The following is a 72,089-nucleotide window of genomic DNA, read 5'->3' on the forward strand; positions in this document are numbered from 1 at the left end:
CTCAGCCTTATTTATAATCATAGGTCATATTGTAATTATAGTTCATATTTCTTAATTCAAATGTCGTCTTCTTGTTTTATAATTTTTTTGCATCTAAAATTCATGGACCCATATCATTCTTCTTCACAGTTATTACTTTTTCTTTGCAAGATAAAGCCACAAAAAAGAGGACTTATCTAAGTTCTTGAAATTTTATGCCATGATGGAGAAACTGCTATTAGTCCAAATCCAATGCAGGTTCGCGTTTTGAACTATGATAGTTCTTCTTCAAGGGACAACCATGCTGTGTGCGTCTTTGAAAAAAAATATATATATGGAGATACAATCTAACCACAAACACACATTATATTATAATCTGGTGTCTTACTCACTTGGTCAACTTTTGTTGAAAAATACCGACATTCAACAGGAAGTGATGTCACATTTACGAGAGCAACCCAAGATCTCTCATAATAAACAATCAATCATCTTACGCCACATCTGCTTACCCTCCTCTGATATCACACATTCTGTTTTAGAATACATTTACAGTAATGAATATCGATCAATTTCATTGTTAAGTCCTAAAGGACTAACAGAATCAAGGTAAAATAATCCATCATTGTTCTCTGTAATTTTACAAAAGTTTGGAGTCACTCCCCTGTGGGTTCAACTGAACCTTTTCAGTAACCTGCCACTTTAGATCTTTGAAGTTGTGCGCCTGTTGTATACAGTGCTGGACCATAGGTGCTTGCTCCTTCTATGTCGCTATACACCAGTTCTCTGAGGCGTTTACTTATAGGTCGTTTTGCTCTGCCTACATAGATTTTAGGGCAGGGACAACAGATCATATAAATCACATTAGAGGTTGTACAATCAGAGCATTCTCTTGCAAAGAACTGTCTACCAGAAACATCTTCAGTCCACACTGGACCCACAATTGCTTGATCACCCAAGGCACATTCAACAGAGCCAGCAGGTGTCAGCCTAGTACATGTTGAGACTGTTGGGCCATATGGCTGCAACTGTCCATGGTATTCCCTTGGCACGATTACACGTGTGCAGAGCTCAATGGACCCTGAGGTCACAATGGCATCAAGCCATTCAGAGCCTCCAGGATTGCATCTGAGTTACCCTGTCTCTCCAGGATTCATTGTCTTGGTGGCAGGCACTTTCCAATCTGGAACAGGGGATCTCCTAAGTCTCTCCACTCAAATTGTCCTAACCACGGATGCATCTACTCTGGAGTGGGGAACTCATGTAGATGGGCTCGGTACCCAGGGTCTTTGGTCCACTCAGGAACATTCTTAGCAAATCAACTTCCTGGGAGGTACACACTATGGGCTTTCAGAGATCAGCTGTCGAACAATGTTGTTCTGATCCAGACCAACAACCAGGTTGCCATGTGGTATTTCAATAGGCAAGGAGGCACGGGATCATACCTCTTGTGTCAGGAAGCGGTCCAGATATGGTCGTGGGCCCTGTCCCACAGGATGGTGCTCAGGTCCATGTACCTGGCTGGCACGGAGAATGTGGTAGCAGACAGACTGGGCCAAGCCTTTAGACCCCCACGAGTGGTCCCTGGAGCAGGGGGTACCAAATTGGATTTTCTGCCTCTGGGGGAATCCAGACATAGATCTGTTTGCGTACCCCTGCAACAGGAAAGTGCCTTGGTTCTGCTCCCTGCACAGGGCAGATGGCAAACCACACTCGGATGCCCTAATCTATCTTTGGGGCAAGGGTCTTCTGTATGCATATCCTCCAATTCCCTTATGGGCGAAGACTCTCTTGAAGCTTTGTGAGGACAAAGGAACTATGATTCTCGTAGCCCCTTCATTGGCAGAGAGAGGTCTGGTTTCCACTCCTTCGGAAGTTGTCCATCAGGAGACCAATTATTCTGGGGACTTCCCCACATCTCATCATGCAAGACCAAGGCAGGCTGCAGCAAATCAACCTCCAGACCCTCCAGACCCTGTCACTCACAGCCTGGATGTTGAGAGGTTAATTTTGCAGCCGCTTGATGTTTCAGAGAAAGTGTTTTGAGTCCTGGTGGCTTCTAGAAAGCCTTCCACTAGAAAATCCTATGGACTGAAGTGGAGGAGGTTTTCTGTGTGGAGTGAGTAAAAGGTCATAAATCCATTCTTCTGCACTCCATTAGAATTCATCTTAGTTCAAATGGCGCATACCATCAAGGTGTAGATGGTATGCCCCTCTCTGTACAGTCTATAGTTGTACAGCCTGCTTCAACTGAAGCCTCCCCTAAGGCTCCCGCTGTGTCTTGGGACCTCAACATGGTGTTAGCTCAGCTGATGAAAGCTCCTTTTGAACTGCTTCATGCCTGTGACCTGAAATACCTGACCTGGAAGGTCTTTTTTTTTTTTTTATGCCGGTCAATTCAGTGCACAGGGTCAGCAAGATCCAGGCCTTAGTGACATATCCACCTTATACTAAATTTTTTCACAACAGGGTGGTCTTGTGTATACATCCTAAGTTCCTATCTAAGGTGTTGATGGATTTCCATCTTAACCAACCTTGCCAATATTCTTTCCCAATCCCCATTCGCACCAAGGCGAACGAGCAATGCACAGTTTGGACTGCAAGAGAGCCTTAGCCTTCTATCTGGAGTAGACAGAAGCCCATAGATAGGCACTCAACTTTTATTTTTATTTTTTTTTAATAAGAATACGTTGGGCGTTGCCATTGCCAAACAGACAATATCAAATTGGTTAGCAGATTGCATCTCCTTCTGTTATGCCCAGACAGGACTGCATCTTAGGGGCCATGTCAAGGCTCATTGTCTGAGAGCCATGGTAGCGTCAGTAGCCCACTTGTGAGCAGTTCCCGTGGAGGAGATCTGCAAGGCTGCGACATGGAGTTCTCTCCACACATTCACATTTCATTACTGTCTGGATAGGAATGGCCAATGCGATAATAGGTTTGGCCAGTCTTTCCTTCAGAACCTGTTTGAGGTGTAGAACCCAACTCTCCCAACCTAGGGCCCATTATTTGGGTTCAGGCTGTCTCCCCTTCTGTTGCCAAAAGCACCTGTACTGTTGTGCCTGTTGTGGCCCCTGGTTAGGTGTCTGTTGGTCCCCTGTTTGTGTTGGGGAGCAGCTATAGCTAGAGATTCACCCATGTTTGAGGATTACCATCCTGCTTATCCTTGGAGAAAGCAGAGTTGGTTACCTTTAACAGTTATTCTCCAAGGACAGTAGGATGTTAGTCCTCACGAAACCCACCTATCATCCCGCAGAGTTGAGTTTCTCCTATTTTTTATTTTAATTGTAAGTCTATGTTATGAGATTGAAAAAGGACCCACGAAGACGTATGGCATAGGGCATGCTGGGCATGCTCAGTGTGCCTGGTCAAAATTCTAGAAACTTTTCTGCATTGGGGTTCCATCTTATGATGTCACCCTTGTGTGAGGACTAACATCCTGCTGTCCTTGGAGAACACCTGTTCCAGGTAAGCAACTCTGTTTTTTTTAATCCATATATACATGTTGGCACAGGTGTGTGCTGTGGAAAGTAGACTCCATTAGTTCTGCCTGAACTTATTATTTGTTTTAATTCACATTGACCACTAGGTGTCCTATTATAACCATTGTTTTGCTCTGTCAGTTCCCTGATTGATCAAGGCTTGTCTATATTTTCTCAGTGTGTTCAAGTTAGACTGTATTTCCTTCTAGTCTGAAAATTCAAAGCTAAATGCCATCCCTTAAAGATAGGAAATTTTACAGAAGCTACATTGCACATAGGACATCTCTTTCACCATGTGCACCCACCATCAACTCTCTTCCTTTTCATTAGACAACCAGCATGATAAAAATAAAAAATACTGTATTTTTCGCTCCATAAGATGCAGCTGACCATAAGAGCACCTAGGATTCAGAGGGGGAAAATTTTTTAAAAAATGGTGTGCTAAACTGGCTCCGTTCTCGGGCGTTTGTGCATCTTATGGAGCGCCCGTTTCCGGCACTGGGGTGTGCATACAATTTTTTTTTTGTCCCCGTTTCGTTTTCGGGTCTGGGGAGGGCCATTTCGGTCCACTCCCTGGATCAGAAAACTTTTATCATGCTATTTCGTGGAAAAAAAAACAAAAAAAAACCCCATCCCAACTCTTCAAATTTAATTAGCTACAACCCCCGACCCTCCTAACCCCCCAAGACTTGCCAAAAGTCCCTGGTGGTCCAGCGGGGGTCCCGGGAGCGATCTCCTGCTCTTGGGCCATCGGCTGCCAGTAATCAAAATGGCGCCAGTGGCCCTTTGCCCTTACTATGTGATAAGGGCTACCGGTGCCATTGGTCGGCCCCTGTCACATGTTAGGAGTAATGGATGGCCGGCGCCATCTTTTACACCTGCTAATTATCTAGCATAAGTGATATTAAACAGGTTTCTTTTGTAATACTGACTGGGTGGAAATCTGGGTGAACTGGGGCTTGCTCAGGCTGAAGAACCAGGAGGGTCTCAATGATCTGGAGAAGAACTGGACAAATTAGTTAATCTGGTAATTTCACACACTCATTTGCTTTAAAATACACAGATTTACATATGCCAATCCCACCTTATTTTCACACACAAAATATGTGTGTATATTTTTAGAATAGGTGGGTAAAGTATACGTTTCAATGACCAGTGTTAGAAACAGAAAGCTAGGCTTGGTGGGCCCTCAGTCTGACCCAGTATGGCAACTTCTTACGTTCTTATTAGTACATGGCTGTGACCACTATCAAGACTGCTCCTAATTGAATCGAAAAGAGAAAGTATGAGCACTTTGGTATTCAGAGAAAAACTAAACTCAAACTGAAACTGGTTTAAGATCTGGTGGTCTTCGACAAAGTCTGTGAGTTATTTCAATACCACAAATTCAATGATTTTTTTATAAAACTGACAGGGATGATATAGGGCAATAATTAGATGGTTCAGCAGGATTTAAATTTGGCTTCTTGAGCAAAGACCTAACAACGTTTTTAAGGGTCTTTGCCAGATGACCTTCGGTTAAAAAAGATTAACTAAAATGGTCAAAAAAAAGTAGCAATTGCGGCCTTAGTAGCCTTTAAAGCAGATGTTCAAGGCACAGTAGGCAGCATTCATTGAAGAGATAATTAAAATGTCTAATTCTTCATATCAAATGAGGAACATTTTGCTTCGCTGTCATCAAATGCAATATCAAACTATCATGGTGCCGTTATGAATAACAAATTTTTAATAGTTTAGTTGACAGAAAATCCATAAACTCATTACCCTTAATGGTCATAGGGCTGTCGGATTGCATCCCAGTGGTTGCGGATAGTTTCTTTTACAATTCCAAAGAGCATGCATATTATCTGCAGGTGGGAATAATAAATTGCTAAATTTGGCATTCTGCCCATGTTGTAATATAATAATAATTTGATAGTAGCTCTGTTTAAATGCTAACGTCAACAAATTGAAGTTCCTGTTTGGAAATCAGTTCAACAGCCATACTGGGGCGCACTTCATTGCTAGCCCCACCATGGCAGAGTTTACAAGAAAACTATCAGCATTTACATGGTTTCTATGATTATAGGATAAACCCACAACCAAGTGTGGAACGATGTTTGTTTTACATGGACCTTTGCAATTGCTTTTGCAACACACCTGTTTGATTGTGTTCTATGATTATAGTCCATCATAAAATGTTCCCCTTTCATTCACAGCTCACTGGAATCGTTGTGAGAGCGGCCAAACGAATCCAGATCAATGTGCATGTGAGACAGATTCCTGGCTTCACGTGAGTACTCTCCATTAATTGCTCTGTTGACTTCCTGTATATACAGCCACACAGCTGACTCCATGGCATCTGGACAAACTGAGCTAGTCCTGGTTTTACACCATTGCAACTAAGGCCCCGTCGTCCTGCTTTGAATTGGAGAAATTGGCACTGCAGATCCACAGATGCACTAGGTACAAAGCGGAGGCTAGTTTAACCTGACCCGATAACATGGACTCAAATGGGAGTTGTATAAGCACAAGCTCTAATTCAGCCCCTTTATGTATCTGTTACCATGTGTCCAGTATATATGTGCGTGGAGTTTTTCTAATGACATGGAGTCAGTTGTAACCCCACAGGAGCAGCAGCACTACTTCTAACAAAAGCATTAATGCTTTAGGTTGTATATGGTACCTTTTCATCCAAGCTGCATGCCAGGTAAGGAACTTTGAGGTCAATATTCAGCAGTACAGAGGGTGGACAATTTATCTAGCTAAAGTTAACTGGATAACTTCTCCAGGACAATCAGTACAATGCTATCAATTAGGCACGCCACTGAATATAGCCAGATAAACATGCAGCCTGGATGAACCATTCTTGTTTTTATTTTCTGTCATTTACTATGTTACTATGTTATTATCCAGGTATCTTTAAAACTGCTCTCCAGCATGACCAAATTTAGCTGAGTGCGTTGTCCAGTTAATTCTGATGTTGGAGTTAGCCAGATAAGTTATCTGGTTAGCTTAACACTGCCCTATACATTCTGCAAAGCTTCCAATTTATCTCACTTTTATCCAACTAAACAGCTGGGTAAGATGGCGGCATCCAGAGTGGCGAGAAATTTAAAACCTGCAGTTTGTCTGGCTATGTCCCCACCTAAACCTAGCTGGACATACCATCTGATATTGACCATTTTATTTGTATTTATTTGCTGCTCAATCACAGGTGGGTGAACTGGCAGTGCAGGGAAGTCAGTAGGAAAGTGGAGATTCTAGCCCAGGACTTCTTAATTCTCAGGAGAAAGTTTTATTCACTAGACTCACAGGTCCTTGTGTTATTATTGCTATGACTCTGTAGTTGAAACTTTTATAGGACAGTTGTGCTGGAGTTCATTTTTTAAAATGTTTGATTTATTTATTTATTTAAAAGAATTTATATATCGCAAATTAGACAGGATCTGTCTGGCTAAGCAGTTTACAAAGAAGATAAACATACATAATAAAATACGCGATTAAATAAAAAAAACATTTAAAAAATTGTAAAAAACTACTTCTTAAAAGGACTAAAAGCAAAAAGACAGTTTTGCTGTATTGATGGCAATGTTTTCAATAAACTTAAAAAAGTTGTTAGGTAATGTTGTATGCAGCGGCAAAGAGATATGTTTTTAAAGCCTTTTTAAATTCTTTCGTATTTGCCATTAAATGAATTTCTTCTGGGATGGCATTCCAGAGGATTGGTCCGGCGACAGAAAAAGTGCGTTTACATATAAATTCCAGATGGGCAAGTTTTACTGAGGGGATTTTTATAATACAGCAACAAATAAACTAAAGTACAGGCAGTGTTAACTTATGAAAGGAAAAAGTAAATTTCATTACAAAATATAAGAGAAACTCTAGTCCATAATTGGAGGGGACGATAACATAGGATTGAGCAATATATACTTTTAACATTGAAATATCACCATCTTATTATAAACATATCCTAGAAAATTGAGGGATCTTCTAAGAGCTACTCTTATCTTTTAAAAATCTCTTCAGCTGCTCCAGATCATAAAAATAAATTCATTCCCCTACACATGTACAAGGAATTTAAGACACTAAATTCAGAACTTACATCTCAACTGTATAAAAAATTTCCTCTGGAAACGAGTACACTTGGATAAATCCAGAAAAACACATAGGTCTCCTAAAACAAAAAGAGACCTGTTCCTAAAAAACAATTTCTAAATCGAATGTCTATCCATTCCACCCCAAACAGTAGAAAATGGCTACAGATACTTTACTGCAGGTACTTGACTCCAGTGAGATTGCATAGAATCTTCCCCACTGTGTCTAACCTGTGCTGGAGGGAATGTGGAGGGGTAGGTACCTCTTCATATTCGGGGGCAGTGTCCTGCTAGTTCAACAGCTATTGGGATAGATCCCAAAGTTAATCGTAGATATTACAGGCATTGAGGTCCCTAAGGACCCCTAAGATATTGCTGCTTAATTCGCCAGTGGATCATGTAGCAGACTATGCTCCACGATTCTTGCTGCAGATAATTACTGCAGCTAGATGCAAGCTGACTTTTTGGTGGCGTTCCTTCCTCAGTCAGATACACTCGCGCATTGGAGGGTATTTCTTGTGGAAAGTTAACAGCATATAAACATGATACTATCTACAAGTTTGAGAAGGCTTGGCTCCCATATATAGACTGGGGTACAGGATCTTATATGATGAGGAACGCATTGAATGGCTCTACGGGTTGTGCCTTTCTTCTGATCTTACTCCTCAAGGTATTTTGAGATCATGGGGTTCTGAAACTGTAACACAGGGGGCAGGCCTGTGAGCAGAGATTCCCCTCTTTGTATAATTTGGTGAGACAAGAGGGAGGGGGAAGAGAGCAAGATATTATAAAAAAAAGTATAGAGGGGATGGGGAGTGGGGTTCAGAGGCCGTTGAGAAAGCTAGTTTAGCATTGCTTAGTAGACCTTATAAATGAGGTATTTTGCTGTAATTACGTAATATGTTGTGATGTTGGATACTGGTGGACATAGACATGTTATGTGGTTGTCAAACATCCTTAATTAAAAAAAAAAAAATAAAAAAGTCTATCCATTTCAAGAACAAAGGATGCTGACAGTGTTTTGGGGGTACAAAATTTTCTTTGTTTCTAGTAGAGATGATACATTAGATGTATCAGAAGAAACTTACACATCTATGCCCATTTCCATGAGCTTATAAGAAAGGCTTCTGAGAGGAAATATATTTTATACATAGGAGGAATATTTAGAGGCAAATCTATTTCAACTTTCAATAAAATATTTCTTTAGCATCTCATATGCTTCTAGGAAAATTCACAAAATGTAAGATTCTATACCTAGTAACATTTTCAAGTAATTAAATCCTGGAACGAAGACATGGATTATCCTTAACCAAAATGCTGAACTGTAGCCAGTTCCATCACTTTTGTCAATAAGGACCCTAGCAGAGTTGTGTGGTTAGCCAGGAAATATTATGTGCCTCAAGCTGAGCTGAAGCATCAGCGGAGAATTTACACAGTTGCATCACACAGCCCTTCAAGATACCCTCCACATGTTGTAAAGAATATGCCTGATCCCCTAGGGGCAGGGGTTTCCCAAATTTTTAGGGAGCATGGATCCCTTTTCAACCTCCAAATATTTTGCAGACCCTTGCATGTGTCTCTCGTTTTGACATGCTTTTAAATGCCATGCGGGAAAATTCATTAATGTAATAACAACATGCATTCCAAAATCATTTTCCAATGTATAAAACTATTAAATAAGGGACGGTTTCTGATGTAAAACTGTGGCTCCCCTTCCTACTCGCCTCTTATGGCTCCTTCATGAATGCTTCTCTCCACCTCCGTCCTCAGACCCTTCCCGCGTGCTCTTCCTCCTGCTCTTTTCCTCCTTGCAGCCCCTTCTCTGGTTCTGTCCCTCCTGCCCTTCCCCCTGTGACCCCTTCTTCCCAAGTGCTCACCCTCCAGCCCTCTACAAGTGCCTTCACTGCTGCCGCTGCTTGCCCCCCTGGCCTCTTCCCTTCTCTCCTTTCCTCCTGTGTGTCCTCCTCTGGTTCTCCCTCTCAAGGTCCCTTCCTGAATGTTTTCCCTCCAGGCACCTTCCTCCTTGCTTCTCTTCTTCCACAAGCTTCTTTCTGAGTTCTGCAACCCCATGGTCCCATCCCTTCCTATGGCCCCTTCCTAAGTGTCTTGCCTCCTGCTTCTTTTTCTCTTGCAGCTCCTTCCCTCTCCCCATCTGCCTACCCCGAATGTTTTTATTTATTTGGATTTATTACCTACTTTTTTCAATTAAAAATAAACAAAAAAACTCACCCAAAGTGGGGTACAAGATATTTGAAAGGTAACATACAGTCTGAAGGAGAACTAAACAGTTATAGTCTGCAGGAGTCTTCGGTAAAGACTAAATTTGATATCCATCAACCACAGGACCAAAATAGGTAAAATGTAAAACAGGTCTAAACTTAGAATAAATCAACAGGCGGACTAAAAATGCAACACATCTCAGTAACATTTCTGCACAGGACTAATTAGATACGAATACAAAAATCTCAGCACAGCAACAGGTTATATAGCAGCATTTTCAAGGCACTGATAAATGCAAACATGTCAATAAAACATTAGGCTACAATTTTTAGCTCTCCTTCCTCTCTTTTAAGGCCCTTTCCAAGCACTTTCATTCCTACATTTTCCCTTTTGCCCTCTCTTCCCCTGTGACCCCCTTCTCCACGTCTTTCTGAGTGCCAGTTCTACTATGGTATCTTCCCTCCAGATGCCTACCATGGCCATACTACCTCCCTCAGTGCAGCTTTTTTCTCTCATTATTAGGTCAGCAGTACAAGCCAGAACACATGTAGCGTGCTCCTCCCCTCATCCTTCGCACAGCTCCAGACTCCTCATGGTGGCAATCAGATGCACGCTTTGCAAACCTCCTGTGTGGAAAGAATGTCATGGCCCACATAGACAATTGAGTGGTTATGTTCTACATACACAAGGAAGGCAGGTCCAGTTACTGGATCCTGTGCACGGAGGCCCTGCAGATCACGGAGTGGGCAGAGGAGAAATCCATCCTCCTCCAGGCGACCTATCTCCCGGGCATAGTGAACACCAAAGTCGACAAACTAAGTAGGATTTTGCCTCCAAATGAATGGGGCTGTGAACCAGCAGTGGCGAATGAGCTCTTTGTGATGTGGGTCTCCCATGCATGGACCTCTTTGCGACGATACACAAAAGGAAGGTACCAGCTTTTCTTATTTATTTATTATTTAAAGAATTTATATACCGGGGTTCCTGTATAGTATACATATCACCCCCGGTTTACAAGGAACCATAACTATCGCTAAGGAAACGATCATTTAGCGGTTTACATTGAACATTTAGCGGTTTTACATTGAACATAGTTAATTTGAGAAACATAATGAAACATAAATAAACATAAATAAACATAAATGAACATAATAGTTAATTTGAAGAGAAGTATATAAATGGGTTAACCAGTTAATAACTAAAAGCAGGTTAATAAGTAAATAAGTAAGTAATAAACATTGAAACTTGGTAGAATTCTGGTAACAGGATAAATATAGTGTTGCATATGTTAAGTACAGTTTTCGTGTAATTTCGTCAGAAAGATGTAAGCTGGGGAAGATACGGAGGATATGAAATGCCTTTTTTCTTGCTCATGAGCTCTATGGGAATGCTTGTTCGAACAACCAAGTCTTAAGTTTCTTTTTAAATGTAGTGTGGCACGGTTCAAGGCGAAGGTCCGGAGGGAGCGAGTTCCAGAGAGAAGGGCCGCTGTGGATAGAGCACGTTTCCTCAGGGAGGATTTCGCCTGTTGTGTGGTTAGTCTGTACTGATATGCGCTTCTAGTTGGTTTCACTGATGTGTGTAGCTGAATTTGAAATGTTAAATTGGAGTGGAGCGATATTATGTAAGGCCTTATGTATCATCATTAAGGACTTGAATTGGATCCTGTATTTTATCGGGAGCCAGTGTAGATGATGCAGGATTGGGGTGATATGGTCTCTTTTTTTGGCATTTGAGAGGATTCTTGCCGAGGCATTCAGGACCATCTGAAGTGGTTTTGTGGTGCAAGCTGGTAGGCCAAGGATGAGAGAGTTACAGTAGTCCAGTTTGGGAGTATGATGGCTTGTAGCACCATGCGGAAATCTCTGTACAGAAGGAGTGGTTTTAGTTTCTTTAAGGTTTGTAGTTTAAAGAAACATTCTTTTGTTGTGTTGTTGACGAATTTGTTGAAGCTGAATCCACCGTCTAAGATGACTCCCAGGTCCTTTACTTGTTGAGAAAAGGTATCCGGATTTGGTTGCGTTCGGAGGAGTGGATGGGACATAGTTTTCCGGTGCTATAATGAGGATTTCAGTTTTGTTTGTGTTTAAGACTAGGTTGAGGCTGGTGAGTAGGTTGTTGATAGCTGCGAGACATTTACTCCAGTGTGACATGGCTTTGTGTAGTGTGTCCTCTATAGGGATGAGGATTTGTATGTCATCCGCATATAGGAAGTGTATAAGCTTGAGGTTGGTGAGTAATTGGCAGAGAGGGAGAAGATATATATTGAAGAGAGTCGGGGAGAGGGATGACCTTGCGGAACTCCCCTTTTAGATTCGATGGCACGAGACTCTTTGTTATTTATCCTGACCTTGTATGATCTGTCCTCCAAAAATGATTGAACCAGTTGAACGCTGCTCCTGTAATGCCAATGTCCGTTAGGCGTTGCAGGAGGCACGGGTGGTTTACGGTATCGAACGCTGAAGAGAGATCCAGGAGAGCGAGGAGGCAAGGTTGGCCTTTTTCTAGATTAAAGATAATGGTGTCTGATAGTGAGGCTAATAGCGATTCTGTGTTCCTAGTTTACGAAACCAAATTGGTTTGGGGTGAGGATGTTATTTTCTTCAAGAAATCTGAAGTTGTTTGTTAACCACTTTTTCCATAGTTTTGGCTAACATAGGGAGGTTTGCTATAGGTCTGAAGCTGGCTGGATCTGAGGTGGGAAGGTTGGGTTTTTTGAGGAGGTTTGAGCATGGCTAACTTGAGTTGGTTGGGAACTTGACCTTGAGTGAGAGAGCAGTTGATGATGTCTGCAACAGGTTTGGCTATGGTGTTGGTGATCATACTCAGGGTGTTTGAAGGGATATGGTCCGATGGGTGAGAGGAAGGTTTTATTTTGAGAATGTTCTCTATTTCTAAAGTAGATGTGGGATCAAACTTGTCCAGCACTGATGGGGTTGTGTTAGGTTGTAAGGTGGTTGAGTGCAATGATTGTTGGGCGGTTGAGTGCGGAGGCTGTTGATCTGTTGTGTCCAAAGATTGTTGAGCGGTTGAGTGAGCTGATTTTGAATGTGGTTTGGAAGTGTAGCTGCTCCTTTGAGGGGGGCTAGGAGTGATGTGATTTTGTTGTCGAAGAAGGCAGCTAGTTCATTCGCTTTGTTGAGAGCTTGGTCGTCTGGAATGGTAGGCGCAGGAGGTTTAGTAAGGGTAGAACGTATGAGAAAAGTGCTCTTGAATCAAATATGAGGTGGTGGATCTTTTTGGAGAAGAATTCTCTCTTGGTTTTGTTGATGTCATTTCTGTATGAGTTGAGGCACTCTTTGTAGATGAGGAGGGTGGTTGAAGATGGGTTTCTTCGCCAATTTTGTTCCTTGGATCTCAATTCATGTTTGCGTTTTTTCAGCTCAGGAGTGAACCAAGGTTTCCTGTTGTCTTTGTTAGGGTTGATATATTTAGTCGTCATGGGGCACATTTGGTCTGCAACCTTTTTAGTGATGTTGGTCCATGAAGAAGTCGCTGAGTTGGCGTCGGAGAGGTCCAGATGCACTAGTTCCTTGGCCAGTTGTTCACTGAGTTGGTCTCCAGAGCATTGTTTCCTGATGGAGATGGCTATTGATTGTGTGGATTGCGGGGAGATCTCCTTTATTTCTAACACCGATGTTATGATTCTGTGGTCTGTCCACGGTACTGGAAGGCAAGTGGGGATGTTGTGTGTTGTGATTCCATGTTTATGAAGATAAGGTCCAACGTATGACCTGCTTTGTGGGTTGGTTCTGTCACAATCTGTCTAAAACCCATATTGCTGAGCGAGGCGAGAGAGTTTTACAGTTGGTGGATTGAGGTTGGACATCTACGTGGAGGTTAAAATCTCCCATGAGTATGGTAGGATTACTGGAGTTTAGGTGTTTTGCTGTGAGTTCTATGATTGATGATGGGTCTGATTCCAGTATTCCAGGAGGGGCATAAATTAAACCAATCGTCAGGTGTTTCGATTTGAAGAGCGCAAATTCGATGTTTGATAGGTTATTTGAGGTCTGCAAAGCCAGACATAGTGATTTTTTGGCTGCAAGGAAGAAGTCCACCCTCACTCTTTTTTTGGGTCTGGGTCTGGAGAGAAGATCGTATGCCGGATGGGTAGCTGATTTATTAGAGCGGTGTCAGTGGGTTTTAACCAGGTTTCTGTGATGGCACAGATGTCTGGTTTTGCGTCGGATAGTAAGTCATTGAGTATATGAGTTTCTTAGAGATGGATTGGTGCGTTAACAAGAGTGAGAGAGAAGAGCGTCAGCCCTAGGAATTGGGTGACCGGTGTCAGTAGGATAGGCCTAGGCCTCTGTTGACGGTGTGTGATGGGGGGGAGTGGGGGGCTTAGGTGCTCTCCACTTGTGGCTGTGGATGATGGGAATTGTGAGGATTCCCATGATTAGATGTATCAGCAGTCTTATCAGTCAGACGAAATACTGGGCGAATGCAGTCAGGAGAATGCTGGGCGAATGCAGTCAGGAGAATGCTGGGAAATGATTTTCAGCCTGCTTGAATACTTCACCGGTATTCATGTTATCCAACTTTCGTTTGGGCTGGTCATCTGGTAGGTAGGCTGATAGCTCCGGCACTGATGTAATGCAAGTACGAATACAGTTGCAAAGGGGTTGTCGCCACCTGTAAGCAGTCATAAATCCTCCTGGGCTGCCAGATGGGGCTGCTCGAAGGGGCGCTCAAAGGGGCAGGCCCCTTTGTCGCGCTCCTTAGGCGCGCGACGCCGGAGCTGGAGTGATTTTAAAGTCCCTCTGGGGCCTTCCCTATTGGCTGGAGGTAGGTGCTTGTAGGCGGGCCCTGCTTGCCGGTCTGGGCGGGCTGCTCGGCGTCGGGACGGCGCGGTAGGCCGCGTGGTCGTTCGCGGACCCAGCGGGGGGAAGGGGGAAGTTAACTGGCCTTACCCCGATGGGTCCGTGGCGCCGATCGCGCAGGCCCTTCCTCGCTTCCGATGCCGTCTGTGCCGCTGAGTCCCGCCGTCGCTGGAGCTGTTCGCGGGGTCGAAGAGGCAGGATCCGGAGCTGGAGGGATTTTAAAGTCCCTCTGGGGCCTTCCCTATTGGCTGGAGGTAGGTGCTTGTAGGCGGGCCCTGCTTGCCGGTCTGGGCGGGCTGCTCGGCGTCGGGACGGCGCGGTAGGCCGCGTGGTCGTTCGCGGACCCAGCGGGGGGAAGGGGGAAGTTAACTGGCCTTTCTTCTCAATCTACCCCAGCCTAGAGTGGGTTGCACAGGATGTGTTCCTCACCACATGGTCGGGGGGACTCTTCTACACTTACTCTCTGATACCGCTGATTTGCAGGACAATCCAGAAATGCATTGCGGACATCACAGACCTCATCCTTACTGCTCCAGCTTGACCCAGACAACCTTGATACGTCTATCTAGTTCGACTGTCCATTGCCCCGCCTGTCTTCCTGGGCGACAGTGTGAATCTCCTGACTCAGGAAGGAGGTACCCTTCTTCACCCCATGCACTCCTCACTACATCTCATTGCGTGGAAGTTGAAAGGCAAGTATTAAACCAGCTGCATTTATCAATGGAGGTCCAGGATGTCTTAACCCTCATCGAGAAGATTTCCATTAGGAGGAACTATCAGGGCAAGTGGCAGCGTTACTCATCTTGATGCAATGCACGGGACTAGACCCGTTCTCTTGCTCCCCTGAATTGTTGCTGGAGAATTTGCATACCCTGTACCAGTTGGGCGAGTGGAGCATCCAATATGTGTCCATGTGGGTGCTATCAAAGAGTATCATCACCCATACAATGGGCTTCTGGTATCGAAACCATCCTCTGGTTTCCCGCTTCATGAAGGGGGCTCTTGCGGTTGCGACTGCAGTAACCAACCTCTTCTTCTGTGGGATCTCAGCCTGGATTTGGAACAGCTTATTCTTCTTCCTCCTTTGAACCATTAGATACTTGCCACAGATATCTGACATGGAAAGTGCTCTTCCTGGTTGTAGTGAATTCGGCAAGGAGAGTCAGTAAGATATAGGCACTAGTTTACTACTCCCCATATTTACAATTTCTACCACAACAAGGTTGCCTTCCGAACCCATCCCTCTTTCTTACCTAAGGTCATTTGGCTTTCCCACTTGAATCAGACCATCACATTGCCAATGTTCTTCCCAAGCCACATAACAATGAGAGGGAATGACTTCTTCACACTTTGGATGTAAAGAGCTTTAGAATACTATAAACAACAAACTCATTCAGAGATTAGGACTTCTCAACTTTTTGTGTCTTTCAACCCGAATGCCTCGGTCTACCGGTGTCCAAAAGAACTCTGTCAAATTGGATCTCTTCCGAGCATTCAACTTTTGAAGCAGATGCCCATGCGTGCAGGCCTAATGGGGAGGGACAAGGTGTGGAAGGGGGGGGGGCTTGCCCTGATGTTCAGCTTGCATCCCTTGCGGCGATACTTAGCACCCAACGATTCGCTGTGATATCCTGCCTCCCATTAATGGTGATAGATGTGACCCTGTTACCTTCAAAAACCCTGCTGAGGCCTGGAGTTTTTCTATCGCTGCCACTGTTGGCACTGCCCCTTGACCTAATCCTGGGGCTGTGCTTGTTGCGGCTGCTGTCTGCTTGGTTGGAAGGTTGGCGGGCGGTAAGGCGGATATGGCCTGAAAGGGCATCTTTGATAATAGCCCTTCCTGTAACCTTGGTGATACCTCCTGGCAGAGGACAGTACTGCCCACGTTCTGCTCCTTCAACTGGGAGACCATCTTCCGCAACTTGTCCCCAAATAAATTGTCACTCTTACACGAGAGGTCTGCCAGTTTCTCCTGCACAACCTCCCAGATGGCACTGGCTCTTAACCAGGCTATTCTTCGGGCCGCTATTGCTGCCGCTGACGTAAGGGCAGATGTCTCGAAAGCCTCATATATTGTGTGGATAGAAGACACAAACCCTTTTCCAGGTCGGAGAACATCTGAGGAAGAGTTGTGTCATTTGAGGTCACGAAGTGGAGCTTGAGGGACTGCATACATACATAGAGATATTGGATTATGTAAAACTGATGCTGTTTTAATCCTTGCATTAGCATACCCGTTTGGAAGGCCCTCTTCCTGATGTCATCTAAATACCTGCTGTCCCTACCCTGCGGGGTATTTGAGTGAAGGTGATACTTCTTAGAACGTTTCATGGCCAACTCTACTATTACAGAAACATGCAGCAGCTGTACCATTTATTTATTATTTATTTATTAAAGTATTTATATACCGCTTTTTAAAATAAAATTTTATCAAAACGGTTTACAATATGTTAAAATAAAGTAAAATAAAATATAACTAAAATAAACTTAAAATACATAATTTAACTAAATAGCTAGATAAATGTTAGCTAAAACAAATTATTAAATAACAAAATAATAATAACGGTAACATGCCATGGGTAAAGAGTAGGGAGGGTAAAAAGGATGGAGGGGGAGGAGGGGGGGGGGTAGCAACTTATCGAATTGTAATGTCCTAGAAAGAACATGGATGGGATAATAGAAGAGAGACGATAATGTAATATGTATCTGATGAGAGAAATTTAGGGGATGGAGTTTCATTTTTGATCGGGGAGATGTTTAGTGGGAATGTGTAGAAGGGGGATTTTGTAGAAGGGGGAATGTTGTAGAAGGGGGATTTCCTCATCCTGAACTTGAGGTCAGTCTTCCTGGATGTTGGCGAGCCAGAGAAGGGGGACTCCCAGGTCTTCGCCATCACAGAGTTCAGGACGGCATGGGAGGGTAAGGCCGTAGGTTCAGCTGGGACCTCGAAGATCTTTAGGATTCCCAAAATCTCCGTTCTAGGATCTGGGACCTTCTCTGTCTCAATATTGAGGCGAGGTCCTACCTTCTTGATAAACTTGGAATACAAGAGGTCTTCCGGAGGCGAGGACGGTTCTGGTGGGTCCTCTGGTGGGTCCAACGGGATTCCTGTGGATGATTCCGGCAAAGTCAGAAGGGAGTCATCTGGTCCCGTGTCAGGTTGTGGGGAGAACTGCGGGCAGGAGCTCAGCAGCCTCTCTGGTGGACTATGCTCCTCCTGAGGTGGAGACTGAGAATCCCCCACCGGTGAAAATTCCTCCAAGGCAGGGCTTGATGGAAGGCCCTTCTTGCTGCTCTCGAGAGAAGAACTTTGACAGAATCTCCTATATCTATGACATAGCCTGGGATGCCAGCCCTCCTTCTCCAGGGGTGGGATGCTCCTTTCGAGCCCCTTATGCCTCTTTTGACCGTTGTTTGGTGGAGGGACTGCGGCCAGAAGGATGTTTTGAGTCCGGCCACCCTCAGTTGGTAGGCAGGTATTTCGTCCCTATGAGTTTTCTTGTGCCTCTTTTCTAGAGGCTCCTGTAATTGAGAGGAACATCTCTTCCTTTTGACACTGAAGACATTGACGAAATAAACTCTTGCAGAGGAGTCCAAGGATCTGGTGGAAAGATGCTCTTCTGAAAGCGGCTCCACGTCCGAGAAGCCCATCTCAAAAGCTCCTCCAGAGAAAAGACAACTTGAGGGTCCACAGCCCGTCTTGACTTGTGGGAGGCCTTCTGGGAGACCTACCGCACCAGCTGTTGCTTTGGGTGCGACTTACGGTCCTTTTGCGTCGGATGCATCAACAAAGCCTGATCCCCCGCTTGTTTCTGCATCTTGGATAGCTTGGCATGCGTTGATTCAGACAACACATGAGGCCCCCGCTTCTTGATTGTCGAGAGTCTTCAGCGCATCCGTGCGTCAAGCATCTTGGTGCTTTGCCTTCGACACATGCACTGTGTCAGTGGCAGATAGGGCGCCGAGGTATTTAGAAGACGCTTGTGTCGGTGTGTGGGGCTTCCATGATGCTGGTGGTTGAAGTAGCTTTGTGGGCGAAGGTTGCCATCTGCACATCTCCCGATGCCCGTGATTCGTGGGGCACGGGAGTCTGTTTGGCAGGGGACCCACCTGGCTCTTGCTCTTCTTGGCACTAAGTGGCCGAGGGAGGGAGGCCCTCCGAGTTTTTCCTGTTGATTCCGTGTTGGGCCCTGGGGATGAGTGGGCCGAGTGGCACTCTGACGCCAGCACATAGGACCCGGTGCCTTCCTCCCTAAAATGGGCAATCTTCTGGGTCCGCTGGCACTGGGCCTGGGGTGATATCAGACTGCAGTCCCTGCAAGAGGACTCCTCGGTGTCCGGCCCAGGTAAAGGCAACAATATTATATCCATCAATGATGGACATAATCTTTCCGCACTGGCAGTACTTGAAGCCCAGCGGCTTCGGGGCCTTGCTAGCACTAAAAAGTGTTGTTGGTTCCAAAAAAATCGAAGAAGAGATTAGTTGAAAATCGAAGGAAGATGAAAATAGAGTAGCTCCTTGTGCAACTGGCAGCACGGAAAAAAAAAAAGACTGAAGGAAGATGGCATCGCGCAGGAAAGGATGTACAGTCGCACAGAGCCAAAGCTTTGTGATCTTTGAGAAGCTCTGCCCAGGGCCACCTGGAGGACATCCCAGACAGCATGGCTAATTCAGCTTGCTTATTGGCAGGAAAAAATACTTTTTTTACTCAGTGCATAATTAAATTCTCGTGGATGGTGGATGCAAGCTATTAGTGTAGTTGGGTTTAAAAAATGTTTGGACAATTTCCTCGAAGAAAAATCGATAAACAGTTACTAAGGTGGACTTCGGGAAATCTACAGCTTATCCCTGGGATAAGCAGCATGGATTCTATCAATCTTTTGGGATCCAGCCAGGTAGTTGTGACCTGGATTGGCCACTGTTGGGAACAGGATATGGGGCTTGATGGACCTTTGCTCTGACCCAGTATGGCAAGTTCTTATATTGTTATTTTCTTATTTTTCTTTATGGGTTCTTCTGAGAGATGGCCTTTTCTGAAGCCAGTGTAGATATAAATTTGGAATATATGTCATTTTTATCAGCAGTAGTAGAAAAACATAATTCTTTTTTTTAAAGAAAATCGCTCAAAAGTAATTTCCTCTTTTCTTTAAAATTGTGCCTTTTTCATTGTTCCATGGGGTAGAAGTATTTCTGCTTGTTAAGCACATTCACTATCATCAGTATTAATGGGTTAGAATCAGGGTGGGACCCAGACTTGATTCTGAAGTGCCTTCATATTGAAAACCAGTTTTAAAAAGTACAAAATTAATTTTACCTATGGAACTATGGTCAAGTGATCAGTACATTTTAATAAAAATACATTACACAACTTTTTTCACAAGTACAAAATTTATGGCAAAATCTCCAGTAATTCATCTCTTTTTCCAAGGCTTAATTGAAATTGGGGAATGATATTCATTTTTTGTTGTCTTCACTGACAACTGAATAATTTTAAAAAATTACAAATACTACTGCTTTTAGCCCTTTCTCTCTTCATCTAAGTTGAGACTTGTGAAGGGATACATGTTTGAATACTTGAGCCATACGGCAATGTGCACTGCAGTAGGGAGATGAAAGCTAATTTCTGCACTAACAGGGAATCCGTGTATTAACAAAATTGGAAAGATATACTCATGGAGTGCCCAATGAAATGGCCGATGAAATTTAATGAGGACAAGTACAAAGTGATGCATATGAGGAAAAATAACCCACGTTGTAGTTACATAATGTTAGGTTCCATATTAAGAATTACCACCCAGGAAAAAGATCTGGGCATCATAGTGGATAATACATTGAAATTATTGGTCAGTGTGTAGCAGCGGGGGTCAAATAAGCAAACAGAATGTTAGGAATTATTAGGAAAAGAATGGTGAATAAAATGGAAAATTTCATAATGCCTCTGTATTGCTCCATGGTGAAGACCGCATCTTGAGTACTGTGTGCAGTTCTGGTCGCCGCATCTCAAAAAGGATTTAGATATACTGGAAAAAGTTAAAAGAAGGGCAACCAAATTGATAAAAGGGATGGAATGGCTCCCCTCTGAGGAAAGGCTAAAGAGGTTAGGGCTGTTCAACTTGGAAAAAAGATGGCTGAGCGGAGATATGTTAAGAGATCTATAAAATCATGTGAGGGCTAGAATGAATAAATGTGAATCAGTTATTTGCTCTTTTAGATAATTCAAGGACTAGAGGGCACTCCATGAAGTTAGCAAGTAGTACATTTAAAACAAATCTGAGAAAATTATTTTTCACTCAACACATAAGTTCTAGAATTCATTGCCAGAGGATGTGGTTAATGCAGTTAGCATAGCTGGGTTTAAAAAAGGTTTGGACAAGTTCCTGGAGAAGTCCATAAACTGCTATTAATCAAATTGACTTGGGAAATAGCCACTGCTTATTACTAGCATTAGTAGCATGGGATTTATTTACTGTTTGGGTGTTTGCCAGGTACTTGTATCCTGAATTGGCTACTGTTGGAAACAGGATGCTGGGCTTGATGGACCCTTGGTCTGACCCAGTATGGCAAATTCTTATGTTCTTATCTCCAGCATTTATTCATCAGAGACCAAATGCACTTACCTTGTACTCCTACTTTCACTCCTCTCCCCCAATAATTACATTTTTGAGGGATATGGGTAGCATTAGATAGTCTGCATTTCCTCCCTGGTGATTGTATACTCCATGCCTCTTCCCTTATCCTGATGCCCTGTCTTTCTCTTCCTCCACTCCTCATTCCAGTCCTGGTTCAGTCTTCTCCCTTTCCAGCCACTCATCCCAGTGCAGTGTCTTCTCCACTCTCCATCTATTCTCCCTGGTGTAGTCCTCTCCCCTCCCCCCCCCCCCCAATGGCTGCACATTCTTATGGCTCCTCCTCCTTTTCAGCTGGCAAGGCCTGGGGATCTTTTCCAGTACCCCTCCTCTGACCACTTGTTGTAGCCAGGAAAGTAATGCATTTTAGGTGCACTTCATGTGCATTACTTTCCAGGTCACAAAAAGTGCATGCACAGATGAAAAAGAACACAGACAGACATTGCCAGGTGCAGAAGTCATTCCTACAGTTTCACTGTAAAGAAAGCAAACAATACAAAGCAGAAAGAGCACATTTAAAGAGTAGATTATGCTTGAGACTGGTATGGAGAGCAGTGGTAGGAAAAGGATTGAAGTATCAGGTAAAAGGGAAGGGAAGGGGAAAGAACTGGTGATGGGCTGTGTATGGGTATTTGTATGATTATCTATCCAAAATAGAAGAATCTCTGCTGGGCAACCTAGATGGGCTATTTTGGTCTTTCCTGTTGTCATTTACTATGTTGATGTTTTACTATATCATATCAGCAGCATCAGAAGTTGAGGGTATTAAGGAGAAATGAGTTTCAGTTGTGCTATTGGACCCAGATAAGAGCTTAAGACGTGTAAGGAAGACTTTAGCACCCAGTTAGTGTATGGTAAGAATCGGTGGCACTGTATTTTGAATAGATCTTCTGTAAATTAATAGGGTCTTCTGCTGGTGCCTTTTAGTTTGTCTCCTGTGCCAGGGATGGCCAAATGTTCACACACCAAGAGCTGGGGAATCGGATTGCACAGCACCTCATGTTTTCAAGAGATGGGGAGGGGAGGTCCCTTTGAGAAGCGGAAGAAGGTCCCCAAATGAGGATATCTCCTTCCCCATCATTATCTTTCTCTTTCTCTCCACCTCTCACTCAGTGCCTCTACCAGTCTCTCTCACTTTTTCAGTCTCCTCTACCCTATCACTACCAGTCTCTCTCAAGCCACCTTGTCTTCACCGGTCTTGAGGTTCTTCCACCTTGTCCCCACCAATCTCTGGTCAGCATTTCCCTCTCTCTCTCCCTCCACGCTCTGCCCATGTCTGTCTGTTCTGCAGAACGTGGTAGCATGAACCTTGGCGAAGAATAAGGTGCCAGACACTCCAGTTTGCATATCCGACTTGAGGGAAATGAGGAGAGAGCTGACATTGATTCCCTCACAGCATTCAGCTCCTCCTTGTGCTGTCCCCCAGCACTCTCCCAGCATTGATCCTTTTCCCCGACTTTCCCCAAAATGTACTTTTTATGCCTCTCCTCCCAGAAGCATTCAGCCCCTCTTGCAGGGAGCTAATTTGGTTCTTCTTTACTGTAACTGTCATCTCCAGCCTTGTCCACTTCTCTCTTGTGGCTCCAATGCAACTGGTTGCAAAAACAGGTGGGGAGGAGACAGCAGGGAGAAGCAGAGAAAAGCCTCTGCTTCATCCCTTCTCTCCTATTTACACACTGCAATCAGTAGCACTGCAAGGACGGGAAGGGAGGGGCTGGAACAGAGAGCGAGCAGAATAGATAGAGGAGTAGAGGACTCTTGGGAATTGCTCCCTGCCCCAGCCCCTCCCTTCCCGTCCTTGCAGTGCTACTGATTGCAGTGTAAATAGAAGGGAGGGGCTGAAGCCAGGGAGCAGATTTTGACCTTCAGCAGATACTGTCCCTCCCCGCCTGAATGCAACCAGCAGCACTGGTGTGAGTGCTCCCTTCTCCAGCCTCTCCCCTCCTTTGCAGTGGTACTCAGTTTCCATGGGAAGCAGAGGGCCACAGCCACATTTTGCACATTGGAGCTATAGGTTGGCCACCGCTGCCATATGTACTTGAGAATAAAATGAGCCCTTAAATACAGTAGGGAATTGAGTGAAAGCAATACTTCAGCAGTGCTAACTCAGTAGTTAGCTGTGTTGAATTTTTCAGTACTGCACAGACAGCGGGTTTACTTCTGCATTTTAGAGGTAGCACAAGCCATCCCTCCAAGTAGTTTGCATGCTGCCTCCTAGTCCTGTTTGGGGCAGTGCAAATATCACATGCTGTGGTTTATGGCATGTATGGTAATAAGTAACCAGAACATGTGGGAATGCCAAAACTCTAGAATAGAGAAAACAAGCACTTCAACAAACAGCTGATCTTTCCAAAAGCAAAGCATAATAAAATGATTTATAAGGCAGCACAATATAATCATACACCTGATGCTTTGAAAATATTTTTAAAAGGGATTTATAGGGCAAAGAAATGCCAAACATTGTCCTCGTGAATTGAAACCTTATTTTATGAAAACTTGTAACTGAAACATTATGGGCACTCTTGTTAGAATAGTATATACAAACTTAAATATTTGTGCCTCCCTGTAAACCATTGTGGTGGTACTTAACTAAATGACGGTATAGAAAAGATTGTAAGTACGTAAATAAATAAATCCTTCCTGCTCTCCACTTCATTAACTTTGCTTTTCTTTTTGGTGTGTGTGAGTGACTGGCTGTTCATTGGTTCTTGTTTTATCATTACCTGACTCTGGAAGTTTAAATATCCTGCAGTGTACTCTGCAGGTCGTGAGCCCTCCTCAGTTGTGGTTGAAGATGAGAATATCCATCCCTTGCTCGCTTATTTCTGTGAAGGCATCCCCACCCTCCGCCTTGTGGCAGGCACTGTGTGTGCTAAATCGTTGTCTGTGTCAAGATTCATTGGACTGGGGAAAGGATTTTCATTTTTGTGTTTCACTTCCCTCAGTGTATGATTGGAAGTTTAACTTTGCATGCGGACTCTGACACTTTCTGCCTTATGAATCACTTTATAATAGTTTTCAAAATATCAGGTCTGTGTAGGGCTGGTGAAGGGTCTGTAGAGCCTTAGGCTGACCAGTGTAACCCCGCTCCCCCCAAAACTCACCCTGAAGAGTTAGCTATTAGATATATATGAAGTTTACCAACACTTACATGAGAAGCCAAGAAATATAAATAATTTGTGTGCATTGCTTTTGAAAGATCAGCTCTTTGTTAAAGTGTTTGTTTGTACTCTTTCTATGCTTCAGAGTTTTGGTATACCAAAGGCTGGCTGATGGGTTTTCTATCTTTCTTCTTACTGTATACCTGGGGATCCCAAACCTTTTTTGTTTCGGGGCACACCTGGCACAGGGGTCACTTCAATGTGGCACATCATCCGCTTTCCCATCATCACTTTCTCTTCTCTTCCCTCTGCCCCCCACCCCTTGGCATCATCACCTTCCCTCTTCCCCCCAGCATCATAATCATACCTCTCCTCTGGCACCATCATCTTCCCTCTCCCACCATCTCTTTCCCCTCCCTCGTATGATCTCCTTCCCTCTCCTTCACTCTGGCATCATCACCTTCTCTCTCCACCTCCTCACCCCTGGAATCATCATCACTACCTTCCCTTCTATCTATATCCCCTCCCCCTGGCATCATCATCCTCCTTCTCCCACCACCTTTTCCCTTCACCCTTCCTCATCATCACCTTCCTTCTCCCCCATCCCCAGGCATCATCACCTTCCCTCTCCCCCTGATATAATCTCCTTCCCTCTGACTCTACCTCTCTCCTTCACTCCTTGGCATCATCATCATCATCATCTTCCCTGTGCTTTCACCCCTCTTCCTCACCCCCAGGCATCATCAATTTCCCTTTCTTTCCATCCCCTGACATCATTGCTTTCTCTTTCCTCTCCCTCCACTGCCCAGGCCAATCACCTTCTCTTCCTTTTCTCTTCACCCCCTGGCATAATTTCCCCTCTCCAGCACTTCCTAGTATCATGATCATCCCTCTCCCTCGCCCCCTGGCATCATCACCTCCCTTCTCTGCCCACTCCTCCACCCCACTGACACCATCAATCTTCCATCTCCCCCACTCCCTGGCATCATTATCACCTTCCCTCTCCTTCCACTTTTCCTCCCCACCTCCTTGAATCATCATCATCGTCATCCTCCTTCCATCCTTCTCCCCCAACCCCTGGCATCATCACCTTCTCTTCTTCACCCCCCCCCCCCCCCCCACACACACACACACATCCTGTAGCACATTAATCTGTCCTTTTCCCTAATCTACCCCCAATCTTTGAACAGCAAAAGTCTGGGAACAGACTTACCCAGTGCTGCTTCTTCCTTCTTTGCCAGCGTCTGTCTGTAGTCTGAACTGCACGAAGCCCGCAAGTCTTCCAAGTGTTACAATCTCCGGCCGCAGGCTGGCAGTCCCTACCTCCCGGCACCGGGCCTCGACCTCGGCCCCTCTCGCCTCGGCTGCGGCGGGCATCCGCCGTCGCAGTCCTGCCGTTCCCGGGCCTTCCAGCTCGACTGGGGACAGTCCTCCATCGACTCCTGCCACCTCCCATCAACGAGCGGACGCCGCCATGTATTTTTGCTCGCGTGCCAGTTGCTTATTTTAAAATTTCCATCTGAAGAAATTGTGTATGGATCTTCAGGTGTTCCTCAGGGCTCATCTTTGTCCCCCATTCTCTTCAATAGCTGTTACCACTTTGCCTTATTCTTTCTTCCTTAAACCTACAGTTTAAAATCTATGCCGATGATTTACAGTTCATGGTTCCATATAATACATCCTTGCCAGCTATTCTTTCCATGGTTTTCTTATATTTAAATGCTATTAACACATGGCTCTCACACAATCGTTTAAAATTAAATCCATCAAAAACAGAAATTGTGCATCTCACTTCCATCTCAGAGTCTTCTATTGGTCCCCCATCTCATCTTCTGATAAATGGTATATCAATCCCAATCTCTATGCTACAAATTTAGGAGTAACTATTAACACAGATTTATCTATGAAGCAACATATTTCATCAGTAACTAAAAAATCTTTCTACAAACTACAACTTCTAAAACGCCTTCAACTGCTACTCTTTCACCGTGATTTTCGTACAGTTCTTCAATCTCTTATTTTCTCTGGTCTCGACTATTGTATACGCACATACAGTATTTGGGCATTTTTGCATGAGCAATGCTTTTAAAATCAACCTCATATGTTCCATACTGTATGGTATTCTGTAGATTTAATGTAACATAGAAACCCTAAATGCAATAGTTTTATGTATTATTACATTGTTTAATTCAAAGGGAAAATAACTGCAGACTTGTAGCAGGAAGCTGTAAAACCTTTATGCTTCATCCATGGTTTCAAAAAGAGAAAATTTGCATCCCTTTGCTTGAAATGTAGGGTGAAAGAGAGCATGGATAATTATTTAGTCTGATGGCACAGAAAAGATCAGGCTAGGGCAATTGAAAAGACTGGAGTTTTGAAAAATTGTTTTATCTCCCAGACAAACCTTGTAGGATCCTAGCAGGGATGCTGCTCATAAGGTCAGGAAGGTTGAAATACTCCCGACTGTATGGGACATGGAGTTATGTGCATGTGTGTGGGGAAAAGTGTTATTGTTTTATGTATACTTTTTTTTAAGTAAAGAGATTCTTTCTTTTCCATGTTGTTTTGTTAACCGATAATCATACAGCTTATTCACTTGTAGCCTGCCGAAACTTTCCTGTTCAACAAATGCACCATCATATCCATGGATTCAAATCCAGATTGGTTGCTGCAGTCTTGGTTAGATTCTGCTTATAGACATTCAGCTCAGCTGATCAGAGTAACCTCCCCCCATAAACTGGGCATGCATTCTTAAACCTACAGCATAGGCACAGCATTTTTTATTTTATTGCTGTGAAAACAATAATAATATTCCATATTCTAGGTTTTTGGTTACAGTCCCGGACTAGTAGGGATGTAAAAGAGAAGTAAGCCTGATAAAAGATAATGAGGTTAAAGGCTACATTTTTCACTAACAGTGCTTGCCAGTAGTTGTTTTGTTGTAGCTAGGCTAAAAGAAGTGAATAAGCAGTGAGATATTTGGTAAGAACATTTGAAATGTTGCAAATTATCAATTTTACATTTTTTTTTCCCTCAGCATTCCTGAAAATATCAGAACGCTGGTCTTTCCCGTAATGTACTTAAACGAGGTGAGAAAATTTCACAGTCTTTGGATGAAGCTGATGCATGCTTTGAAATTCTTTACTTGTATATACTAATGTTACATTATAGGCTGTATACACAGTGACAAACATATGAGTTAAGTCATGAATGGCAAAATATAATAGTACTGTGCCCTCAACATTTACCGACATGCAAGCATTCACTTCCCCTCATCTTTTGCCCTATCCACTGTTTGAAGTAAATATCTTTAAAAACTGACAGTTCTTGCCAATAAATAAATACTTAGCTACACGAATTTCTGTTGACTTCATAATGATATGAACGTCAAAGAGAAGTCTTAGTTTTGACCTTCAGCAGATACTGCTGTCGAGGCTGAAATGTGAGTGGCATTAAGAAGTTCTGTCATCCATAAAAATGGCTTGAGTAGTGGGAAGGAAGAAAAGTAGTGAGAGTGCAATGGGTCGAAATTTTCCTCTTTCCCTGAGCCTCTGGACTGCTCATCCTTACGCATCCAAGATGTTCCTTATTCATCTAATCTGTACTTTTCTGCCATCCATGCATTGAGCACCTAAGAGAGCTCTATGTCCCCAAACTTGATCCCCCCCTTTTTCTGTTAAAACTCAGAGAGCAGAGGGCTTGGAAGCATTAGCAGAATATGATCCCATAATACTCAGATACCCAGGGACTGCTGCTGCCATTGCGAGATAAATAAAGCCCAGCAGTGGGATCACTGGACATAGACTCAGAAGTCTTAAAAATTAGAATGTGCATGGCTGACCTAGTGGCTGTGCTGTGGTGGAGGACCTAGGTTCCTCTCCCAGGCCTGAACTCTTGCTCCCAAGGCTGGGGATGCTGCAAAGGCTGGAGATAATCTGAACCTTCACTCGGTGAGAGGCGCCAGTATCCATGTTATAGCCGGTTTGTGGCTGCTGGCTGAGGACACTGTGGTCACTGGGCTGAGTCGGGAGAGAAAGGAAAAATTCCCTAGGTAGCTGTGAATTAGAGGCTTTATGTCACCTCAGTCCAATAGAGGCCAATTCTAATTAAACAGGTAGCCCAAAAGAACAGGAGGAAGCTGATGGCCCCTCTATAACCCCCACCCCTCAAAAAAAAAAACTTGTTTCTTAAGAGCTTTCTGGGTTACTTTCTCTTAAGTTTTAATGGAAGACAGTTTTGAGAGAAAGCAGCTGTGTTTTAATAATTAATTTCTAATGTCTATTTGTAATGGTTTTTCAAATCTTAAAGGTAAGTAGTGGCTGCTTTTTAGAGATATGTGACCTTAAATGAAGCAAGCTGCAGTTACCTTCAGGGTGAGTGAGTGTATATGGCATGTGATGCTATTTCTTGTTAAAAATAATACAAAAGGAAAACTGCATCATCTATGTACTGCTCAGTATCCCAGACATACACATGGCAAGCAGTGCATATTCACTTGTTAAAAATAGTACTTGAAATCAATTATTTTTACATTTGTGTGATGCCTCCTGTAGTGTTCCCCTGCACCGATGGAATTGGCTGTATTAAGAGAAGTATCACAGACAATACCATACATTGGACCTGATGGGGCCAAACTGTCTCTCATTACACACAGCGGTGCCCCGTTTGTGTCATTTCATCACAAACACAGCTATCCTGAGGGAAACAGACTGAAATTTCAAAATGACTGAAAAGTGAATTTTTTATTGAATTGTTTTCTAAAATATAACAGAATTAGACAGTATAACACTACTGTATATCACATTAATTTATGTATTCAATGTTCTATGATACTTTGTTAGAAGGAGTACATAAGGAAGTACATATGGCAAAAGTCCAATACTCATATCTGAGTATCTTGTTCTTCAAGCAAGCACCTGGTTTACTCATTTTATCTCTATATTTCTCCAATCTGAAACTTATAAGTTGAATTGATCTCATCTGTCCTCTACACAATTTCTGATTGCTGCTACATACTTGCTCCAGGGATGGGGATACTGCAGAGGCAATGTTTTCAACCCCTGGAGAGTCTGAACCCTCACTCAGCAGAGATGCCACAGTATCCATGTTAGCTGGTTTCCAACGATTTGTGGCTCCTGGCTGAGGACACTGGTCACTGGGCTGATTTGGGAGGGGGAGGGAACCCCTAGGTAGCTGTAAGAATAGAGGTCCAATTTCACTTTTTTTTTGTAATTTTTTTTTTTACCAAGGTGGTATGTTTTTATATGTTTGTTATCTTTCAATGAAACGCTCTTCACTGCCAGACCTAGTAAAAGTTCTAATCCATAGGAGCTTCTTGGAGGTAATCGGTGGGTAATCCATTGTTAAGAACCCTTAACAATGGATTACCCAACCGACCTCATATAGTATATATTACTTCATCAGAAAGACACTTTGAATTGTCAAACCCCCTGCTGTTACAGTTCCAAATGTATAATATCTCACCCAACTTATACACCTTCCCCTCTCCCTCACTTAATAACCCAAGACTATATGTAACAACATTATATATGTAATATCTTTGCTGTATGTAGGATCTTTACTGTATATAATGACCCTTACAATTAATAACTATTATATGTAATCAACTTACACTGCATGATAAGATGCTGTGATGTTTATACAACCTGTTCCATGATTCTGTAAACCGTTCTGATGGCGAAACCGAATGACGGTATACAAAACACGCTAAATAAATAAATTTTATTCCAAAATTTTTTCAACACTTGAAGGATCACCTCTTGTGTCTGTAATTTCTCCTACAGACTTATACCACTCGGCCTCAACCTAACTATATTCATAGGCATCAGATACTTCCTCATCATCGCTTCTGTTATACCCTTGTTTTATGTAAACCGATCCGATATGGTTTAATTTACTATGAAGGTCGGTATAAAAAACTGTTAAATAAATAAATAAATAAATCATTATTTTATATGCATTTTCTATCATTGCAGCAGAGGTTGCGGACTGTCACTTTATTCCATATTTGTGATCATTGATCCATATTCAATGTAGTATTAAGATCCTTTTTCTACTTTAAGCAGGAATCAAGAGAATATGTATCTGTTTCTTCCAATAATTGATAAATTAAATAAACAAATCCCCTAATACATTTAATATTTTCAAATGATGGGCTGCATAGAGAGATGGGCTGCATAGAGAGAGGCATATCGAGTAAGAAAAGGGAAGTGATTATCCCCTTGTACAGGTCCTTGGTGAGACCTCACCTGGAGTACTGTGTTCAGTTCTGGAGACCGTATCTCCAAAGAGACAGAGACAAGATTGAAGCGGTACAGAGAAGGGCAACCAGAAAGATGGAGGGTCTTCATCAAATGTCATACGAGGAGAGATTGAAGAATCTAAATATGTACACCCTGGAGGAAAGGAGGAGCAGAGGTGATATGATTCAGACTTTCAGATACTTGAAAAACTTTAATGATCCAAAGACAACGACAAACCTTTTCCGTCAGAAAAAAATCAGCAGAACCAGAGGTCACGAGCTGAGGCTCCAAGGAGGAAGACTAAGATCCAATGTCAGGAAGTATTTCTTCACGGAGAGAGTGGTGGATGCCTGGAATGCCCTTCCGGAGGAAGTGGTGAAGTCCAAAACTGTGAAGCACTTCAAAGGGGCGTGGGATAAACACTGTGGATCCATCAGGTCTAGAGGACGCGTATAAAGAGCAGGCAGCAAAACACGCACGGAGCGGCAGTAGCCACAGAGGCATTCACGGAGCGGGATGCCAGTGGTTGGTGTTCCACCTTCACGGAGCGGAAGGATGGAGGGCTGCCATCTCCAAATTAAAAAAAGAAAAAAAACAAAAAACAGGGATGGGTTCATGGGCTATATAGGTATTATCAATTATTAGGCTTTTTCAATTAACAATTATTAGGCTTTTCAATATTTGATGATAGTTAATGTGACTTTCAAGGCATACTTCACTTTCAATGCATATCCAGCATAGCTTCCTGCTTCAACGGCAGGGGAGAAGAAAAACTAATACTTCATGCATATCCAGCATTGCTCTCTGCTTCAACGGCAGAGAGTTATGCTGCCGCTTACCCAACTAATCAAACTTAATATTTCATTTGGAAGCAGCTCCATCACTGCTCTCTACATTAATGGTGGGGGGTGAAAGGGAAATAGAACCTAAGGTTACTAAGAGCCAAGAGAAACAGATAAGTATGAGAAAAAAGAAGTGTGAAGCTTGCTGGGCAGACTGGATGGACCGATTGGTCTTCGTCTGCCGTCATTTCTATATTTCTATGTTTCTATATATATTTGGCTTTTTGTAATAAAAGGGTGCATATCGTGGAAATTATACAGCATAATAACTGTTAGACAAGCCTTTTGAAGGCATCAGGTTTGCTCTGTGTGTGGTTCTCTGAACTGAGGAAGGTCACTCAAATTACGGGAAAAGGATCAGAATTAAAGGCACATCCCTCTATATCCAGACAATCTACTCCCACTCCCTCAAAAAGTCCAAAAGACAGGACTTCAGGTTATGCTGTGAGTCAGGGATGCTGTGCACCACGGAATCTCCCGCCGACATTTATCCTGTTTAGCTACTTATATTTCAGAGCGAGTCATTCTGGCTGGCTATGGCAATGAGTAAGGAGACCGGGAAGCGATCGTTACCTTCACTATGGACAGATTGGGTGGTCACGCTTAAAAAAAAATCAGTTAAAAAGCCCAAGGCTGTTAGGCCGCTGTCAGTAAGTGAATCTGCTTCTGACGAAAAAATGGCCACCATACCACGGGAGACAGGTGACCAGGCTGCTTCAATCCAGGCCTGGATGGAAGAATTTGCAGAAAAAATCTCTTGGTGTTTCCTGGAGGCCGGAGAGCAATGTTGGCGAGGGTGTGGCCAAACGGGATCTTATTTTCACATGTGGTGGTTTTGTCCCATTGTTGGTAAGTTCTGGGCATAAGTCACTCAAGAGATAGCTGATATTTTGGGCATACCTGTACATGTGATTCCAGAGTTAGGTCTTCTGGGACGTTGGAACAGGTCTTTGGTTCCAGTTAAGCATAGGGCGCTTGTGGGGCAGTTACTTCTTGCAGCACGATTTGCCTTTGCTACCTTTTAGAAGACTTGTCCTACTATTGCTCATTGGAAAAAAGTCAGATATTGCTGATATTGACCAGTTACGTTATTTATTTATTTATTTATTTTATTTAGGTTCTTTTAATATACCGATGCTCAAGACAGGTCTTATCGTACCGGTTTACAAAAAACGTTATGACTTAAAGAATGAGCACACTAAATACATAACTATTTGGGACCCATATCAGGAGTATTTGAGAGTTAATTAGAACTTTATGAATGTACTCAGGGACTGTTTGGCTATCTGGTCTCTGTAGATCTCTTTACAATGTGATTTTTATATTGTGAAGAAGTTTTTCTTCTATGTAATGCTGTTTTGCAGTTACTTATGTAATACTTTTCTTTCCCTGTCATGTGCCATATAAAAAGTTATAAATAAAGAGTTATAAAAAAAAGAGTCCAAAACAATAAGGGCTGGATTTTCAAAAGGTTACGCGTGCGCCAGGCCTATTTTCAAAAGGTGTTTTGGACTATTTTCAAAAGGCCCGGCAGCGTGCGTAAAGCCCCAGGATGCGCAAAAAGGGGAGGGGGCGGTCCCTAGCAGGGCGGGGGCGGAGTCAGCGGCTCCTGGCACAGTGGCCATTTGCTGCTGTGTCAGAGATCACGTGCTGGCAATCGGCCAGTGCATGCAACTTGCGCCTACCCAGAGGCAGGCACAAAAGGTAAAACAAAAATTTGGGGGGGGGGTGTTAGAGTAGGGCTGGGGTGGGGAAAGGTTAGGAGAAGGGGTGGCAAGGTCAGGTAAGGGGGAAGGGAATGGGGGAAGGCTGTGTGTGCCGACCCTGGATTTTATAACTAGCGCGTGCAAGTTATAAAATCAGGTGTACATGTGCTCGCGCGCTTCTTTTAAAATCTACCCCTAAAAGTAGATGGATTACAATGGGTTCTCATAGAACAAGACCTATGAATCAGATATGCGAGGCAAAAACAAAAATTACTGACTATAGACATGGCTTAATGGGTAGTCAACATTGGTAATGCAAGCCTTCCCTTTGGTAAAACAATCTTCTAGATATTTTTTAAGGTATAAACAAACATGTGGATAATGATGAGTCAGTTGATAAAGTGTGTTTAGATTTTCAAAAGGTATTTGACAAAATCCTTAATGAGAGTCTTATTAGGAAATTAAAATGTTATGAGATATTGGAACATAGGAAGATAACTTATGCCATGTGGGGTCAGACTTAAGGACCATCAAGCCCACTATCTTGGGTCTGACAGCAGCTAACCTGGACCACATGTACCCAGCAGATCTCAAACAGTAGATCCATTCTTTGTTGCTCACTCCCAGGGATAAGCATTAGCTTTCTCGAGTCTACTTGGCAAGTAATGCTTTTATGGACTTTTGCTCCAGGAACTTGATGCAAACTCCTTTTAATCCCAGCTATGCCAGATACCTTGATCACATCCTCCAGCAACAAAATCCACAGCTTGATTGTGCATTGTGTAAAAAAAAATGCTTTCTCCAATTCGTTTTCAATCTGCTACCTCTTAGTTTCATGGTGTGCCCCTTAGTTCTTAGATACTATTTGGAAGAGTAAATAACCTTTCCTTATTACCTGTTCCATCCAACTCATAATTTTATAAACCTCTATCATATCCTATCTCATTCTCTGCTCCAAACTGAAGAGCTCAAACGTGTTTAGCTTTTCTTCATAAGGGAACCGTTTCATTCCCTTTATCATTTGGCGTGACCAGATCTGTACACATTACTCAAGATGCAGTCACAGCATGGATTGATACAGAGGCATTATGGTATTCTCCATTTGATTTTCCATTCCCTTCTAAATAGTCAAAATGTTAGGATGTTGTGATCTAGTGATTATCACATGGAATGATGGTATATAAAACACTCAAATAAATAAATAAAATCACCACACAGTAAACTTGAATATATTGTCCATAATGACTCCACGATCCTTTTTCTCTATGGTGTCTCCCAATATGGAATGCAGCATCATGTACCTATTTTTCCCCACGTGCATCACTTTGCAGTGGTCCATCTTAAATTTAGGCTGTCATTTAGATGCCTAGGTCCCCGGTCTTGCAGAGTGCTCCTGCAATTCCTGACAGTCTGCTCATGTTTTAACAACGTTGAATAATAGTATGGCCATCTGCATATCTGATCACTTTACTCATTGCTCCCTTTTCCAGATCAATTATGAATATGTTAAACATCAGCAAGGCTAGTATAGATCCCTTTCCCCATTAGGAAAATTCACTGTCTTGCTTTTTCCTATCTTATAACCAGTTATCAATCCACTACAGGACATTGTGTCCTAAGCCATGACTTTTAATTTCCCTTCTGAAAATCCAGATGCACTTTATAGTCTGGCTCACCCTTATCCACACTTTTATTAATACCTTCAAGAAAATCTAATATATTCCAACTGCTGCTAATAATTTATTTTTTTGGCTGAATATAGTTGCCTATAGAAATCAACAAATATATTTCATATTTCTTTAGTCTGATACAATATTTAACCCTTCCCGTTGTTTACAACAACCTTTTGTTGATTTGCAGTTTGAGTTTCAGAGCTAAAGGTCTCTCAAACATTTTAGTAAACTATATTAATTTTTTTCCAGCCATTTCCCATCTTCTTTCAGTTGGTAATTCCATCAAGTTTCTCTTGCTTCCAGATATCTTTGTTTGTTATATATTTAAACTATTCATCGCCAACATTAACTTTTTCTTCAAGAAAAATGCACTTAAGTCTGCCTCTTAGTACAAATTTAAATACATAATATTGCTTGTGATATTGCTCCATTATTTTTGCATGCATCCTGATTCTCTTCCTCACATCGTTTTGCTAGAATACTTGAAAATATTCTGTCATTCAATTCCAAAAAGTACATTTGTCAAAATCTACAAACCATAGCACATTGAGGCATGATCTCACCATGTAATAGATCCTATCTATGCATTTATTTATTTAAACATTTTTATATTCTCCGTCTTCCATCACATATGTCCAGTGCAGATCACATAAGTAAATTCATAAAATCCAAACAAAACAAAACTTAGCAGTCCATAAAAAAAACATCATTATAACATTAAAACTTTCTTAGTGTCCAGTCAGATGAATTCAGAACAAGTGGGTTATGCACCTTTACCAGCAGATGGAGACGGAGTAAACTGTCACAGTATATACACCCCTGCAGTAACATCAGCCTGCCAGTATTCTCAGTCTCCAGCAGATGGTGGACATGCATCTCCCTACTGGGGATTGCTTTGATTTAAAAGAAAGGAGAAATAAGGAAAACAAATTTGTTCCGCTCTCCTGCAGTGATACCAAAAGGACTCTCTCCCCCAGTTGAGAATTCCTGAGATAATTTCCGTGGTCTCTCAGATGAGTGCCTTGGTCTGATAACTGGTTTTTCAGCTGGCATGGACTTAGCTGTTAAGCAGCTGAAAGGCAGCAGGTTCAGGAAGCCAAGTGTGGCGGTGACGGCAAATACCCTCTCCCCCCACAACTGGAAACCATCTCTGTGCTCAGCCAAGAAAGGCTGAACTCAGGAAAATTAAAAAAAAAAAAAGAGAGATAGAGAAGAAGGGATTTTTTTGCTGTAGGGCTTCTTCCTTCTCCTTGCTCAGTGAGCCATTCCAGCGTTCATCTGCTCTTTGGGAGGTCAAGGGACATGGGCAGCCTGGCGGGTTGAGCAGCCTCTGTAGGTTAGGATCCGCTCTGAGGCTTTATGGCTGCATGCCGCATGGTGGGTCTCAACGGCATTTCACACGCTTTCTTTAGGCTGCCCTCTACATGATTGTCAGTTCAGTTTGTGCATCTAACTGTGTGTGTCCAAGTTGTGCATCCAATTTTTGGACGCTTAGGCAGGTCTGGTAGTCTGTGCGTCCAAGTTAAGCAGCGACTTAAGTGGCTGTCCGCTTACTTGTGCACAGAAGTTGAGCATTGCTGTGCACTTAATTTTTCACGTCACCTATCCTAGGGATGCCTATGTCTTGGGTGCCTAAGCATTGGGACACCTAGGTTGGATGCCTAGAATTTTTGGATGCCAAAAAAAAATAGCTAGACGAATGCTTCCAGCCACAGTGAGCATGCTGCCAGTCTAATGGCGCTTATATCTAAGAAACCTAAGCTCCTTTCTCTTTGCACTGCCCATCACTTTTGCCAGCGCTGTTTGGAGCCTCAGGGAGAATTATCTTGCTCTGATTTCACTAAGCCTGGTTCTTCCTAGCCAGATATAGATCTGGGTAAAGACTTTTCAGGTGGGTTGCCTGATTTTGGAACTTCCCTAACTGGTTCTTCAGCAGGAGAAACTGTTATAAAGAATAAAATCACAAAACATTTAGATAGACATGGTTTGATGGGACACAGCCAACATGGATTTACCCAAAGGAGGTCTTGCCTCACAAATCTACCTTTGTTGAAGGGGTGAATAAACATGTGGACAAAGGTGAACCAGTAGTTGTAGTGTATTTGGATTTTCAGAAGGCTTTCGACAAAGTCCCGCATGAGAAGCTTTTAAGAAAACTAAAAAATCATGGATAGGAGGCGATGTCCTTTCGTGCATTACAAACTGGTTAAAAGAGAGTAGGATTAAATGGTCAGTTTTCACACTGAAAAAAGGTAAACAGTGGAGTGCCTCAGGGATCTGTACTATAACCAGTGCTTTTTAATATATTTATAAATGATCTGGAAAGGGGTACAATAAGTGAAGTTATCAAATTTGCGGATGACACTAAATTATGCAGAATATTTAAGTCTCAAGTGGATTGTGATGAATTGCAGGAGGACCTTGTGAGACTGGAAAATTGGGCTTCCAAACAGCAGATGGAATTTAACATGGACAAGTGCAAAGAGATGCATATAGGGAAAAATAACCCTTGCTGAAGTTACACAATGTTAGGTTCTATCTTAGGAGTTACCAACCAGGAAAGAGATCTAGGCGTCATAGTGGATAACACATTGAAATTGTCATCTCAGTGTGCTGTGGCAATCAAAAAAGCAAACAGAATATTAGGAATTATTAGGAAGGGAATGGCAAATAAAGCAGAGGATGTCATAATGCCTCTGAATCGCTCCATGGTGAGATCGCACCTTGAATACTGTGTGTAATTCTGGTCACTGCATCTAAAAAAGATATAGCTGCACTGGAGAAAATGCAGAGAAGGGCGACCAAAATGATAAGGGGCATGGAACGGCTGCCTTATGAGGAAAGGCTAAAGAAGTTAGGGCTGTTCAGTTTGGAGAAGAGACGACTGAGGGGAGATATGATAGAAGTCTACAAAATCATAAAAGGACTTGAACAAGTTAATGTAAATTGGTTATTTACTCTCTCAGATAATAGAATGACCAGGGAGCTCTCCATGAAGTTAGCAAGTAGCTCATTTAAAACAAATCTAAGAAGATTCTTTTTCACTCAGTGCATAGTTAAGCTCTGGAATTCATTTCCAGAGGATGTGGAAACAGCAGTTAGTGTAACTGGGTTTAAAAAAGGTTTGGATACATTCCTAGAGGAAAAATCCATAAACTGCTATTACGGTAATTAATAAGCAATAGTAACTTGTGATTTATCTAATGTTTAGGTACTTGCCAGGTGCTTGTAACTTGGATTGACCACTGTTGGAAACAGGATATTGGGCTTGATGGACCCTTGGTCTGACCCAGTATAGCATATCTTATGTTCTTATGACATTCCTCCAGGATTAGAACCATATAGGACTATGCTATGGTTCTTCCAAAGAGATGAACTGCCAGCCCTGATTTCCTAGACTTTGAAAATGCTGGGAGTCCCTGGGGCAGATTCCATATTTGAGGCAAAGAAAAATCCCATTTTGGTTTCTCTGCGTAAAGCCTCTTGTTTTAACCTGGGATGGAGGCCATTCAAGAATTAATTGATCTTGAGTGGGGTGTCCTAGAGGCTGATTTCAAAGGAGGTCTGGTTTTGGACATCCTGTACCCTCTGGATATAGTGGTGAGAGAGTGTTTACATTTTCTGAAGGTGATGCACTTGTGTGTGCAGTCTCCAAGCGGACGACTATCCCTGTGGAGGGAGGAGCAGCCTTGAAGGATGTACATGATAGGAGGATTAAAACTATCCTTAAGTAGGCATTTGAAGCAGTGGCAATGATTTTGTAAATAGCCTCTTGTTGTTCCCCGGTGGCTTGCTCTTCTTTACTTCTCTCTGAAGAGGTTGAGAGGTTGATGACTCTGGGGTGAATTCCAGGGAAGTTATGGAGCCAGCGGCTGCAATTTGGTCCACCCCTCAGCCAGAGAGATGGCTTCAGTCATAGCGGCCAGGCATCAGTTATGACTGAGAAATTGGTCAGCCGATGCAATCTCCAAGGCTAGCCTCATGAAATTGCCCTTTAAAGGCTAGCTTTTGTTTCGGAGCGAGTTGGAGAAACTGGCCAGTAAGTGGAGCGAATCGCTGGTTCCTCGATTATTGGAGGATAATAAGCAGATGTCATGCTACTTTAACGTGAGAGATCGTGTTAGGGGATCCAAGCAGTTTCGACCCTATAGAGAGGCGACCTTTCAGAAGACTCATCCTTTTGGTAGGTCTCAGTCCTTTCGTTCCAGACAGCCCAGAAGGGGTGCAGGTTTGGGTAGTGGATCCTCCCAAGCCTCCCAGTAAAGGTTTGCCGACCCACCTCTGGGAGCAGGAGATAGGGGGAGGCATCTCGCTCTTCTTTAAGAGGTGGGTCGAGATCACATTGGATCAGTAGGTCCTGGAGGTGATACAAGGAGGATATGCATTGGAGTTTCACAATATTCCCTGGGACGTGTTCATGGTCTCTCCCTACCAGTCCCCGCAGAAGACGCAGGCAGTGGAGAATACGTTGGCAAGGCTCCTCAGTCTGAGGGGTGTGATTCCAGTGCCCACATCTCAAGAAAATACGGGGCAATATTCAATTTATTTTGTTGTGCCCAAGAAAGAGGGACCCCTTTGTCCCATCCTGGATCTCAAGGGTGTCAACCGTCACTTGCAGGTGATGCACTTTTGCATGGAGACCTTGCGCTCAGTGATAATGGCTGTTCAGTTGGGGGAATTTCTGACCTCTTTGGACCTGTCTGAAGTTTATCTTCACATTCCCATTCGACTAGAGCATAAACGCTTTCTGCGGTTTGCAGTTCTGGGATACCATTATCAGTTTGAGGCACTGCCTTTTGGTCTGGCCACTGCTCCCAGGACCTTTTCCAAGGTAATTGTTGTTGCAGCAGAGTTGAGAAAGGATGGGATCCTAGTATACCTGTATTTGGACGACTGGCTTATTATAGCCAAGTCACTGGAGGAGAGCCGCCTGGTGACCTGCAAGGTGATCTCCCTGTTGCAGGAGCTCAGTTGGGTTGTGAACCTGCTCAAAGCAGTCTTCAGCCTGCTCAGTCGTTGGAATACCTTGGGGTTCAGTTCGAAACAAAGCAAGGCAAGATTTTCCTGCCGGAAGCTCGTATTCAGAAGTTGATGGTACAACTACGTCTATTGATGAATACTCTGTGCCCGACTTTATGGTCCTGCCTGAAGGTACTGGTTTAATGGTGGCAACCCTGGAAGGGGTACTGTGGGTGAGTGCATATGCATCCTCTTCTGCACTCCCTATTGTCTCGGTGGAACCCGCAGTCTCTGGACTATTCAGTTCAGCTCCATCTGCCAATGAAGGTCTCTTCCCAACTGCAGTGGTGGCTACAGTCGGATCATATAAGGAAGGAAATTTCCCTACTACCATCGGACTGGCTAGAACTGATGACGGATACAAGCTCCTATGGCTGGGGAGCTCACTGTCGAGAGATGACAGCGCAAGGGCTCTGGGATGCAGAACACTCTCTCTGGAACATCAATCATTTGAAAGTCAGGGCAGACTGGCTTGCATGTTTGCAGTTCAGCGACAGGCTGCAGGGTCGAGCAGTCCCAATAATGTTGGACAATGCAAGGACTGTGGCTTACATAAATCGGCAGGGTGAAACCAAGAGCCAACAAGTGTCGCAGAAGATAGATCAACTTATAGAATGATCTGCACTACATCTCCAGATGATCTCAGCCTCGTGTAATGCAGAAAAGACAATTTAAGAGCAGACTTTCTAAGCAGGGAAAGTCTGGACCCAGGAGAATGGGCACTCTCAAATGAGGCATTTCAGCTGATTCTGGATCGCTGGGGTCTCCCATTTCTAGACCTGTTAGCTACTTCTCGCAATGTGAAAGTTCCACAATTCTTCAGTCGCAGGAGAGATCCAAAGTCGCTGGGGATAGATGCTTTGGTGCAGGAGTGGCACATTTCTATTTTGTATTTGATGAGGGTTTGTCTGTATTTTAAAGATTCAGTTCTTGTGTAACTTGAATTTTGCTGTGAAAATTATGGTACTTATCACTGGCTTTTATGGCAGTATGTTCCTCTTTCTCATTTCTGTTTTAAACAAGTTTGCGCTTTATTAATTTTATTTACTTACAGAAAGATGCAAATGTTTTGAATGTTCTTGCAGAAAATATTTTTTTTAATTCACATTTTATTGTAACTGATGTTAGTAGATTAGGTGATTATTTTAAGGGATGGATTTAGCTAATTTTCCCTCTTAAGGATTGGGTTGCTGTGAGCATAAAATTTTTGCATCACGGAAAGTAGCGCTCACAAATGGGCCGATACAGTACAGAGTGCTCTGATGGAGCGCACTGTTAGCCGGCATTTGGACGCGCTAGCTTTACCCCTTATTCGGTAAGGGGTAATAGCGCGTCCAAAACCCGCGTCCAACCCCCCTCCCCCCCCGAACCTAATAGCGCCCGCAACATGCAAATGCATGTTGATGGCCCTATTAGGTATTCCCGCGCGATTCAGAAAGCAAAATGTGCAGCCAAGCTGCACATTTTGCTTTCAGAAATTAGCGCTTACCCAAAGGTAGGCGCTAATTTCTCCGGGCACCGGGAAAGTGCACAGAAAAGCAGTAAAAACTGCTTTTCTGTGCACCCTCCGACTTAATATCATGGCGATATTAAGTCGGAGGTCCCAAAAGTTTAAAAAAGTAAAAAATTAAAAAAAAAAAAAAATTGAAATAGGCCCGCAGCTTGAAAACTGGACGCTCAATTTTGCCGGCGTCCGGTTTCTGAACCCGTGACTGTCAGCAGGTTCGAGAACCAACGCCGGCAAAATTAAGCGTCGGCTGTCAAACCTGCTGACAGCCGCCACTTCCGTCAAAAAAGAGGCGCTAGGGACGCGGTAGTGTCCCTAGTGCCTCTTTTTACCACCGGGCCTAATTTAAATAAATTAAAATACTGTATCGCATGCATAGGAGAGTGGCCTATGCGCGCGCTGGGAGAGCGGGCGCTCGCCCGCTCTCCCGCGATTTTACTGTATCGTCCCGAAAGTAATGTTGGAGGGTGAACTGTGTTCTAGGGCTCCTGACAGCAGCAAATTTTATGGTGCATCACCAAACTTCAGCAGTCACCCTACACCCCTGTTCAGCATACCTTGTGCAAATTCAGCCAGTGATGGAAATACTTAATCCAAAAATCTCTTCAACTCTTAGGTGAACATCTTGATTTTTTTTTTTTTTAAACTCATCCATGTAGAGTACACTGCCTTGAATAAATGTGTGCCTCTGAAATACTACACAGGATGCAGAGAATATAGTCAGCTTTGTTACTTTCCTATTAACCTTCTCAGACCTTGGAACTAATAATGGGCTGTCTGCTTCTACCTCAGAGCGTTTTGGTTGATGATGAATCAGCAGAAAAGCTGAAGTCTGCCCTGTTGAAGGCCAACGTGATAGCCAACATCCCCTTTATGATCATGGTTCTAGGAATTGTGTTTGGGATTATTTTCATTGTGCTGTCGTGCAGAAAACAGTCACCAAAGGAAGAAGAGGTTTGTAGTTTCTTTCCTCCTTGGTTTACACTTTCTAAATGTTTAATTTCTAACTTTCTATTGTTTGTAAACTGCTCCAGTGAGCTTAAGAGTTTAATGGGCTAATGTAACTTTTAACATGGCAATGGGCACTGTACAAATGTGGGGATACTATTATACAATTCAGTAAATATGTATTCATTATTTCAATTAAAACCTGCCTTTTTGAATAAGATGTTTAACATATAAGAAAGTTCATATAGTCAGAGATTAGTAGTGGCAGTTAACAATTGGAGAAGGTACACAGCAAGGACTGAACTGTAGGTCATTCACTAGTAATACATATTTTAGAACGTTTATACGCAGTTCGAGATGAAATCACTAGTAATGCCTGCACTTAAAATATTCAAATTAATTCGCATATATGTCTACAGTCAACAGTAAGGTCAGAGTTTAAATCGGCACACATTGTCTCAGCAACAGGTTTGAGCAGCATGTTTGAAGCACCCAAGAACACTGTCCATCACTTCCTGCAGTCAGTTTAATTTAGTGTATCCATAGAGGAACGTTTCAGCTGCTTAACTGGTTTGTAGGGTGGAGGCGGTTGAATATTTGGCATTAAGGGCCAGGCTGAAGAGCCAGGTGTTTCCTTGCTTCCTGAAGTGGGAATGATCATGCAATAGTACCTGAATGTAAACCGATGTGATATCTCAGATCGAATGTCGGTATATAAAAAAATAATTAATAAATTTGGCGGAGCTCTTATGGGCGAGATTTCCTTAGGGCCGGCGCTGCTCCCAAGGATTGTTGGCAGGTATCTGTTCTTTTTAATTATTTGGATTGTATAATAGCATCCCCTCGTTTCACCACCTCTGCCCTTGATTTGTTGAAAACCTTGTGATGCTCTCACCTCTTATTATTTCATATGTCGTGCAAATGTGACCATACATTTCTGCCTTGGCCTTGACCTGCTGTCCTTGCATTTAGGGCCGGATTTTCAAAGCCCTACGCGCGCCGGGCCTATTTTATAAAGCCCCGGGACGCGTCTAAGTCCCGGGGCTTTACAAAAGGGGCAGTCCGGGGGCGGGGCGGTCTGGGGGCACGGCAGGGGCGGGGCCAGAGGCCTCCGGCACAGCGGCCATTTGCTGCTGTGCTGGAGGATCGTGTGGCAGCAGGCTGTTAGCGTGTATCCTGCGCAGGAATAATAATTTTGGGGGGAGGGGGATTAGAGTAGGGCTAGGGGGGAAAGGATAGGGGAAGGGGTGGGAAGGTTAATTTAGGGGGAAGGGAATGGGGGAAGCCCGCGGACGTTGGCGATCGCAGGGTGCACTAGTGTGCACTCCCTTGCGCGCGTCAACCCCAGATTTTATAACATGCGCGCACATGTTATAAAATCGAGCGTACATTATTTGAAAATCTTCCCCTTAATGTTTTTTTAGCAATACAGTCCAGTGTGGTATTTATTTATTTATATTTATATTCCACCATTCAGGTACTATAGGTGTTTCCTATCCTCAGAAGTCCTGCAGTCTAAGGGATATATTTTCTAAGCCACGTTAGGTGTTTATCGCATGAAAAATGCTGTTTATCGCAAAATAAACGCAGTGGGCCTGATTTTAAAAGCATATACATGCTTACATTTGAGTTTTACATATTTTAATGCACTTTACCCATGTAAATAGGCTTTTGAAAATTGTTAAAATATATGCCATTGAATTGTTTAGAAGATATTCGATGTGCAAGTGCACTTTTCTTGCATAAATGGATTTCTTAAATTGCTATGATAGTAATGTTACATTTACATATGTAACTCCTTTTAAACTTACCTCCATATTTTATCCAGAATAACGTGTAATGTTAATGAACTGCTTTGCATGTACACATTTGCAAATGCATACAGAGCAGCTGATTATTAAGTGATTTTTATATATATAAAATAACACGGCTTGCCTCAAAACACATAAGCAGTTTATTTTCCTGAAAGTTAACTACAGCTCAGGAGTTGTAGCTAACTTTTCCTGGGGCTTTGGGACACTGATACACATCCCAATGCTTCTCGGATGCTGGCAACATCCCGGCCTCACCCCTCACCCAACCCCCTTTCAAAAGATTGCCTTCCCCTGGATCCCACTATGGCGCCCCCCCCCCCCCCCACCACCACCACCACAGTAGCCGCCTGCCACCCCTGTCCCAAATCCATGATCCACCCTAGCCCATCCCCCCCCCCCCCCCCCAGACATACCTGGTGGTCTAATGGGGCCCAGAGCGCCCCCTAGGCTCTGGGCCAGCCACTCGCTCAATCCAAAATTGTGTCAGCCGGCAGTCTTACTAGGTATGCAGGCTGCTACTATGAGAGGGGGGGGCTGTATTGAGATCTGGGAGGGGGGAAATCTTTTGAAAGTGGGTGGTTTGGGTAGGGGACGGGGCATCGCCACATGACTTCCACATTTTTTTTTTTTTTACTTTTATCACTTGTGGGCTGCCTCTATAGGTAATATTTATTTAGTTATTTATTATTTATTTAATGAGTAAATAAATAAGTATGGGGAGTACAGGGGATCCCTGGGGGGGGGCAGTTTTTACACATTAAGGGGTCTTTAAGAAGATGGCGACACTGGGCAAAGGGGGCCACTATTGCACAAGGGAAAAATATTGCGCAATTTCCATGGGTTAGTAAATGACCCCCATGTATTTTTCCTGAGGCAATGGAGGGTGAAGTGACTTGCCCAAGGTCACAAGGGATGGCAGTGGGATTTGAACCCTGGCTTCCCTGGTTTGTAGCCCACTGCTCTAACCACTAGGCTGCTCCTCCAGAATGTGATGGCTTGATGAAGGCTCTCAGTATCTGTGGAGACTTCTTGATTCACCCAACATGGATAAAAAAAAAAAGCCAGCATTAGAGGTATAAAGTTATTGCACAGATCCATCTCTTTCCTTTGTTGGTATGGACTCTGGTATTCGCTATGGAAAGAGAAACTGTTTTTTACAGATTGTATCCAAAATGCTGAGCTATTTACTTTCATGGTCAGTCACTTGAGTCGACTAGTACAAGCCATGTATTCGTAACTTCAATACCTTTTTTGGGATGGGTGGAGGGGGGGGGTGTCTTTGTGGTGGTGTGTTTTCATCCTCTCTTACCGCTGATGGAAAGGGCTTTGCTGGTGGCTGTTCCTGTAGCGGCTCCCATTCCTCACTCACATGCCAGTGACTACTCTCAACCTCCTCTGCCATGATAGAAAGCCCGAGATGAGTTCCCTGCAGCAGGGACTGGGAGAGTCTATATAAATTTGAGTAGCCTCAGATCTTATGCACATTCTTGTTCAGGGATATCCTGAAAGCCCAGCTAGTTCGCCAACCTTGAGGAGCAGAGTTTGAACCCCACCTGGTCTAAGGGAAGCAAAAATGGGTAAGCAGTGTGGAAATTCAATAAATGAAGGTTTGGGGAAAACACAGTCACAAAAGGACATTAACACTCTTGTAAAGATATTTCAAAAAGTTGTTTGCAAACCACATACACACACACGATTGAGGTATGCACCTGCAGATGTGGTTTGTCAGATTACAATCAAAGATTTCATAATAAAAACCCAAGACATTAGGGAATAAATGACAAGATCTCCAGTATAATTTTTCCTTTTTAGGCACTTTTCATATGTATGAAGCTGCCTGTTGGTTTTAGTAGTTTGTTTATCTGTCTCTTCTGTAGCCACATTTGTGTCACTTTTTGCTTCAATGAATTTGTTCCAGTTTTCACTAGATAAACTGTTAGGGACCTGAGAAACCAAAATGAGATGGCCGTATTAAGAAAATGTATCTAATTATTTACTTTTTATATTCTATGTATATAGAGTAGTACATATACTGATCCTTGTGACACTCACTGACGCTCATGCCTGCATACATCCTGCTATTATGATGCTCATGTTACTTCATTGTTAAAAGAATTACACTAGCTACCTATTCTGTACAAAATTAAATTCAAAATTGTATGCCTTATATTAGATCTGTGTAGAGGGATAACCTCAAATATCTTTTCAATCTTTTTTATTCTTTACAAACTATGTAGAATAGGGGGTGGCCAGCTCCGGTCCTCAAGAGCCACATATAGGCTTAGTTTTCAGAATATTAACAATAAATATTCATGACATAGATTTGTATGTACTGTCTCCATTGTATGCAAATATATCTATCTATCTCCTGTTTGTGATTCCTGAGGACTGGAGTTGGCCACCCCAATCTAGAACTTATACTCAATACAGTTGGGCCTTTTTATGATCTCTCCTCCATATGAAATTAGTTTGGAGAATATGAGATTTTTTTTTTTATCAAGCATCTCTTCTTAGCAATGCTCCCTCACCAGAGAATTGACTAAAATCTAATTGCCTGAAATTTAGAAAAGGGTTCAAAATCGGACTTTTTAGCCAGGCTTTTAATATCTAGTCGGTGAAACATGGCTTTCTGTATAGGCCCATAAACCAGACTAAGAATGTTAATGAAGAGACCATTGCATAAGTACAACTCTGTGGATTATCTGATCTTGTTTTTAATTCCATTTGTTCTATGCCACTGTTACTCAAAGATTGTATTCTATATCATTGTTATTTCTGTTTGACTTATTTGAATTGTGTAGGGTGTGTTTTACTGAACTACATTCGGTGTTTCAAATTTTTATGTTTTATGCGATGTAGAATGCATTATTGATTGGAATGGCAGTACACTGAAGGAAATCAAGTAAACTGATGCTAACCCCTCCCTCTCAACCAGCCACAGTTTATACTGCACTGTTTGAGCTTACTGGTGAATTAGCAGAGGTTTTGAAAGACGAGAATACTATAAACAGTGCCTCCTTTGTGTTATGTTGGAAGTATAGACTGATCCAACTTGTTCTTTTTTTTGTGGAGGAATTAAATGGTGCTGTTGTCTGGGAATGTTGCACTTCGTTGATGTTATGCACACCTCCTGTAAGCATAAAATGAGTGTGGGCTAGAAGGGAGTATTGTCACTTCTAAGAGAGATGCAATAAGTTTTTTTTGTGTCTCGTCCTGAGAGCATATTCATGAAAGCTGAGGTGAGGTGAAACATGCCAGAACTGGAATGAGAATTTTAAAACTTATGGGCCTGATTTTCAAAAGCATTTACACTTTTAAAACTGGGTTTTACATGAGTAAATGTGCTTAACGCAGGTAAATAGCTTTTGAAAATTGCTACGATATACTGTATGCCATTGAATTAGCAATAGGTTTTACCTGCATTAAATGAACTTAATATGGGTAAATGGCTTTTGAAAATTGCTATGATAGTATGTTACATTTACATGTATAACTCCTTTGAAAATTCACCTGTATGAGGGGTTCCTTTAGCGAAGGGGATGGGAGATGGGAGGAGGATATGTGAAATGGAAGACCAGTGCTTTATTTGCAAAACACAGCAGCTGCCGGATGAAGATTCTAAAAGACATAGGGATGTAGTTAGAGATTCAGATTTTTTAAATTCTGATTTCTTGCAGAAATTCCTTGAGAAGGAGAAAATAACTAAATTTGTGTCTGTGGATTGGTTTAATGAAAGAGGCACTGTGTGTTCATGTGAAGCTGTAATGCCTTATTTTCAGTGTTTTTCCTATCAATTGCGGAGTCAGGAAGTAAATATAGATATGCCTCTTGCTTTAAGCGTAGGCGGGCTTCATGCCTTTTCCTCCTAGTGATATGATCACATTGATCATATCCACTGTGCTATATCTTCAGATGTGCTTGATGTCATTGGAAGGACACATATCTGTAAAAGGCAAATAAGATGATTCTGAAAGGAGGCAGATATGATAATATATGCTGTGTTCAAGAGCAGGTACAGGGCTTCCAAGCCTTGTAAACCCTGATTTATGAAAATAAAGAGAAATGCATGGCAACCCTTCCACCCTATTTGTTTGAATACGGAATGCAGGCTTGTTCATTGTTCACTCTGAATACCCCTGCATGCCTCCCAGATTTAGCAGAATTGGGCCCCAGGTGACTTTACCTTTTAAGAGCGCTCACACGCCTTGTTGTTGCTTTTCAGAGTACTCCAGAGGAAAGGGCCTCGCTCATAAGGACATCCTAACCTCTTCCCTCACCATGAATATCAGCAGAACCAACTATGCAAATTAATCAGATTGTCAGCCCCTGCACCAGGAACTACAGGAGATGACTGCTTGAGCTATAACAATCTTCCTTTTGATGTGGTTGAAGAAAAATTCATTAAGGCACTAACTCATTTTTTACTGGCTGCTATATAATCTGTTACATAAGTAACTTTAAGGCATTGCTTCATACATCTAATCATATGGGACAGCACTCTTTTATTTCCCGTTGTCGTGCACTGTCAGCAGATAGACGTATGGTGAAGGCATGGGCGCTTGGAGTAATTGTTAAAGAGTTCTGGCAGCAGCTGAGAAGATCCTGAACGTTGACTGGTGACACTTGGGTCTAATCCTCCTGTGCTGGTGCTGAAATTCACCACTCATTAAAATGAGCCTGCATTGATCCTTTCAGAGCAAAAATGACATTAAAAATAAACTGCAAAGCAAAAATAATCAGATTGTAATTTAGAACAAACGCATCGATTTATCCAGATATCCATGAGATAAAGATTCATAGTGTTTAACATTAGTATGCATTTGAATTGAAAAACCTCTCATACTGGATTCTAAAAATGTGTTTTTCCTGTAGCACCCATGAAGATCTGCTTTAAATAACACAGCACAGTACTGAGTAATCTTCTCTAGCCGTACTCTGATTTTAATAGTTTGGATTAGGAAAGTGAAAAATATTAGCTTGTACTCTTCAAACATGTGCCTGTGAGCACTTCTATGCCATGTATCCTGTGCTGCAGGATGGAATTGTTCAGTTTGTTCAACTGCATCATCGTATTTGTGGATAATTTATCAATAAAATGTATGCATTGTTTTTTCTGTAAATATGCTGTGAAAACAAAGCCCACTGTAAGATCTTTACATAATACGCAAATGGCTTTGGCAGGGGACGATGATGGGCAGAAGGATGAAATGGAGGACCAGCAGCTGCCAGGCACATGCATCTGAGACAAAACTGATTCCTGCACTATTTCATCAGATGCCAAAGTACAACACCGGGCCCTATCAGCTCAAAACTGACTGGTTATGGCAATGGTTCTCAATGAGCATTTCTCTCTCCATTGAAAAGCAGTCCAAAGCTTTAACAAAAAGCTATTATTGTTTCCTTTCGTTTTCCTCTCCTGGGGAAAGGTGGGTCTAAAAGAGGCAAGAGCAGAGGGGAAAGGGGCAAACAGAAAAGTTCCACAGTTCTGATCAGGCAACAGGTACAATAATGGTGAAGAATTGTATAGGAGGTGGGGAGCTCTTCTCTTAGGGTAAGGCTCACTGGGACAGATATTGAGAACCTTTGGCATACAGGTAAAGCGCTGCTGGAAGCATGCATTTGTTTAACTAGGAAAAGGAGGGAGGGATAATTTGACATCATAACTAATAAATCTAAGTCAAATGGAAGGGAAATCCATAGACAGATCCTAATAGTCAGGAAACTGGTTTTCCACTGCCAGTAAATGCATGTAATATGTCTCATAGGGTACATAGCATGCTGCGGATTTTAGGAAAGCAGGTAGAGCAAGGAGTGGAATTTTGAATGTTCTTTTTAATGGGCATTTATAAACATGAAAGCTGGCCTTGGGTTGTGTCCCGACGTAACACTAAATCCCAAGTCTTTGCTAAAAGGCATTTACATTTTATAAAGTATTGAAACACTTGTAAATTGCAGCTGATGATCAATCTTAAGTTTTTGTTAAGGATTTGAATTGCTAATATACAATGTTTGATGTGTGAGGGAGGGGCCTTTCTTGCACAAGGATACTGTCCCTTAAGTTTTGCGTTTTCTTTATTTTATCTTCCTATTTTATACTGGGGTTTTTTTGGGGGGGTAGTGGGGTTAGGAGAAAGACAATAAATGTCTCCAGTTATTGCATGTTTCTGGATCTAGAGAATATTCTTGCTTTTCCCCAAAGTAATTCTGTATTAAAAATCATGGAGACTTTAGTATTAGTAATTGAAGACTAAAAATGAACATTCATGATTGGTTGATTTAAAAAAAAAAAAAGCATCTTTTTAAATTTGTTGTGCTATATTAATGACCAAAGCAAGATTACAGTGATCAGTCCAAACATGGCTCCTTTAGTGTGACACTGATAAGTCCAATTTGGTTGCTCCTTCAAAATCAACAGATTGCACTAATAAAGGATTTATACAAATACCTTTTGAAAAATGTGTTGCTTTTCTTGATACCTATTTGCTGAGTTTGACAGTGTTTACTCTTCTGGAATTGATCCGTACCACTGCAGTGCCCCGTTGTGTAACAAGGAACATATTGTCGGTTTATTCAAATTAATGGCAGATGCGCTTTAAAATGATAACATCAGGAATACTTCTGTGTGGTTAATACCAGTTAACATTGTATGTTGTCCTGTGCTGATAGTAACTGGACAGCAAATGATGATGACAATAATGCAAGGGTACCTGCCAAAGAACTATTTTTGTTTACATGAGCATCTTGAAGACAACCTAACTTTTTAAAAAACGTCCCTTAATATACGCCCATTTTTATTAACTGTTACAAATGAGCCTTTTGATTATTTTGCTGCAGGATACAAAAGGTGGTGTGATCCTTTCTTGCACTGTCTCCTACCTTATGTCTTTCCAATGCACTTTTGGCAGCGTTGGTGGTTGACTCCATCTAGATTTTCTCACAGACAGGAATACTGCATTATTTATTTTTATTTTATTTATTTAAGTTTTTTATATACCAACATTCAAGACGGTGGTCCCATCATGCTGGTTCACAAGAAACAGGGGTGAAATTATAATAAACTTTACCATTTAAACAATAGTGCAGAAAAGCAGTTACATATAACAAGGAAAACAATAACTTGGAATGAGAAGGGAAATTAAGATTAGAAAGTTATATATATGTATAAATAACATTGTGAGAGGTGGCTATTAACGCTAATACTAGCGGAGCTTGTTGCATGAAGGGAGTTAGATGGGGTTGGAGTTAGGAAAGGCCTGCGTGAACAGCCACGTTAGCTTGGTAAAGGTGTATGGTGAAAGCCAGTAGTCTGCTGTTTGCCCAGGAGACAGTCTGGATGTTGCTGTGTTCACCAGAGAACTATAAGAGCAATACTTAGCAGTGTTATCCTGCCTTAGGGGGTTGACACTCGCTGGAAGATAAAGCCAAGGCAGGCATGAACTTCCAACAAGCAGGCCAACTGGGCTGTTCTCAAATTTTGAACCTATACTGGGCGCTTTTTAACTTACCAAGTCACTTTAAATGTCAGTGACCATGTTAGCAGGAGCATCAGTGTACACCGTACATAACTGGTAAATGAATCCTATCAAACATGAAGCTGCAGAGAGCATGAAATAGAAAATTATTATATGGAAAATGTGTTAACAAAGCAAATTGTGATTAACTGCAGTTTCCTCATACAGATGCTCAGCAACAGTTAGTAAAACAATATACATAGCGACCTTGGCAGAGCATCACGCACTTAGCAATGTATCATAGAAATGCCTTAATAGCGATTGAAAGGTTATACAATAGGTTCTTAGGTAGAATACAGACAATGGGAATTTATTTCAAGCTAGACTTAAAAAAAAAAAAAAGGCAAACAAATTAATCATCACAAAACCCAATTTGTGAGGAAGGTTTTCCCTCTTGCCCCTCTGGAATAGGTAACCATAAAGTTTTCTTTCTGCCCATCTTTTGCAGCAAGACTGCTCTTGTGGCCTTCATGTCAGGAAGCCCTGTCTTCCGAACATTCGACTTGGAAAGCAGAAAAACTTGAAGCTCAGCTCTTCTTTTCCACGGCTGCAATAGCTGCTCAATGTTACTGTAGGGCTCACAAACCCCCAGGCCTGAGACGCAGTTGTAAATGGTAGATTGTAACTTGTAGCCACTTGCAATGTCCCTGCAAATCGCTAGTGATCATCGCAGCTGAGCGCTGAAAAGTTCAGGAGCTGGGGCATGCAGCTGAAATCCTCAGCAGTTTATCAAGTCTTTAGGATGAAAATACTTGCAAGGAGCATTGTCCATCCCTGGAAAGAAAATATGTTTAATATTATGTATTTAAAACTCTTTTTAAAAAAAGGAAAAAAATTATTAAATGACTGAACTTTCTGGATCTCAAATATACATCATTTAAAAGCTTTTTTTTTAATTTAAAAGAAATTGGAAGTGACTTGATTTTTTTTTTTTAATATAAAGATTTTGTTATTGTTGTTAGATTTCCAAAAATATGAAAATACAGCTCTGGCAGGGTGCAGCAGAGCCCTGGAAATGCCAGGGTTCCACTGAAGTCCATGGCTTCTCTCACTTTGCTTTCGGATTTGGCAATCTGGAAATTTTTGATTGTCAAAATTTTTTAAATTTGAGTGAACTCGGTGAGCTCTTGTAATACGTATAAAAAAAAAAAAGCAGGTGATTCTTAGCTGAGTGAAGTTTCCTTCTTTTCCTGCTGTACCTCCAGCTCACTCGAAATCGGAGCTGGGAGCTGGTGCCATCAGGCTCCATTGGCAGCTACCTGGGGGATTTTGTAGAAATCTCTACTGGTGCACAGCATTACCACCGAGCCACTGTGGGCCGGGCCACGGAGTATTACATTCTAATTAGTTAAAAACACAGCACCTCCCCACCCCCCAATGCATTTGTTACCCACCCTTTCCAAAACCAGCTTTTTTGCAGTTGCACTAAAGTTCTGAGTTCTGATCAGTTGAATTGTATTTCTGCTTACATGAGCTTCAAATGTATTTAACCAAAAGAAGGCACATCCAGGGCTGGTGCAATGGTATGAGATGCCCTAGGCAGATCAATGTAACACTGCCCCCCCCCCCCCTCCCTTTCACAAACTCACCCTGAGTTGAATGTGCCCTCTGACAGTGGTAGATATATAGAGTTATGGTCACCCTCTTAAAGTTCTCTCTCTCCCTGCTATTGTCTCTCCCTTCACAATTTGAAAATGGTGTGTACAGCACCCTGCCCATTGATGCTGCCCAGTCCCGCCTAATGGTCTCGGCACATACAAACAGTTGAATTCACACAAGTAGTGCGCAGTGGTAGCCAATCATCTTAAGCTTCAGCCCTAGCTACTGACCCTTTGCAAACCTTCATAATTCAAGTACATGTGCCGATTGTGCAGAACTCGTATTTTAAAAATGTTAAAGTACAAATATATATGTGGATGCATGAGCACAGAAAGCACAAAAAATAGAGGGTGGGGGCCAACATTTTCGTGAAGAATTTATTTTAAAACCTGCCAAAGTGATGCGTGTATGTCTTTGCATATATTTACTGCTGCTTAACATCTGGTGTAAGTGATCTGAGTGAGGGGTCTGGATGAAATAGGAGGACTTCGTGAAGACTAATTGGTAAGACTGTTATTTCATTGTCACGCACATGTTATAAAATCCCCTGAATTACGCATGTAAAAGCTGAATTACCAGGGGGTAAAAGCATCAAAGTCCCATGAGTAAAATCTACTTGAGTATCCTTTTAAAACTAGAAGTACAAATATGCAGGTATATGAGTTGCGCACACGTACATGGCTAATTTCCAACTTATTTGGCTAAGTAGAGCCTTTCCCATTACTTAGACAGATACATTTGAACGTTTCTGGATAAGAAGCGGCACTTATATGGCTATATTCTGATTTATCTGTCTTAAGTAGCAGCCAGATAAATCAGAATATTTATCTCAGCTTATCTACATAGCCAGATAAGTCTGAAAAGTGCTACTTGTCCATCTAAGTAGGACTTATCCGGCTACATGTCACTACTTAGCTGGATAAATAGGCATTTATCCAGATAAGTCCAAACTTGAGCGGCTCACAATTTTTATATATATTAGCATTTGTGCTCACATATGTACTCGTATTTTATAACCTGTGCATATCGTTCCCACACAGGTTATAAAATACAGTAGCAACTTTGTGTCTGCCCATAGACATGCGTACGCAAGCAGTTTTGAACGTTATCCTCCTTGTGTTTCAGATTTTGCATGAAATAAACTTGTTGAGTCCTATGGAGAGGTTGCAGCAGTATGTATAGCATTTACTGCATTCACAGGGGGAGAGTTTGTTGGAGGTTCTCCCTTTTAGACTGATTAGATCCTATGTGGCTTTTACCTGCACATTTCCTTTTGGATGAAATAAACTGCCACTTGTGATCAGACAAGGAAATGGTCTATACACGTGCTTGTTTAGAGCTGATTAAAGGGAGCTTAATTTCAATTTTTATTTTATTTTTCTCAGAAATTTATCAGTGTCTATTACACAAGAACAAATGATATTTACCCAGAAAAATAAAAAGTCATTTTTCCCAATGATTTCTCCTGTTTTTGTTCTTCTTGTAATAAACACTAATAAATTTCCAGGAAAAAAAATGAAATAAAACCTGAAATTGGAGGTCTCTAAGTGTAGTTGTGTGCTAGGTACTTTCAGTGTTTTGATGTTTTGTGTTTTGTTTATCGAGACTGTTGGTACTGGGTCTTTCAGTGTCATAGTATTGGGTGTTTGTCATCTTAGCTCAGTTCCGTCTTTTGTGTTTGCATACTTCATGTGATTGTTGGTATATACTGTTTCCCTTTTACTTATAGTAACTGGAGAGATATATGCTTTATCAATGATTTTATTTATGTTGTGAGCTGTCCTGAGTGTTCTCAGAAGGATGGGGTATAAAATTAATCAATAAATAAAAATAGATCCAATTCCTTGTTGCTTGGTCCTAGGGATAACTGGTAGATTTTCCTGAGGCCATAGGGCTAATAATTGTTTATGGGCTTTTCCTCCAGGAACTTGTCCAAAGCTTTTATAAACCTAGATGCCTTTACCACATCCTCTGGCAAAAAAATTCCATTGTCATTATACAGTAAGTGGAAAAAACTACTTTCTGTGATTTGTTTTAAATCTACTGGTGGTTAGTTTCATGAAATGTCCCCTAGTCTTAGTACATTTGAAAGGATAATAGGTGGGCCCGATATTTAATCGGAGCCCACGGGTTACCTGGGCGAGGGCCGGACCGCCGGGCGCGTCGCGTGACGTCATCGGGGCGCGCCGCGAAGCGCGTCGCGTCCCGATGATGTCGGGGCATGAGCCAGCCCCAATGGGGGCGTTCCGGGGCTAGCGTAAGAGGGAGGGGCGGCGCCGATGGGAAGCGCCGCCGCTCCAGGGGGCGTTCCGGTGGCCAGCGTCATCGGGGCCGATGACGCCGAAGCCCGGATCCCGCCCCTTTTGGGGCGTTCTTGCGGCCGGCGTCATCAGAAGGGGCCGGCTCGGCCTGATGACGCCGGCCGGGGTTTAAAGGGCCGGTGCCTCGAGGCAGCCGGCCCTTTTTCCCTGGAGAGCCGTTTTTGTTACTGCTGCGGCCAGCCTCGCCCGGACCACGCGGCCTGCCGCCCCGACCGGAAACCACTCGGCCCCGATCGGAATCCACGCGGACCATGCGGCCTTCCGCCCCGATCGCCGGCCGGCAGCTATAAAAAAAAAAAAAAAAAAAAGGAAAAGAAAAGGGGAAAGATCAAAAACCGAGCGGTGGGGCTTTGCTGCACCAAAAAAAAAAAAAAAAAAAAAACCCCAAACCCAGCTCCACCTCAGCCCCAGGACCAGGGCCCAGCACCACTCAGCCAGCTGAGCAGGACCAGGACCAGCACTACACAAGCAGCGGAACCGGAATAAGCCGAACCCAGCAGAGGACCCCTCCTGGGCCCACCCCAGGACCTTCCGGCTCCTGCACAGGCCTCGGGCCCCACAGTCCAGGAGGACCCCCACTGGGCCAGCCCCCGGGCTCACAGGACACCCCGCTGCCGGGACGAGAAACCGTGAGTAACCCATCCCGACGCACTATGGAAATGGGACCAAAACCACAACCCGGGGGGCGAACAAATGTAGATCAAGGGGAACCACCTTCAGGCCAATGGGGGGGACGGGGGACCCCCCCCCCCTGGTGCCGGCCCCCTCCACTCCGACGACTGCTGGCCCGCTTAGCCCCCCACCTACAATTCCAGACGCTCACCACCCTCCGGTCGTTGACCCAGCTTCTGCTGCTGCCAACCCCTCGCCCAATGGCAGTGGACCGCCACAGAAGGAAGGGGGGAACTGGGCCCCCCAGCCCCCCGTCTTGAGCCCCCTGGCTCCACAAGGCCCCCCAATGGGCGCTCCTCAAGCCTACAACCTTCACACCGCGGCAATCCCGACGGCCGGCCAGCCAACAAGCGTGACCCCTACCTTCCCGGGGTTCCCCTTTCCATGGGGCATCCCCCCGTGGATGCCAGCCTCTAACCCCACCCCAGGCATAATCCCTCCGGGCCAGCCCACCGGGCAACACGCCCAACCACAATGGACCTCGCCAGCCTACCCATACCAGTTCTACCCGTGGGGGCTCTGGCCCGGACAACCAGGGATCCCTCCCACCCCAGCTCTAGCGGTCCAACCGACCCCGGCAGAGACTCCCACACCTATCTACCCCCGGGATGTTCTGACCAGCACAACGAGCCTACAGATGACCCAGGCGGCCGCTCCACAGCAGAATACCCAGGAACCACCACCAAACGGCGACCTGGGCACCCATCCCAAGACCGGGTCAGCAGTGACGTCAGCGCGGGAAGACCATTCCCAAGACGACACGGTGCCAAACGCAACGCAGGACACAAGTAGAGGTGAGTCCCCTGCACAGCCTATACAGGGACCCTTAACTGCGCAAGCGAGTAAAAAGAAAGGTAAAGCTAAGCGTAGGAGGAGGTACAGCTCCAGCGAAAGCAGCTCCTCCACAGATACGGACAGCGCGGATGACAATACACAGAATCCGCCAGGAGTGGAGACAACGGCGGCCGCGGCACAGGGCATCCCACTATGGGAAAGCGTGCCCAGAAAGTTAAGAAAGCGCATAAAGCAGAAGAAATACATAGACATCTTCCGACTCATGGAAGGGAGGAGAGGCCAGCGTGACAGGAAGAGAGCGAAGACTGGCGACCCACTCCCAGACAGCAATGAAAAAATTGCGCGCAACATCGTGAACTGGACACGCGCATATCTCCGCATGATGAGCGTTATCACAAAGGACGATCCATCGCAATGTGGACCTATGCTAACTTATGGGGACACTATACTTGGAGCATACCGGGCGTACGAGGGATGGGCCTGGTTGAATTACGATGAGCGTTTCCGCGATCGAATGGAAGAGAATACACAGCTATCCTGGGGAAGGTCGGATGTGGACCTCTGGCTCCAGCAAATGACCAACAGAGCCAGTGACGCCGGGGGACGGACTCGTTCAGCTGCGAGGTCATCAGCGTCCGGACTCGGCTACCCAGGAACCGGAGGTGCATCTAACAGCGCGTGTTGGAGATACAACAAGGCTTCATGCAATTTCAAAGAATGTAAATTCAAGCACAAGGCTCTTCACTTTCATCTACCCTTTTTAACATTTATCTTCTTCCGCTTTGCCATCTCCTCGCCAATCTTAAACTTCCACACTTTTTGTACGCTGATGATGTACAAATTCTTATTCCAGTAACAGAATCTATATCCAAAGCCCTTGAAATCTGGGACACTACTCTCACTGCTATCAACAATCTATTAACCTCCTTACAACTTGCCCTCAACTCCACAAAAACAGAACTCATGATCATATCTCCTCCTACTCCATTACATACTTCGCCTACCTTACCTATAACACCAACGCACATACAATTCTCTCACCAAGTCCGAGACCTAGGAGTCATTATTGATGACCAAATGACCCTCAAAAAATTTATCAGTGCAATCCTTAAAGAATGTTTTTTCAAATTACATACACTCAAAAAATTGAAACCCTTGCTTCACGCATCTGATTTCCGGACAGTTTTACAAGCCATGTTGTTTTCCAAAACAGATTATTGCAATTCACTCCTCCTAGGCCTACCTAAAAATGCCATCCGCCCCTTACAAATTCTGCAAAACACTGCAGCCCGTATCCTTACCAACACAAACTCAAAGGAACATATTACGCCAGTTTTGAAGGACCTTCACTGGCTCCCCATTCAATATCGCATACAGTACAAGACATTAACACTGATCCATAAAGCCCTCCACAATCCTGAAATGAAATGGTTTAATAATTCACTACAATTTCAAACTTCTATTAAACCTACCAGAAATCAATACCTCGCCACATTACAGACCCCCTCACCCAAATATATAACCATGCCTCCACCAAAGCACGAGCGCTTTCCTTTGCTGGCCCATTGTTATGGAATACCTTGCCCACTGAACTGCGCCTTGAGCCATCCCCCAAAACTTTCAAGCAAAAACTCAAGACATGGTTATTTACACATGCCTATACCTGAAATATATATGTCTTTCTTCCCCTTTTTATGCCCTGCCTTATTTACCCAACACCCCCTTTCTCTACACTATCTCTAATTTCCCCTTTTTTATGTCCTTACTGTAATTACCATTCCATACTTTTGCTCTTAATTGCACCTGAAGCGCTTTCTCCCCTCTCTTATCACTCCTAATTATAACTCCATCTCCTCCTAACCTGTCCCTAACCTCATACCTAATTTCCTAAAATCCCTTTACTTTCCAGCTCTGTTTAACTCAGCTCAGTTAATCCTAAATGATAGTTCTGTTTTAAAAGATTCTACTTGTTTTATGTTCAAATATATATATTCTTACTTTTGTTAAATGTATAATGCTTATTTAATCCTGTTAAATGTATAACGCTCCGGCGTAAGTTCCTGTTCATTGTACACCGACGTGATATCTTTGATGAGCGGCGGTATATAAAAAACTATAAATAAATAAATAAATAACATATGCCTGATTTGTTCCGCACCGCACCCGGCGACGAAGTGCACAAAAAAAGGGGGGAGTGGGAGTCCTCCTAAAAAGGAAAAATGAAGCCCAGCATTACCAAAAAGCCGCCTCGCCAATAAGATTAGACCGAATGATGCATTGGCTCGACAGATACCCGAGGAGAGAGGAAGCAAAGCAGATTTCAGCAGGTTTCCAGGAAGGGTTCAGGATCCCCTATCAAGGCAACATCGACGTACACACAGCAGGCAATGCGCCATCCACAACACGCCACCCTGACATCGTCCGAAACAAACTCGACAAGGAGATCGAGCTGGGCAGAATTGCCGGCCCTTTCCAGATGCCCCCCTTCCAGGAGATGATGATTTCCCCACTAGCGGTCGTACCAAAGAAGGAACCGGGAAAATACAGACTCATCCAAAACCTGTCCTTCCCAATAGGAGCATCCGTGAACGACCACATCCCTCGAGAGGCATGCACGGTGCAGTATGCATCATTTGACAGTGCTATATCATTGTTACGGAGGTGTGGGAGGTCAGCAGCGATGGCAAAAACGGATATAGAATCGGCGTTTCGCTTGTTGCCCGTACATCCAGACAGCTTCCCGCTACTGGGTTTCAAGTTCCAAGGTCAATTCTACTTCGACAAGTGCATGCCCATGGGGTGTTCAGTTTCATGTGCCTACTTTGAGCTGCTCAGCACATTTCTCCACTGGGTAACGGCGGAGAAAGCTGGCTTGGACAACATCATACATTACCTCGACGACTTTTTGTTCGTCGGCCCGGAAGGGACAGGCGCAGCGGCTCGCTTACTGGGGACTTTCCAAGGAGTGGCGAAGGATTTCGGTGTCCCTTTGGCGATGGACAAGACTGAAGGGCCAGGGACAAACTTGTGTTTTTTGGGCATCGAACTCGATTCGGAAAGAATGATATCCAGGCTTCCAGAGGACAAGATACAGAATTTGCGGAACCTCATTGAAACCGCAATGCTGGCAAAGAAATTAACACTGCGGGAGGTACAATCCATAATGGGCGCTTTTAACTTTGCTTGTAAGGTGATCCCAATGGGCAGAGTCTTCTTGAGGAGACTAGCGGCCGCGACCACATCACTACATAAGGATAACAAAGGCAATCAAAGAAGACTTAGCGATATGGAAAGCTTCTTGCAGGACTTCAATGGAATATCCATATGGCAAGAGCCCCCGATGTCGAATCGTGACCTGGACATACAATCGGATGCCTCGGGGGGGGTGGGGATTTGGAGTGTATTGCCAAGGGGCGTGGGCGGCTGCCCAATGGCCGATAGCATGGATACAAGAAGGTACAACACGCAATATAACTTTCCTGGAGCTATTCCCAATTTGGGTCGCACTGGTCATATGGGGACCCAGACTGCAAAACAAACACATAATTTTCTGGTCTGACAATCAAGCTGTGGTATACGTCATCAACAGGCAGACAGCGAAATGCCCAAGGGTTGCGAACCTATTGAGACAAATAGTACTGAGCAGCCTGCGCTTAAACACTACTATTCGGGCGCGGCATGTACCTGGAATTAGCAATGGTATTGCGGACGCGTTATCACGTGCCAAATGGTCTCTCTTTCGCAAACAGGTACCCAACGCAGAGAAGGAGGGGACTTCGGTGCCGGAACACTTATGGGCAATTGGACTACAACCACCCTAGACTTACTACGGAGATCGGTAGCGCTCGCTACATGGGGTGCGTATTCCAGAGGATACAAAAAAGTGCGAGCCTTCCTTAACCAGCACGGTTGGGAGAACGGTCCAGTGCCGGAGGGCTTAGTAGTGGACTACATCGCGTGGGCCAAAGAGTGTGGACTGTCGAGAGGCGTTGTGATAAAGCAGCTGGCAGGACTGGCCTTCTTCGCAAATGCGCAGGGATGGGGCGATCCCACCAAGGGATTTCTGGTTAAAAGATTGATGAAGGGTTGGGGACGCCAGTTAGGGCACAAGAAAGATGGGAGACATCCAGTTACACACGAGTTATTAGCTCAGTTATGGTATGCTCTTCAGGAGATTTGCGACTCACAATTTGAAACACGGTTATTTCAGCTCGCATTTTCGCTGGCATTTTTTGGGGCGCTGCGCATAGGCGAACTAGTGGCAGCTTGTAAGGAGGATACAGGCGATACGGGGATGTTACTGCGGAATGTACAGCTATTAGGGAACACACTCAGGATATTGATACCTTGGTCCAAGACAGATCAATCGGGAAAAGGGGCTGCGGTGACATTAACCAGGTTAGACAACCAAGTCACCTGCCCGCTGGCTAATTTAGAAGCGTTTTTGGCAGTCCGTCCCAATAAGGGGAACCACCTGTTAGTACATAACAACGGTGTCCCCTTAACAAGGTATCAATTTTCGGCGGTATTTAAGTGCGCGCTATCCAAGGTGGGGCGGGACGCAGCGAATTTTGGGACCCACTCCTTTCGGATAGGGGCAGCGACGAGCGCCGCTCAGGCAGGTTTGGGTACGGAGACCATCCAGCAAATAGGGAGGTGGCGCTCCCTAGCGGTTAATGCGTACGTGAGACTGGACAGAGTCGGCGCCCATGGTGTAGATAACTAACAGGCTTTGTTCTCAATTGCAGACTCGTCCGCTAAGCCAAAAAAGGTTTGGATCGTGGGGCATTCCTTCGTTCACTGGGCAGCGCAGAGGGCGCAACAGCGCAAGCACTGCGTACACCTCGGTTTGGCCCCGCGGGGAGTGCAGGTTACATGGATGGGAAAGCGAGGGATGCGGTGGCGGCAACTGCTGCCTATGATTCGAGTCAGGAGGGAAGAGATGGCAGCCCCAGACATGTTAATAGTGCACCTGGGGGGCAACGATTTGGGAACATGGACCTGCAGGCAGCTGTTGCAGGAGGCAAGAAGGGACTTGCGCGAGTTGCAGACTTTGTTCCCAGGTGCAGTATTATGTTGGTCAGACATTATTCCCCGGATAAAATTCGCTAAGACCAAGTTATGGGGAAGGTGCCGCAAGAAGCTCAACAGGCAGTTGGGGGCCTGGTTGGAGCGCCTGGGGGGCTGTCAGATGCGTCATCAGTGAGCAGACGAGCAGTGTGAGGGCTTCTATCGGGCGGATAAGATACACCTTTCGGACATTGGGTACGACTTGTTTATTAACAACATAACTGAAGCAATTGAGGCGCAGGTAGGGAAGCACCGGGGCCGCAGCTAAAAAACCCTGTTACTTGTTGGGGGGGCCCCGAGCAAGTGTAGACACTGCTCGGCGCCGGTGGCGGGTACCCGGGCCAATAGGACTTAGGGTAAAAGGATCAGCCGCGGGCTGACAAGCAGATTGCCGGAAGAAAAGGGGGACCACGCCCGGAGGTAGGGCCCCCCTGCTTACTACGCGGCGGGGGGCCGGTGAACGGAAGTCGCCTTGCTTGGAGCGCGGCAGGCGGCGTGGGGTGGGCGTGGTCCCGGCAGAACGTGTGGCAATAAATAGATATATATATGTATTGGCCCGGGGTGGTGGGTTGTTATGATTACATTGTATGCTGTTATGGTTAAATAAAAGCTGCGGCCAGTTTTACCCAAAAGATACATTTTGAGTGGTCATTAAGCACTGCAGGTGGGCGAGCGCCCGGGAACAAAGGAAGTCACGAGTCCCAGAGTCAATAGGTGGGCCCGATATTTAATCGGAGCCCACGGGTTACCTGGGGGAGGGCCGGACCGCCGGGCGCGTCGCGTGACGTCATCGGGGCGCGCTGCGAAGCCCGTCGCGTCCCGATGACGTCGGGGCATGAGCCAGCCCCAATGGGGGCGTTCCGGGGCTAGCGTAAGAGGGAGGGGCGGCGCCGATGGGAAGTGCCGCCCCTCCAGGGGGCGTTCTGGTGGCCAGCGTCATCGGGGCCGATGACGCCGAAGCCCGGATCCCACCCCTTTTGGGGCGTTCCTGCGGCCGGCGTCATCAGAAGGGGCCGGCTCGGCCTGATGACGCCGGCCGGGGTTTAAAGGGCCGGTGCCTCGAGGCAGCCGGCCCTTTTTCCCTGGAGAGCCGTTTTTTCCCACCCTCCCACCCTGTAATGAGTTGTAAGGTGTAATGGAGATAGGAGACGGAGATAGAAGGGAGCAACGCAATGTCGCAGCTGGGGGCGGGTACCCGGGCCAATAGGACTTAGGGTAAAAGGATCAGCCGCGGGCTGACAAGCAGATTGCCGGAAGAAAAGGGGGACCACGCCCGGAGGTAGGGCCCCCCTGCTTACTACGCGGCGGGGGGCCGGTGAACGGAAGTCGGTGTGGGGTGGGCGTGGTCCTGGCAGAACGTGTGGCAATAAATAGATATATATATGTATTGGCCCGGGGTGGTGGGTTGTTATGATTACATTGTATGCTGTTATGGTTAAATAAAAGCTGCGGCCAGTTTTACCCAAAAGATACATTTTGAGTGGTCATTAAGCACTGCAGGTGGGCGAGCGCCCGGGAACAAAGGAAGTCACCAGTCCCAGAGTCAAATAACCATTCCCTATTTACCTGCTCCCCCTCACTCATGATTTTATCAACCTCTGTCATATCCCCTCTGTCATCTCTTCTCCACAACCCACACACCCTACATCCACTCACCCATACACACCTCCATTCCCCACACAGACACCTCACCTACTTCCTCATTCCCCCTAAACACACTTCCACTACAAATCCCCCCACATGCACCCTTTCTACAAATGTTGGAAAACATTTCTGAAGTCGTGTCTTGGCCATGTTTTCTCTACTTGCTAATTTTTATGCTTTCCCAACTGCAGGAATAAAAGCAATGTTTTGCCACTGTCACTACAGCAAAATGGATTCTTATTTCACATTTGGACATATTTGGCCTGTTTTTCAGAGATATACAGAGATGCTGAACTTCTGACAAAACTTCAGTACGTGACTGGCTTATCTGTTGTGCCAAGCACATTTTTTTTGTCTGAGCCTCTGTTAAAGAATGCAGTCTTCTCTCATCAATTAGCGAAGGGACAGACAATGCCTACCTGCTGTGCCTATGTGAGAGCAGACAGAACTGAAACTGCACTCAAGCTCAGAAGTACCCGGCAACCCAGCCTCTAATCCCAAGAGGATTAGATTTGAACCAAGTCAACTCCCAGGCCAGCTGCCATATGGCAGAAGGTGGACCTTCCGGCGGAGGAGACAGCGTTTAGGTCTTCCAGCTTCTTGCACAGCCCAAGAGATAAGAAGCTACAAAATGGTGAGTCTTGACAGGATTCAATTTCTGGGTTTTATCTAAGGGCTACTAACTTAGAACTGTTTCTTATTTATAATCAAGTTCCAGCTTCCTCTGATTTATTCATACCTACCAAACTAATCACCATAAATGCTAAGCATGTATTAGTTTCTAAAATTGCTATCTAAGCTGTAAGCTAAAATTGTTATCTAAGCTGTATAAACTGCATTGTCTGACCTGCATTGTATAACCTGCATGGTACACTATTTACACCTCTTACCCTACCTAATCAGCTTTGTGCCCTTTCCTCAGTGCCCTTCTCTCAGTTTAACTCCTTGATACCTTAATCCCCGCCTTGTACTACCCTATATCCTCTCAGTTCCTTTTTACCTACCCCCCTCTCCCTCCCTCCTCCTTTGCCTACCCACCCACTATGACCACACAACACATCAACACCGCATCCACCTCCCCCACAACAGACTCCCCCATTCCCATCCCCCCCGTCCCACCCCCCCCTACAAATCCCTCCTCCCTATCCTCACTACCCCCCTCAACCAATTCCTTGGACTCACTACCCTCTCCATCATTCTGTTCAACGCCCAATCACTCTCCAAAAAAACCCCCATCCTAAATGACCTCCTCACTGACACCAAGCCAGACATCTGTGCCATCACGGAAACCTGGCTCAAAGAAACAGACATTGTCCTCCTGAACCAGCTACCTACACAATCCTACGAATTCCTATCCATCCCAAGACCCAAGAAAAGAGGAGGTGGCATCCTCCTAGCCTTCAAGAAACACCTTAATCTCAAACTCTCCCACACCACATCACCCTCCAAGCTAGAAATTGGCCTCTTCAAAGCCCCCTCACTGCAAATCTGTCTCATTTATGCCCCTCCTGGATCCATCGAACGGGACCCCTCCCCCTTAATTGAATTCTTATCTGCCAACATAAACATTGAAATCCCTTCCATCATACTAGGAGACTTCAACCTCCATGTCGATGCCACCCCCCTTACCCCTTCTTGTGAGGCATTCCTTACTGCACTCCAAGCTCTAGGCCTTAGACAAATTGTTGCCTCCCCCACGCACCAAGCTGGTCACTCCCTTGACCTTATATTCATCAACCACTGCTTCCTACCATCCCACCCCCCCACCTGCTCCCCTGTACCTTGGTCAGACCACTTCCTCATAAAAGCCCTCCTCCCCCTTAACTTCCCTACTACCCCCACTCCCTCAAACAACACCACCTTCACCTTCAGGAACCCTGCTCTGGAGATGAACTGGCTCTTGCCATTTCCAACACATCCACTAGCCTTGACTGCTCCAGTCCAGAGACTGCCATCAAATCCTGGCTCAGCATGACTCTTGAAATTGCTGACAAACTATGCCCCATCTCCAGACGTAACATTACCCACCCACAAAAAATCATCAACCCTGGTACACGACTGAACTAAGATCCCTAAAGAATACCCTCAGGCAGCGTGAGAGAAACTGGCGTAAAGCCCCCTCACCCCAACTCGCCTCAAGTTTCAAAACTACCCTTCACCAATATAGAATAACCACCCTCAAAACAAAAAGAGACTACTTTTCAGCTAAGATCCACCAATACATGTACAACCCGAAAGCCCTTTTCAATTATGTTGCCAACCTCACCAAATCCTCTCAGCCCACTATCCCTGAGAATGATGCCTCCACTAAGAGCGAAGAAATCGCCCAGTATTTCCTCACAAAAATCACCAACATCCTCCGCAGATTTCAACACCCTTCTCCATCCACCTCCCCTTCCCCCTCCCTCCAACCTTCCCCCACTTCACCCACCCTCCAAACCCTTGACCTGACTTCCGCTAAAGAAGTGGAATCTATTCTCAGAAAACTTAAACCAGCTTCCCACCCTTCAGACACCATTCCCACAAAATCCCTCCTCTCCATCCCGAACACTATATCCAAACCCACCCTTCAGACACCATTCCCACAAAATCCCTCCTCTCCATCCCGAACACTATATCCAAACCCATCGCAGACATCATAAACTCCTCCCTCTCTTCAGGCTCTGTCCCAGATGCTCTTAAACAAGCTATTGTCAAGCCCCTCCTAAAAAAAACCAACACTAGACCCTAAAGACCCCGCTAACTTCCGCCCTATCTCTAACCTGCCCTTCCTATCCAAAATTATGGAAAAGATTGTAAACATCCAACTTACAGAATATCTAGAAAGCAACAACATTCTGCATCCAGCCCAATACGGCTTCCGTAAATACCTCAATACAGAAACCCTCCTGCTCTCCCTCACGGACCACTTACTCATAGGCATGGACCGAGGCAACTGTTACCTCCTCGCCCTACTCGACATCTCAGCTGCCTTTGATACCATCAACCATAACCTCCTCATCAACCGGCTATCCGAAATAGGCATCTCAGGCCTAGCCCCTACTATGGTTTAAATCCTACTTATCTAACAGAAAGTTCTCCGTCAAGATAGGAAACGCCAACTCCACACTCTATCCCTTGTCTCAAGGTGTCCCACAAGGCTCCTCCCTCTCCTCCACCCTTTTCAACATTTATCTCACACCTCTATGTCAGCTCCTCACAGACCTCGGCCTCAAATTCTACCTCTATGCAGATGACGTTCAAATCGTCATTCCCATTCACAACTCTCTCTCAGATGCCCTTGCCTTCTGGAACACATGTCTTGCCAACATCAATGACTTCCTCACCAACATCCACCTCGCTCTAAACTCCTCCAAAACAGAGCTGCTCCTTATCTCTCCTCACCTCCCTCCCAAACCACCGATCTCCAACGATCCAGCTTTCAACCTCATAACACCCCAACCCACAGTAAGAGACCTTGGGGTTATCATAGATCAACAACTCAATCTCAAAAAACAGATCAACTCCATCCTCAAAGAAGGTTTCTTCAAGCTTCACATCCTGAAGAAACTCAGACCCCCCCCTCCACTATCATGACTTCCCGCACCGTCATCCAAGCCACCCTTTCCTCAAAGCTGGACTACTGTAATGCCCTCTTCCTTGGCCTACCCTCCTCCACCACCAAGCCCTTACAAATGCTCCAGAATGCCATCGCCAGGGTCATCACCAACTCAAGGAAAGCTGATCACATTACCCCAATACTCAAAGAACTCCACTGGCTCCCCATCGCATCCCGAATTCTCTTCAAAATTCTAACCATAGTGCACAAGTCCATCCACTCGCACAATTCCAATTGGTTGGATGAACCCTTTCGTCCTATACGCACTGAACGACCCACTCGCACTGTCAACAAAGGCACCCTCTCCATTCCCCCTTTGAAAAAAAGCCCACCTCTCCTCTACTAGGGACCGTGCACTATCCATTGCAGGCCCTAAACAATGGAACACCCTCCCTACCACTCTCAGGCTAGAGCCATGTTACGCCAAGTTCAGAAAAAAACTTAAAACATGGCTCTTCCGACAAGCCTACCCTGATTAAGTACACCGACTTCTGCAAGTATCTTGCCTACGCCTTGTATATTCCTGTAAATAGTCCGTTGCAGTTTTTATTTATTGCTTTAATTCCTCCACCTCCTGCTCTTTGTATACTCCTCCTTGTTCGCCCTCCCTGTTCATTGTAATTTCTACCTTTAAAGTTACATTGTAAACCGGTATGATGTATGCATACTAATACCGGTATATAAAAGTTTTTAAATAAATAAATAAATAAATAAATTATTAATGTTTGTACTGGTAATCTAATGCCAATAAATCTCTATTTTGAATGTGACAAATGCGTGTGAGTTCCTGGGCTTGAATGAGTTATGTATGAAGGTAAAATAAGTATTAATTTCTGTGCACTGCTAGTTCCCACAGGGAGGGGGAAGAGGGCAGTATCCAGACTGCAGCTTATGCTTAAAAATCCTTAATCTTTATTGTTTTCTAAGGGAAACAGAGGATGCAGAATGCTGACTAGCAAAATGGCCCCCTCGCCCTTCCAGCACTTTGGCATAGAGCAATACAGGCAGATATACTAAGAAAAAAAACTGAACTGGTGAAGCTTAGTACTAAAAGGTGTCTTCAGAGCCATCTCTCCCACACTGGCAAAATCACCTACACATAACACAAATATAAAGGTTAAATAACTGACAGCTGATGAAGGATGACACCAAAAGGTATCTTCAAAGCCACCTCACTTGCACTTCCAAATTATATCACACATACACCCATCTACACTTAATTCTTTAGAGACAGAGCAAACAACCGATGCAGTTGATGGATGGAGCTAAACAGCACCTTCCAAGCCACCTCCCCACACACCTACCACAACCACACACACAGAGCCATACCCCCCCAAAAAACATACACTCCATAGCTCCCCTATACATTCAACCCTACCCCACACAACTAACCTCTATGCCCACAAATACATCCCCCACACATAGCTATACCCTCCTGAACCACCCACCAAATCCCATCACCACCCCCATAAACACACCTCACCAGCCCGCACACCACAACCAGCACAGACTCCCCTGGTCAGCACTCACAACCCCTTCTATAAATCTATGTTGGAAGGAATTCTTGAAGTCATGCCACTGCACGTTTCCCGGTGCATCACCCTCCATATTTTCCTACTTCGGGACTGGAATATGCAATATGGGAATGGATGTATTGGATAGCAAAATTTCTGATTTTCTTTTCTTTTGGAATGTTTTTGTAATTGCCAATCCCTTTCTTTTCATGCAAGTCTTTTTATTTCTTTGTAACATGTGTCTACAAATAATATAGGCAAAAGTGAAAGCGTAAAACCACATTTTTTATTTCATTGAAGGCACTAAAAAAAATAAAAATAAAAAGTGATTGAATTAGATAATATTATGAAAGCTGCGCATAGGTTAGTAGCTACAGCTAATTCAACTTTTTAGTTTTTAAATGCATTTCATGAGATGTGTTTGCAGCTTAAAGAGAACAGATTTCAGTCTCAGCTGAGGACTGTTAGGCTGCGTTTCTATCCATATTTGTGCACTGTACATGCACAAAGCAGTCGCTGATGGAGCAGAACACCAGCATTGTACGTGAGCATAGCATGGACGAGAGTAGTAAGAAGAGGTCACGGGCACCCAGTGGGAGGCGCTCTACTCAAGTCAGGTATTTCATTCGCTTTATATATTCCAATGAATCTCAATCATCGTTTTATTTGATAAAATTTGACGGATGTATATGTTTGGTTATTTTATTTATTTATTGCTTCATGTACACATGCTGTAATCCACTCAGAACAAACAAATGGAGGGGGTCAACTTTACAGAAAGCACCCGAATCCGGCATTGCCGAAATCTGCTTTTCCTTGTGATAAACTCAGCTTCTATGTTAAAAGAGGTCCGATGGCCTCTCGTACCACGCGGACCAAAATCAGGAGCCTGTTGCCGGTGATAATCGTGCAAACAGGCCAAGCCCTTTCAGCGGGCTCCTCCTCCTGCTGCTTGTGAAGCAGGCAGCGTTTCACACTGGCATTTCACGAGGAATGCTGGTGGCCTGGTGAAGGGATTCCAGTCGAGCTAGAAGTGAAGCTTGCTAGTGGGGAGTTTACCTGCAGTAGGCGGTGCTGCACTCGGCATCCCCCGTGCAGGTAGCTCCAACAGGCCGCAAGGTTATCCAGCGCCACAGCATCGATCTTTTCACACGCAGACTTGACTGGTTTCCTCGATTGCTCGGGACTGCTGCAGCATTGCCCTGTGTGCACACACTGTATCCGTTAAAGTCATACCAAAATATTGTTTTACACTGAATGAATTAAAAGAGTATGGGCTCTTATTATTGCAAATGCTTTTTTTTTCTTTGGGGGAAGGGGGATCCATGGAATAGTTCATCACATATCGCTACCAGTACAGTTTGAAGATGATTTTTTACAGTACAGGGGACACACTGAGACCACTGGAAATCATTGTGGGTTTTTAAAATACAGCTTTCGAGTAAAACGATTTTTCAGATGCTCCCTAATGATTATAGCTTTTCTGGTGTTCCTCCTACAATAATCATACAGTATGTAAGACATGTTTTATTGCTCATCTGTTTTTATTATATGGATGGTATCTGGAGATTTTAAATATGTTTTCTGATGTCATCATATTTTGTAATTTTTTATTCTGTTTGTTCATCGTTTTTGTATTTTGTATTCATTATATGATGATGAATAATTTTAAGTGCTCTACGGTTTTGTGTTACATAGTAATATAGTTAATGACAGCAGATAAAGATTACAATGATCCATCCATTCGCCCAGCAAGTTGCTTAGGGTAGTAACTAGCACTTCATGCAGGTTATTCCCACGCCATCCCTTAAGGTGAGTAACCACTGCTCTGTGCAGGTGCTCCAGTTCAGAATTGTTAACTTTAGGAGTTACAGAGGTCTCCTCATTTCTTCTTTTCCATTCTTTAGCCACTAGTGATCTTCTTTGTTTGTCCCACGCCCTTTTGAATTCCATTACCATCCTTGTCTTCACCACCTCTTCCAAGGCCATTCCATGCAACCGCCTCCCTATCTGTGAAGAAATATTCCCTGACATTGTTCCTGAGTCTTCTCCCATTGAGTTTCAAGACCCCTAGTTTTACCACATCAGAAAAGGCATGATTTTTGTGCATTATTAATTCCTTTCCAGTATGTGAAGATCTGTATCGTAGCTGCCCTGTCTCTCCTCTCCTCTAGGGAATGCATATTTAGTTCCTCCAGTCTTCTTTCATAAGTCTTCCGGTGCAGATCCCACCCCATTCTGGATGCCTTTCTCTGATCTGCTTCCACCCTGTCTCTGTCCAGAACTGAACACACTACTCCAGGTGACGCCACACCAACAACCTCTATAGGGATGTCATCGCCTCCTTTTTCCTGCTGGTTATGCCGCTCTCTATGCAGTCCAGCATCCCTCTGGTCTTAGCTACTGCTTTACCACATTAATTCACTACCTTTAGATTGTTAGACATTATCACCCTGAGGTCTTTCTCTTGGTCAATGCATATCAGTCTTTTGCCTCCCCCCCCCCCCCCCTGCATATAGATTGCCATATACCAAATGCATGACTCTGCACTTCTTGCCTTTGAATCCCAGGTGGCAAACCTTTGACTACTCCTCAAGCTGGATTATATGTTATGAGTTTATATGTTGGTTTTAATTATTGTACACTGCCTAAGGCCTTTTATAGGATATGCAATTTAGACATTAAATAAATAAATTAATAAACAGCTAATTTAAGGGGCTACGAGGAAATATTTAGACTCCGGTGCAAACTTTCTTGTATACACATACCAAGGTTCTTTGCTGTACAAATAATGGAATTTTTTTCGATGGTTTATCTGTGTGTTGCAGGTACGTGAGGATAAGCTTGCATGTGTTGTGTGTCTGCTCTCATGTACTGTATATGTACAGAGCTTGGCTCTAGGCCACGTCTAGTACTGGAATTCATTTAGTGCGCAAAGCCCATGTCTGCCTTGCTGGAAATGTTTTCTTATTTCTGTGCATACCCAAGGCCAATTTAGTTCACTTAAAATTGCTGCTGCTGTTCAGGCTCACAATTGCTTTTTACACATGGCATAAAGAAGATAGCACAATTGCTATGATTTCCTGTGGATTTGTCATCAATTTCTAATTCCAGGAGTATCAGCATAGATGTGTGTACACTGTTTTCTTTACACAGCTATTGACTTAACTGAGTGAATTATTATCCTAATAATTTTTATTGTGTCTATATGGCCTATTCACTATCTTTTTCTTTAGTAGGAGGAGAAAACTAAATATGTACCAGGAGTTAGGGGGACCATTTCAG

The 72,089-nt window shown here is 43.9% G+C and overlaps 1 long non-coding RNA gene across 1 annotated transcript; it reads left to right on the forward strand.

Annotated features, from left to right (window-relative positions):
* Nucleotides 1–5,638: 5,638 nt before the first annotated feature.
* On the forward strand, nucleotides 5,639–50,422 carry LOC115090594. Its single transcript, XR_003856427.1, has 4 exons — nucleotides 5,639–5,730; nucleotides 27,346–27,397; nucleotides 42,111–42,272; nucleotides 48,303–50,422. It is a non-coding gene; the product is annotated as an uncharacterized LOC115090594 (long non-coding RNA).
* The last annotated feature ends 21,667 nt before the right edge of the window (nucleotides 50,423–72,089 follow it).

Source organism: Rhinatrema bivittatum, chromosome 1 (assembly GCF_901001135.1).
Source record: "Rhinatrema bivittatum chromosome 1, aRhiBiv1.1, whole genome shotgun sequence".
NCBI classification, from domain to species: Eukaryota; Metazoa; Chordata; class Amphibia; order Gymnophiona; family Rhinatrematidae; genus Rhinatrema; species Rhinatrema bivittatum.